Here is a 72,089-nt window from a genome sequence, read left to right as displayed (position 1 = left end):
AGAAGCCATCATTTCTCCCCTTGGTCTTGTCTGTTTGAAGCTCAGAATTCACTTTTGAGCTCAATTGTCCTAATTCTCCAGTTCATAATAATGTTTTTCTCAAGCCTTCTCTGCCTTGATCTTCTCCTCCTTTATTCTTTGGTTCCTTTCTTTTACCTTATGGCACCAACGTACTTATTACAAGTTATGTCATATGTTTTTGGAAAAGGTAAATAAATATTTTTTAAAAATCAATTTTGCATAAAACACCTTCTGATTTTAAAGAACTCACTGTCTAATTTTTTAAAAAAGGATCAAAAACATCATTGAAGTATTGAATTAACTGTGGAGACCATAAGAAGGAAGGTAAAAGAATAGTAAAATATGACTTAAAGGAGAGTGACGTCACATCCAGGTCCACTTTTTGGAGCTGCTGAGTGAGACAAACATTGAATGACAGGAGAATGCCAGCATGTTTGGGGGGGGGAAGGGGCGGAGCAGGTTATAGGAAGAAACTTCAGGATGCACTTAGTATTAAGTTCAGATACTGTCTAGCAGAAGTCTAGGAGAATGGAGGAGGTAAGGCTGGAATGACAGCTTGTGGAGAGGTGGCTGTGAAGGTCCAGGATACTGGAATCTACCATAAGTTTTTGAGCTGAAAAATATTATGATTCAAGTGATCTATGAGGTCACATAATTACAGATGAGGAAACTGGGGGCCACAGAGACAAGTAGTTAGCAGTGTATTTAACAGGCAAATAAAAGATTCCCGGGATGTTCCAGGACAAGCACTCTGAATTCCTCATCTCTACAAAGGCTGGCATAGATCATAGTCACTTCTATGTTTTAAAGGAGGAATCGAAGGAGTTTATAAGTCCTTAAAATACCAGTGATACCTCAGTGGGGATATCACTTTCCATTATCCCTGCTCCCATTAGCAGTCAAGAGATGTAACTGGTGGTTCTAGTGAGAACTCTAGCACTCCGGTCTGCAACAAGCCTGTATCTCCTAGACAGTGTGTGCGGTGAGGGCAGTAAAAGCAGCCCCCTCGCCCCCTTCCTTTGTCCTTCCCTGCACCACCCAGTAGCCATTCCAACCCAGAGGGAAAATCTATCTTTAGCTACTGTCTGCCTTCCAATATCCAGCTGCCGACCAGAAATCACCTCTGATTTCACAGCAGATGAATCAGGTTCTGGCATCATCCCTCAGCATCCTGAGAAGTTCGAGGAGGGAGGGGGAAGAATTAGATGGGGAGAGGACTCTTTTCCAAAGGATGGTACCATGACATAAGTCAGAAGCTTTATGGATTCCCGAAAAGTTTATCTATGAAGCCAACGGTGAATCAGCAGCTTTCCCACACTCCTGGTATCTCCATGATCCTTTATCCCCAGTTCCCTGACCTAACACCAAGGAACTAGATCCAGCTGTATTGTGCAGCTGTTGAGAGCTTTCTGCGAAAAAAAAAAAGTTAATATCTGGCCTGAGATTCCCCCCCGAGTTTGCGCCTTTCCTGCTTCCTTCCCATCCACCTCCCCCCCCCCCAATCCCCCACAGTTCTTGTTTCCAGGCTCCTCGTGGCCTGTGACATTTGCTGGGACTCACGTGGAGCGCCCTGCCTTGGCTGCTCTGGGCGATGATTCCTAGGAACTTCCCGAGGACCAGAGAACTGCAGGCTCTGACAAGCTGAGGGGGAAGCAAGAGGAGGGAGCGAGGGGAGCTGGGCATCAAGAAAGCCGGGGGAGGCGCGGGCCAACCTCGGAAGGAGCGACGTTCATCCCCCGCCGCCCCTCCCCCCACGCCAGCATCCGGGTGGAGGTGTACCTCCACCCGGCCCCCCACCCCCCACCTTCAACTCTCCACTGGCGCTGCTGGAGCTCCAAGGCAGCTGCCACCTCCTTTCAGGCGCTCTCCCGACCTCGATGAGCGCTCTTAAATTCCCTTTCCTGGATCAAGGAGGGTTTACGAGAACAAATCTGAGCCTGCCGCCCCGCTACTTCTCCTTTGGCTAAAATCGGTGCGGGTAATCAGACCCAAGGCGACCGAAGTCGTTTAGATTGCGCAGCCTCGGGCTGTGCGCCTGGCTGCAGGGCTCGGTGGATCGTGCGCGGCCGCGGCCGCGCGCTCGACAGCACCTTCGCTGCGCGCTCAGCCCGGTTGGAGGTGATGTGTACTCTGATTCCTCTTCTGCATCCCGGGGTCCGCATCGCTGAGCTGGTCTCAAGAATGGCATTGTGAAGCGGCTGGCCCCTCGACTGTGTAGTTTAAAAAGCTCTTAACACATATAGAACGAGCTGCCCCAAGACGTGCCCCCAACCACCCAAGTAGCTTTCCTGAAATTAAGAAGGTGCTTTGAAAGCATGATTTCTGAGGACGAGGCCCATCAGACCTTTATTAACTTATTCCAACCTCCTACCATCTTTGCTCCTAGGGTTCTGGCCAGTATTGCACCTTTAATGGTTTCACGTGTCAGCACTAGGGAAGCCTGCACCCACCTTCCAAAGCATCTCTGTAAGTCAGCACATGAGGTTTCCCAGTAGCAAGATGGATGGAAAGTACTAGTTGAAAGTGGCCAAAGGAAATGCTCAGAGGTGTACAGGACGTTATAAGAAAAGGGTGAATCATGGGAACTGTCCAGTAGGAGAAACAGGCAATTTTGGAAAGTGAGGGCATCTACTTGGGAAAGCCCATTGAGGCACATATTAAGCGTTTAGGTCAAAGATTAAAGGAAGAAGGTGAGGGAAATTCCTGATGATTTTACTAATGTTAAAATTCCATCGATTTAGCTGATTATACTTTTTCTTTCACATCATCAATTCAGCATTCTATAAAGGAAGAGGGTGACATGGAAAAAAATCATTGGGCTAGGAGAAAATAGCCCGTAGGCGTTTAGGTATTATATATGTGGAGCCAGAAAGCTCTGGAGCATCAGGGAGACTCCAATTTAAAGCAACAGCATGGGTGAATATGGACTTCAAGTGAACAGGGAATGTGAGGCACAGTGGCATCTGGGCAACTGAGCCTAAGGCAGGCCATCCAGATGTAGAGACAATTCTGTCTTGGAGGAGAATTTAGTGTGAAACTGGGGTGGGATTGTGTTTCCAAGTAACTTGCCTGTTGTCTTATTTTTTCTGTTAGCTTTTTTCAGGGGGATCTTCATCTTGCAACTGATAGGGCTGGCGCTAACCTACAACTTCTCTGACTGTAGCTTTGAAAAGATCAGAGAGGAATATGACAAAATCATTTACCAAGACCTGCATGGCTACATGAAACAGGTAAGCAAAGAAATTTTTGTTTTTAACAAATGTATTCCCATTGAAAGTATAGGCATACAGACACACCAGCTACAACTTAGCCTTTAAGGGAAGAAAAATAATTTAGAGGAAAAATTATGGCTGAGCATTTTGCCAAGATTTGTTACAAGTGATATCCAAATATATGAGCTTCTAAAATGACTTTCTAGATCTTGGCACATTTCAAGGGTGCAGATGCTGATAGAGAGCAGGTATTGATAGACAACATATTCCCCATAGCTACTCTCCTCTTAAGTGCTGGCCCCACTCTGCAGATTGGGTAAGATATTGAGAAAGAAAGGAGTGACAGAGAGGAAATTCTTGTGAACTAGGCACTAAAGAGTGAGAACATCTCCGCGCAAGTTGCATTTCGGGTTATTCTAGCATTCAAGATGCTTCAAAATGCTATTATGAAGCATAATGTGCTTAGGATTTTGAAATATGCAGCTATAATTATTTTTCTGATTATCCTAATTTCTGGCTAGAGTGTGAATGTGTGAGATGCATGAATAGCAACAGGACAGATACGGGCAGTGGAAGAATGACATCATGGCTGCATGTGTGGCCCCATGAGCAGGTGTGCCTGAGGGGGGGGGGGGGGCCGGAGTCTCCATTTAGAACCAGGACCCTTTGGCGTCCACTTTCAAACACTAGCCAGCACCCTCCGTAGATGCTAAACGTTTCACTGGCTTATCAGTGACAAAGACCGGATACATAGGAAACAAGTACCTAAGAAGAAATGGCTTTCAGAGACTCTTTAAAGCCTGGAATCGATGGGGGTGGGCTCCCTTCTGGGCTCAGGAGCCTTTATCCTTCTTGTTGCTAAAACTGTAATTGAACTTCTTCCAGATAAAAAGTACTAAGTATGTCAGGCTCGACCACTGCAAAGACTGGGTGAGTAGGATGATGAGTGCTGCGACTTTCTCCAAAGAGTCACCAGGCGATGGGGGAGGTGGGGGTATCCCGCGGTGTGCAGAACCCGGTGCGCGGGTGAGCTCCGCGCCAAGGCTGGCGGCTGCGGTACGCAGCTGGGCTCCCGGCGCGGGGCTGCTCGAAACCTCCAGGACTTTTGCCCGGTGGCGGAAGCTACTCTGTCCAATTTAAGGGGAGGAAATCTCTTTCGGGATGGAGCGGGATTCTGCAAGAGCCCGGCCTCTGGCAGGAATGGCAATTCGGGAAGTGGGACCAGGGAACTGCGTCAGGGGTCCCCGGGATCCCGAGCCTCCGCGCAGCGCGCCGCCTCTTGGCAGCCTCCTGGGCCCTGACGCTTGGAGCAATCAGCGTCTTTGCCCGGCCTCTTTCCTTAACGGGATCTACTTTTTCTTCCCCTCCTCTCTCCGATTACGCTCTGAAATTCTCGCGACGCCCTTCCTGCCTTCTTCCGTTGGTTCTTTCTCCCTTTCCTCCACCGTGACCTCTGCCTTTCCTATTTCGAATCATCTTTATTGTGGCTCCGAACTCCTTCCTAAATTCTTACCAACTTCCCCCCTTGCCCTTTTCTTTCTTTCTCTCTCTCTCTCTCTCTCTTTTTTTTTTTTTTTTTTTTTTTTGGCGTTTTCTCCTTTTCTCATCATCTTTGCTGTCTGTGAGCAGCCGGATTGCCTCAGTAACATCGTACGCGTTACCTTCAATCTCACCCACGACTGCACGTCACTCGCCGAGGAAATCGCAGCTAAAACTACTGCCACCCTAACTCAGCACTGCCCGGATTACCCTGGAAGTCAGGTAGGCGCGACACACCAGACCCTCTCTTTTTACAAACTTAGAGTTTACCTTGAATTAAACTGGGGCTTCTGCTGAAGACATTCTGTGACTTTCATTCAGATTTTATCTTGTAAATAGCAAATGAGCTTTGTAATAATTAAGTCGTCAATCCGTCCTCCGTGGACGGCTGGATCAAAATTCCACCTATTTTTAAATTCTTTTTTGGCTGAATTATGTATGGTTCTAAACCTTACAGCAGTGTTTCAAGGTATAATCAGTGAGTCATGTACATCAGAATGTCCTGGCTGCTGGAGCCTGGGAGGGTAATTATTCGAAATGCAGATTCCCAGGGACCCAACTCAAACCTTCAAAATCACAATCCTTGGGTATGTTAAGAGATTCTTATCCAATCCAAAATTTGAGCTGCACTGCTTGGGTTTATCACTTAGTGATTGTGCGTTCCTTTCTTAAAATGTTAAATTATACATTAAATCTCTACCCTATGTTTATGCAATTGCTTGTATGGATATTGCTGACCCTTTACATAATGGATTTTTCCACATGCATTTGAATAAGCATGTCACTTGTATATACGAGAGAGTATAGTGGAGAGTCAGAGGCACGAACTGCGGAGGCAGCCTATCTGATGTTAAATCCTAGCACTATCACTTCTAATTGTGGAAACTTGGATAAATTACTTAGTTACTGTGCCTTGGTTCCATCTGCAAAATGAGGATCATATTAGTAAATCCCATATAGGGGATTAAATGAGTCACTGTATGTAAAAGCACTTGGAACATGCCCGGCACATGTAAGTACTCAATAAATATTCCTTTCAGCATGCAAGTAAAGCAGGGAATTTGTCCTCATGATGAAAGTTTAAGACAGAGGAAGATTAGTGCAAATATGTACAATTGCTGTTTATTAACCTTGTGTACTCTATGAGTCTGAACACTGGGTGACTAATGCTACTACTTTTTATGGATCAAGGACTGAGACCTAAAGGCTGGCCTGAACTGAACGTAAGTTGTAACAACACCAGGCAGCCATGAAAGAAAGCATTTTGGCTCTATGCCATCCCATCAGAGAGGCCCTAGCTTATTTAGAGATAGAATACTACATAAGAAGAGCACATGGAACAGGCTAAATCAAATGCCCTGACAGCATGTGAGAAAAGGAGAGTTCAGGGTCATGTACTTAGGCCCTCTCCCAAGCTCAAAGGGGGACTCTAAGAATAACACTTACATGTTTCAGCAGATTTTAGATTTTAACATTTTTGCTTAGTAACCTAGTGGACTCTGTCAGTTTGAAGACTGTGTCTAGGAGGTCGAAGCTGTCACTATTCACAGTTAATTCAGGTGACGTAATACATCAAAAGTGTATTGAAACATTGTTAGACTCCTTTTCAGAATAAGCTTTGTGTCCGTGGCACATCTTCATGGTGATTATGGGAGGGTGCACTTTTGGTTCAATTAATAGAATAGGTATACTCAATGTTGTCTTTAAGGAAGTATAAAATTGGCCCTGTCCTTAAGGAACTTGTGATCCTGTCGGAGAGATGATGAAATCATTAATTTATTCATTTAGTTAGTCACCCAAATAGTCAGTGCTTCGTCTGTATTAGACACCAAGTTCTGTGCTGTGGGGAATGCCTATGATGTAATAATAAAACCAGCATGTAAGCAAGTGCCAAGTTTAGTAATATAAACTCTTCAGCACTGGAAGAGTTTCCAGAAGGAAGGTCTGAGCAATTAGGATAGGCTTTGTGAAAGAGGTGCTTTTTGGCCTTGGAGCAAGAGGTAGAGAAGCAGGAGACCCTTCTTCTGGTGAAAACGTGCATAGGTGTGCAAGACAGGTGCTTCGGATGCACGCTGAGGGGTGGATTGGCATAGAGAAGCCAACATAACCTGCAACCCCATAACTGTTTAAAATAGTAAACATTAATTTTGACTATTTATTCTCTTATTCTGCAGATAAATAATAGCCAGATGGTGAAGAAGAGAATGAGAAGAGAAGTCACAACTAACCAATGCCAGTGGCATGTCTGTAACTTAGTAGGATTGTGGAGACGTTTCAGTCGGATTTCACCAAAACAGAAGAAATCATCTTGATTACAGTAGTGTTTCACAGCAATGGAATAAATGATCCTTATTGTCCAGATGGAACATTAAATATAACTGGGACATTTTAAGTCCCACAAATAGTTGTTTTGTAATTACTGAAGAGTTTCTTATTTATGTAAGCTTTTATTTTTCATGTAGGGTTATAATGCAGGGGAGTACTATGCCTCAAATGCTGGAGGAGACTTCTGTAGTGCTGATAATTGGGCCACTGGTTTGGTCAGTAATTCTCAGCTGGAACTGTTATAAGCCTTACTGAAGGGAAGAATCAAAACGTGTAGTAGAAAGAGAACTTCTCCCCTGGAAAAAGGGGAAAAAATGGAATTCAGTAACATCTAAACCTCCATCTGCTTAAAAGACAGGCATTCCCCTCACTTGTAATGATACTTCTTGTGTTCTCAAACTAAAAATCCACAAAAGAAGAAAATAAAGGCAAAAGAGGGTGCACAAATAGTTTTAAATATGATGAACCAATCTGAAAGAATTTTCAAGCGAAATATTGTGAAGGTGTTTTAAGCCAAGCTTAAAAAATTATCTAACTGATAAGTGATCCTAAAGAAGTGCTTTTGCTAGTTAGAATATTATATGTATTTTTTAAATTTATGAAATGTATTTTTAATTTATTTTGTGAGCACTTTTAAAAATGTACATGTTGTTTTGTAATGGACACTATATTTCTTAATAAAATAATTGTCAAATTAGCTTCTTATGAATGATCCTTTCAGTTTGGTCAGTAGACAGTTTTCACACACACTTCCTGAGGGTTCTCACTTTTCTTCAAGTCTCTACCTCCCATCATCCTTGGAGCCCACTGGCCACCACACCCTCCCTTGTATTGAACCTGTTGGCTATGCTGTGGGAAAGAATATTTTGGGGTGGGTGGCTTCAGGATGCATTCCATTAATAATTTTCTTAAATTCAGTCATCAGTCCTTGATTCTCTTGGAAGAGACAGAGGCAACAAAAGGGAACAAGTGATGTCAAATCCAGCCTTCTATTCTTGAATGTTTGCTTTAAGCTACAGTCACAGGTGTCCTTTCACTCACCTTCCACTCAGAATTCTGAACACCAGTGGGAGAGACATCATAGTGCCTAGGCCAAAACAAAGCTTTTCCAGGACCCAGGCTCATAGGGCTGGGACTGAGCTGTGACTGGGGTGGGGGGGGGGGGAGGTTTAGTGTCCTTAAATCCAGCTTACATGCCAAAAGGTAAGAGGAAGCTTTCATCATATATCCAATGAGCATTTAATGAGCACCTACTGCGTGCTGAGCCTTCAGCTGACTACTGAAGGTACAAAAGTAAATAGACACAGCTCTTAGTCAGGAGATACTCAGAATATAGGCAAACAGTTTGTTTCTATTGTTTTGAAGGCTATCAGGACACGTCTTCTCGCCAAAAATCTTCCTCTAATCACCTGACCCAGGGCCTTAAATGCCATCACTAAGGAAATCCCTTTGGGTTTAGAACAGGCCAGTGTTCACTAATTTCCTGTGCAAAGAAAGGGTGGGGGTAGGGCAAGACTTTAAATATATTAACTCCATCTTAGGAGGAATTCATTTATTGTGAATTCACTTTCGTGGAACGAAATATCTTCAAAAATGTTTCTCAATGCTTTTGACCTGAGTTCTCTAAGAGCAGAGAGGAATGAATGATTGAAGAGAAAGGAGACAGCCCAAAGACACCCCATTAAATGCATTTTATTTGAGTCTTTTGCTTTATCTTTAAGAATTCATGTAATTATATATTTTTTCTTCTATGTGTCTTATAGATATTTGGACGTAAAAATTATTTAAATTACTTACTATCAAGTAAAAATTATGTGCAAGAAGATTTAATATGTTAATTTAATTAGAACTTCTCCAATGTTGTAAGAAATATGGATTATATATTTCTGCTTTTTGAAATGTACTGAGGTTTTCTTGGCTAATAAAAGGTCGATTCTACAGATGTTCCATGGTAAACAGAAAGTTGCAAATTCTAGTTTTTAAGCATATAGAGTTGGAGATATACCTTTGGGACTATCTTATTAATGCAATTAACATAATCTTTGTCCTTCTGTCTCTGTCTCCAGTCACCGGCTCAGAGAACTGAGTCAAAGTCTCCTATTGCTGTTATAGTTTCATATTTCCTTGTCTCCCTAAAATCTTGTTTTCTAGATGCTGATACTACTTTGATTTAATGTGTAAAAATTCATGAAAGCTATGCATTTATTGAGAATTTAACCCTTTACCATTAAAAAATGTTCATATTTCAACTGCCAATAATATATGCCCACTGTTTTACTCTCAACCTTTTTGATTCCCTTTGTTTTAGATATGTCTCTTGTGTAAAGCACATCATTTTAATGGGGAGGGGATATTTGCTGTGGGTTGGAGGCAAATTGAGGCATGTTTAGTTTTAGTGCCGTCATCATATTGTTATTTTCCTATTTTATACACTTAAATTATTTTTAAAATTAATTTTAACCTAAAACAGGACTTCATACTTACTCTTGTTAAACTTTTCCAACTGACTTTTGTCCCATTATTCCAATATATTGAGATCTTGAGATTCTGAATCTTGATTCTATTGTTTATTATATAGCGCCTCCTCATAGGTTTCTTTATGGCTTAACTAAAGTTACTGGTAAGTATTGATCAAGACAAGACCATGCTCTGACTTTCAAAAGAGGCATCTCTATAAGCTGGTAAGGTCACTTTAAAAAAAAAAAGAAAAATTTTTTAAAAATAAAAAGATTCCTTTAACTTTACATATCTTAATCTCCATTTCCTCATTATATCTTTTTCAAAATAAAGGTCAGGGAAATGTTGTCAAATGTCAAAAACTTACTAAACTTATATCATTCCCCAAATCTAAAAATCAGATAGATTTATCCCCCAAAATATGGGATATATTTGTATCTCAAATTCATTCCTTTCTAAACTTACAAACCAACTGTCTGAGAACTGTACTAGAGAATAACATCAAGCTTGTTTGAGTTTTTCAGTTCTCTACTTCCCATTGTTCTTAGTGCAAACTTTTCCAAAAGTTGGAAGCAACCCAAGTGTCCACAAACCGATGAATGGGTAAATACAATGTGGCACATAAATATAATGAAATATTATTCTGCTGTAGAAAGGAATGAGGTCCTGATACATGTGACAACACGGATGAACCTTGAAGACTTCAGGTTCAGTGAAATAAGCCAGGTACAAAAGGACAAATATTTATGGCTTGTATGATTTGAAATAATCAGAGTAAGCAAACTCATCAAGTCAGAATTTAAAATATAGGTTACCAGGGCCCAGAGTGGGGACAGGGAATGGAAAATTAAGGTTTAAAATGTACAGCATTCTTATTTGGAATAGCAGAAATGTTTTGATAATGGATGTGGTGATGGGAGCACAACACTGTGAGCTTAATTACCAGCACTGAAATACATATCTGAATATGATTACAAGGGGAAATGTTAGGTTACGTATATGGTAACAGAATAAATTTTTAAAAATCCATGGAACTCATTCCATTCTACATATGCAATCAGTTATTCTTAATATCATCACATAGATGTATGATCATCATTTCTTAGTACATATGCATCGATTTAGAAAAAGAAATAGCAAGACAACAGAAAAAGAAATAAAATGATAATATAGAGAAAAGATAAAAATAAAAATAAAAAATAAAAAAATATATAAGAAAAAAAAATCCATGGAACTACACTAAACAGTGAACCCTAAGTTAAACCATGGACTATAGTTAATAGAAAAGTAATAAAAATGTACTATCAGCAATTGTGGCAAATGTTCCACACCATTGCAGGGTGTTAACAATAGGGTGGCATGTGGGAATCCTGTATTTTATGCATGATGGCTTTGTAAACCCACAACTTCTCTAAAAAAAAAAAAGTGAAAATTTAAAACTAAGAAAAAAAAATAGGATGATATAGATGGGAATCTTGAATTTTATGCATGTTGCTCTGTAAACCCACAACTTCTCTAACAAAGAATAAAATATGTGATCAGGAATCTATTATGTTCATGCTTCTTTACTTTCCTCCTATCCTCCCTCCTATTAGCTATGCTTTTTGTGAAAGAGGGGATTATGAGGTATTTAAAATAGTATTCTGGATGAGTTTAGATGGCATGTAGTGCAGACAGCGTGAATATGAAAATTTGGGGGGTTAATAAACCAAATGGATGTGGAGTTTGAGGAAGATCTGGTGAAATCATAAGAGTGTGACCTTTACCTTGTCATTTTTACAGAACACAGTAGATTCTCAATAAATATACTTAGTAAATGAATTAAAATGAAATTAAATATAAAGAAATCCTACAACCCAACAATAAAAATACAAACACCCCAATTAAGAAATGGGCAAAAACTTGAATAGACATCTCTCCAAAGAGGATATACAAATTGCTAAAAAAGCACATGAAAAGCTGTTCAACATCATTAGCTATTAGGGAAATGCAAGTCCAAACCACAATGACATGCCATTCCACACCCACTAGAATAGATACTGTTAAAAAAAAAAAACAACCAGAGAACTGTAAGTGTTGGAGAGGATGTGGAGAGATAGGAACAATCATTCATTGCTGGTGGCAAGGTAAATGGTGCAGCTGCTGCAGAAGGCAGATTGGTAGTTCCTCAGGAATCTAAGTATAGAATTGCCATTTGATCCAGCAATCCCACTACTAGCCATTTACCCAGAAGAACTAAAAGCAGGAACTCGACCAGGTATTTGCACACTGACTTTTAGAGAGGTATTATTCGCAATTGCCAGAAGATGGAAGCAATCCAAATGTCCATCAACAAATGAATGGATAAACTAAATGTGGTATATATACACAGTGGAATTTTATTCAGCTATAAAAAAGAAATGAAGCCATGATAACATGTACCAATATGGATGAACCTTGAACTGTACTGAGACACTTAAGCCAGACACAAAAGGACAAATGTTGTATGCTCTCACTGATAAGAGCTTGAGCAAAGTCGTAGAGTTAGAATCAAGAATATTACCAGGGGGTAATATTGTGGGTAGAAAATGGAGAACTAATACTTAATTTGTACAGAATTTCAATTTAGGTTGATTATAAGGTTTGGATGCTTAGTGGTGATGGTAGCGAATTATTGGGAGTGTGGTTAACAGTCCTGAATTATGTAGGTGAACGTGGTTGAATAGGGAAGTTTTGAACCATCTATTTTACTAAAATGAAAGAAGATAAAACATGAGAATATATTACAGAAAACTCTGTACGAATGTTAAACTGGAATGAATAATAAGAGTAGAAGAATGTTCTTTAATGAATTATAACAAGTTTGCAACTAATACAAGGTATTAATACAGTGGCATATGGGGAAAATACACCTAATGTAAACTATGAACTATAGTTACATATTACTATTTTAATGCTCTTTTATCAATTGTTACATGGGTACCACACTAATACAAAGTGTCAACAATGAGGAGCATATGGGAACTCCATATTTTTTACATGATTTTTCTACAAACCTACAACCTCTTTAATTCAAATCAAATAATACTGGGTGGGCCACGGTGGCTCAGCAGGTAAGAATGCTTGCCTGCCAAGCCCGAGGACCCGGGTTCGATTGCCAGTGCCTGCCCATGTTAAAAAATAATAATAATAATAATAATAATACATTTCGCAGGCCTGTGTATTGGGTGTTTTAAAAGTGTAATCCATGTAAATTGCTTCACACAGTGCCTAGAACATAGAATCTCATTAAATGCTGGCTACTAGTATTTTAAAAAAGTATAGTGATTAAAAAATTGTGGTGTAAGAGTAGTTCAGTGGTACAATTCTCGCCTGCCATGAGGGAGAACCAGGTTCAATTCCTGGCCCAAGCACTTCCGAAAAAAAAAATAAACTCAACAAATGGTGCTGCAATAACGGGATAGTCACATGGAAAAAGAATTAAATGTGATTCCCACCATAATGATGCAAAAAAAAGTAGACTGATAAAAAAAAATTGCTAACATCAGTTATAATAAATGTTCCACACCAGTGCAAGATGTTGGTGGTGGCGTGATGTAAGGGACATAATTAGAATTGTGCAATGATATTGATAAATCTAGAAAAAAATGAAAGTACAAGTAAGTACATGTCAAGAACCAAATGATAAGCAATCATTCTGTTAGCAGTTGTTCCTTAATTGCCAAATTAAGGAATTTGTCAATTACTCAGACAACTAAGTTTAGAGCTACTATATGACACAGCAATTCCACTGCTAGGTATATGCCCTGAAGAATTCAAAGGAAGGTCTTGAACAGATATTTGCACACAAATGTTCATAGCAGGATTGTTCACAATTCCAAAAATTGGAAGCAACCCAAGTGTTCACAAACTGATGAATGGATAAATACAACGTGGCATATTAATATAATGAAATATTTATTTCCAAGTGTTCAAGACTCTTTTATGCCAAAATAAATTACGATTATCTTGTCCAAGGATGTGCAGGCCAGATGTTCAAATTAGCTGGTTACTCTCATTTTCAAAATAAAGCTATTAAATTTTAGAAGTGGGAGAAAGAAACTATCACTCTCTTACATAAATATGGTCATGCACAGTTTTATTTGTTATATTAATTGCTTGAGTCCAAATCTTATTATTAAGGCACCAATTTTTCCCATAAATTAAATGCATATGGAAAAATAAGGATCAAAGGATATTTTGCGTATTAAACTTTAGCCTGGGTTCTAAGGTCACAGTTTTTTTAGTTCATGTTCACACATTCATGGATGGTTTCCCAAACCTATATCAACCAGGGCAGCTGCTCCTGAGGGGTGCAGCCTCTGCTACTCACCATGCCAGAATCAGCCTACTCCAGGATTTCAAAGCCCTTCTTAGCTCTAACCATCTGCTCAGGCTCCTCTTTCCACTACAACTAGTTCCCTTTTAGAGTCCTTACTATCCGCATTTTTTTTTTTTTTTGGTATGATGTATAGCAGGGTCACATTTCATTATTTTTCCATGTGAGTATCCTATTATTGCCCCACCGTTTGTTGAAATTTTGTTTCTTTGTTTGTTTGTTTTTGGGGAAGTGCCTGGACTGGGAATTGAACCTGGGTCTCCCACATGGCAGGTGAGAATTCTATCACCGAATACCCCTGCACCCACCCTTACTATCTGCATTTGACAGCAGACCTCAGAGAATACTATCTCAATCCAGCGATTCAGTGAACATTTGAACTTGACCTCTTTTATTCCCAGGAGGCATTTTCACCCATTCAAGTTGCCCAAGTAAGCAGTTTCCTCCTTCCAGTAATCAGTTCTACTCACCAAGGGAATTTATACAGGCTCCCCTTTGTTGAGTTTAAAAGGCCCCATTGCAGCTTTCAACAGGGCAATGAAGCATACTTCATTTATATATATACTTTATATATTTATTATATATGTACTTCAAGAATATTTACTCTCTTGAAGTAAGAGGAAACCTAGAGAAGGTAACTGCTCAGTTCTGGGTCAAATGGTAGATACAGGGTATCTAGTTCAGTGTTCTTTCTATTACATTACACAGCCTTTCTTATTTGATTCAAATATCCATCTTCTGCCACCTGTCATCTTCTACTACCTTGTCAGTCCATCTTCTACTATCTTGCTTAAGGACCTGCCACAGACTTGTGATCCCTGGTTGCCCTGCTGGGGACTTGCCACCGTCTGGCACTCAATTGGGCCAACAAAAGGCAAGATCCCTGACAAGTTTACCTTTTATAGATCATTGGGAGTCTGGATTTCTGACAGCCAAGTCAGAAAAGTCTTCAAGGAGACCAACAGAACCTCAGGGGTCATTTCCATAACATTGTCCTCTCATGCTATCAGCCCATATGTCTTATTAGTGCGACTCATTACTGATGACTGCTCAGCTGTGAGGTACTAGTATCACTGAAGAAGGAAGTAAAAGGATTTTTAAAACAAAGGTCATTGGTCCAGCCTCACTACAGGAGAGGCTGTTACAGGGATGCTTATAGTGATAGCATAAGCATCCCGGAAAACATTGTCTTTCCAGACAGCTGATTCTTTTTTAGGCTAAGAGCTAGTATGGGTACTATTGAAGACCTGTTCATTGTGGTTTCTTAATAAGATAAAAGTTTGTTCTTGGTTTTAGAAACGGGCAACGACCACCCATTTCTCATGTTAGATTCTTTGATACTTTAAAAACAGAGAGAAGTGTTTGATAGTTTAGAAATATTTCCATGGAAACAGTTGAAATAAATGTTTTCCTGCCAAATAGGGTTTCTTTCTCTACACTGTAAGATTCAAGCGCATTTCTCAAGGAGGCATGCTAAAATGAGCATTTCCTAAACTCTCAAAACTCCAAATCAAAATTGCTATTGCAACAATTTCATTTTAGTGAAATGTATCTGCTTACCAGGGGCAAATTTAGATCCTACTTATTTAGCAAATCCCTTCTTTTTTTTTCCTAGTTAACAATATTGGGTAAAACATATTCTGTAGTGGTATTCCTGAACCAGTGACAAACAGATGTTCTCACACATCTTCTACCACTAGAGGAAAAAATGGGGGCGTCAGAATGAACAACTTCCTAAGGTAAAAAGAGTACTGGACAGAGAGTGAGGACAACAGATATACATACCATCTCTTTTACTACTTAACTGGTAGCTGTAGTCCATAGTTTACTCATCTATGAAATGAGGGAATGGACTAGAAAGACCTCTAAATTTCCTTGTGTTTTTTACATGTTTCTGTTAATAAAATTAAATGAACTGTAAACATTTCTAAATTTGATTTAGAAAACTGAGCATAGCTATGTTGGTTATCTACTACGGTGTAACAAATTGTCCTAAAACTTAATGGCTTTAATAGTAATGAACACTAATGATCTTACAGTTTCTGAGACTGTAATTCAGAAGTGGCTTGGTAGGGTAGCTTCGGTTCAGTGTCTCTCATGAAGTTGCAGTTAAGATGTCTGCCAGGTCAGTTTAGTTAACACCATAAGTACATGGAATCTTGATTAGGGCATAAGATTTTGATGGTTTGTCCAGGTTAGTGTGATGCTCTGATAATTCCCAGAGAGATTTGGACAGCGAATAAAGAAGTATTTGCCAAGTCCCCTTGGGGGAATGGGGACATAGGGGGCAATATTCAACTTCCCCACTTGGAGAATTTTTGATACTCTTGCAAGCACTGGGGACAATCAAATCAATAGGCCGAGCTCTCAACCTGGGGGAGCACCCCTATGAAACTTACTCCTGCAAAAGATAGGCTAAGCTTACTTAAAATTAGGTCCAAGAATCACCCCCAGAGAAGCTCTTTTGTTGCTCAGATGTGATCTCTCTCTCAAAGCCAACACGGCATGTGGACTCACTGCCCTCCCTCTCTAAGCAGGACATGATTCCCAGGGGTGTAAATCTCCCTGGCAATGTTGGGCAGAAATTCCAGGATGAGATGGGACCCAGAATCATGGGATTGAGAAAACCTTCTTGATCAAAAGGGGGAAGAGAGAAATGAGACAAAATAAGGTGTCAGTGGCTGATAGATCAAACAGAGTCGCGAGGTTATCCTGGAGTTTATTTATGCATTATATAGATATCCCCTTTTTAGTTTATGGTGTATTGGAGTAGCTGGAGGAAAGTACCTGAACTGTAGAGCTGTGTTCTAATAGCCTTGTTTCTTGAAGATGATTGTATGATGATATAGCTTTTACAACGAGACTGTGTGATTGTGAAAATCTTGTGTCTGATGCTCCTTTTAAATAGGATATGGACAGATGAGTGAAGAATATGGATATAAAGAAAACAAATAATAGGGGAAACAAAGATTAAAATAAATTGGGTAGATGAAAATACTAGTGGTCAATGAGAGGGAGGAGTGAGGGGTATAGTATGTAGAGTTTTTTCTTTTTTCTTTCTTTTTCTGGAGTGATGCAAATGTTCAAAAAAATGATCATGGCAATGAATACACAACTCTGTGATGATATTGTAAGCCATTGTTTGTATACCATGTATGGAATGCTTGTATATTAAGAACGTTTATGTGTTTGTATGTTGCTTTATTAATAAAAATATTTTTAAAAAAATGTCTGCCAGGGCTATAGTCATCTGAAGGCTTGGCTGGGGCTGGAGGATCTGCTCCCAAGGTGGTTAACTCACGTGTCAAGCAACTTAGTGTTGGCTGTTAACAGGAAGCCTCAGTTCCTCCCCACATGAACCTGCCATATGGATGGCAGCTTGAGGGTCCTCACAGTATGGGACCCTCCCAGGTTTTAAACTCTCCCAGGTTGAGTATTCCAAGAGGAGGCAAGTCAGAAGCATCAACTTTGTAACCCTATTCAGTGTGAGAGGGGGCTAGCAGGGGCCACAGACGATTATGGACCATCTTGGAGGCTGGCTATCACAATACTCAACTTCAGTAACCAAAAGAAACTTTTCAGTATGTAAACTGCTCAGAAACAGTTCAATTTAGCCTTTTTAAAAAAGCACTGCCTTAGAAATGGCAACAAAGACATAGTTATGTATTTCATTTACCTAAATATTGTAAGCCACAATGCATTGAATCTAAGATCTACTATACCCACCACTGCATTCTAGACACTGATTCTCTTTAACTTGGAACCACTGCCAACAGGTCCATCTCTAACTGAAAAGAGTGATGGCTAGTTCCCTTCTTCCTACCACACCCTTTGCTGGCAGCTAAATAGCAAGTTACTCAAGCAGACAATTGATGGGCAAGAAGCAAGTTCGGGCCAACTGCTAAAAATGGAAATCAGCCCATAGCACCCTCGCTTCAAAAGATCACAGACCAACAGTTAACCCTTCTGCTATCACACTGCAGATTTTCCAAGACAGTCCTAATTTTTAAACTTCTGTCCCATTGCCAAGATCAGCTCTAAATTCATATTGTACAGCTACTGATTAACTATGTGAACATGGACAAGGTAGCTAAACTTCGGGAAACTTGTTTTCCTTAACTTATATGAAATTGGTCATGAAAATATGATTGCCAAATGTACGTTCCTCCCACTCCCCAGCTGTCCTTCCGTGATCTCTCCTTCACCCCCACCTTGTCTAAACCTTATGCTAGTATGAATTTTGGCACTAAATAATTTTGGAACTTTGAACAAATCATTTAACCCGAGAGCATCGGTTTCCTCATTTGTAAAATAGCAATAATAGCATTTGCCCTAAGTACCTCATAGCTTCATTTTGAGGATTATATTAAGAAAACAGGTGCCAAAGTCTTTGTAAACTGTTAAGTCCTCATCAGGGAACTTTTTCAATTATCTCCCTAAACTGCAAACATTTTCAGGGGCCTTTGTTTCTGAAAATAAAAGTAATACTTGCTTTGTACACAATTTAGAAAGGTTTAAAAACATACCTAGTACTGCAAGCCAACTTTGCAGGTGAACTCACTACTCTATCCCCTATGTGGGACATGATTCCAAAGGGTGATAATTTCCCTGGCACCATGGGATTCGACTTCTGGAGATGAGCCTGGCCCTGGCATCACGGTATTGAGAAAGCCTTCTTGATCCCAAAAGGGGAAAAGAAATGAAACAAAATAAAGTTTCAGCAGCTGAGAGATTTCAAACACAGCCTAGAGGGGTCATTCTGGAGGGTATTCTTACACAGTACATAGATAAACCCTATCAGTTTTTGGTATATTGGAGTAGCGAGATGGAAGTATTTGATACTATTAAACTACACGCCAATAGCCTTGATCCTTGAAGATGATCAAATATAGCTTTTAAGGTGTGACCATGTGATTGTGAAAACGTTGCAACTGACATTCCTTTTATCCAGTGTATGGGCAGATGAGTAAGAAAATAAAGACCAAAATAAATAAATAATAGGGTGTATGAGGATACAGGATGGTTTTGGGTGTTCTTTTTCACTTTGACTTGCATTTTTTGGAGTAATGAAAATGTTCAAAAATCAATTGTGATGACGAATGCACAACTATACGATGATACCATGAACCACTGATTGTAAAAGGATGAATAAATGGTATCTGAATATATAGCATTATCTCACTAAAACTGCATTTAAAAGTGCCGAGTAATTAAACACACTTGTACATATTTCTATAACTACGTAAAAAACTAATAATCCATTAATACTCCTTTTGTTTGTTCGTTATGAATAAGCTTATAGAAAACAGAAACAAAACCAATCTTTCTATTGTGGAAAACTTCAATGTTACCCTGAAGTAGAAGTATTATGTACCTTCACATATCCATTCTCCAGCTACAACAATTATTAATCTTGTTTCATCTAGACCCAACCTCATCCCTCTTCCGAACTAGTTTCGGATACTGCCTGGCTGAGAGGAAATTACTAGGAACATTTCAGTTCTATGGAAGTGTAACTATGTTGAAGCATATCCCCAGATATCATATTATTGCATTCAGAAATGTCAAGGATTTTTAAAAACATAACCACAATACAACCATCACGTAAAAAAAAAAACCATCATTCTTAATATCAACAAATATCCCATCAGTGTTCAAATTTTACCGCTATTCTCCTAGCTTTATTTAGCTGTAATAGCACGTGTAACCGGATTCAGTCTCTGTTAAAATGTCTCTGACCTCCTGCACGTCGAGATTCGGGGGATCCTGGTCTGCGGAACCGAAGTCTCGCCCTCTTGCGAGTTCCGGAGGGAACTCTTTTTTCAAATACACCGAGAACGGGGTCCGCATACGCGATTGGCAGCCGTCGGCGGAAGTGCTGGTGAGTCATCGGCTGGCACAAAGGATTCCGCTCTCAGATGCAGTGAAGTGCCGGGTGCGTGTTCTACATCTGCTCGGGAGCCGGGACCGTGGCGGCGATGGAGAGGGGCGCGGAAGGCCGTACTGCCAGCGCGCTGTTCGCTGGGTTCCGGGCCTTGGGGCTTTTCAGTAACGATATTCCACACGTGGTGCGGTTCAGCGCGCTGAAGCGCCGCTTCTATGTGACAACCTGCGTAGGCAAGAGCTTCCATACTTACGACGTAAGTGACCCCATCGGTCGCGCGCCTTCCGGGAACCACCCGCCTCCCGCTGCTAGGTCCTGGGGGCGCGCTCGCGGTCTCCTCCTCCCACCTACTTGGGGCGTCCCTTCCAGCCTTTCTCCTGCCCCCACGGCATCCACGTGCTGGCCTAACCCTGGCGGGCCCCCAGGGACTAGGTTCGGCTACTGCCTGGCTGAGAAGAAATTACTAGAAACATTTCGGTTCTATGGCAGTGTAACTGTTTAGTAAATATTTGTTGATCGCCTTCCCTTCATTCCCCTCGCATTTTAATGAGAAAGACTTAGAGACAACTTATTGGTGTAATTTGTGACTGCAAACTGGATTTCAGGCTAAATAGGAATTCTGGGGAGTGTGAGATTAATTCAGGGACTCTCCACATTTGAAGGCAGTCCAACCTATTTTTTTTTTTTTTTAACCAACGTCGAATATTTGGCTTGGTGCCACTTACTATAAGCCTTGCAACAGTTTCTTTGCGGTCTCATTATTCCGAAGCGCCGTAAATATAAACTAGGGAGCGAAATATTAGAACAATTAAATTATTTGCCCAAGGTCTCAGTGCTCGTGATGGTTTTCCTTCTTTAACGTCTCATCATGCTTGAAATACTTTATTGTTTGCGTGTGTTTTTACGTGCTTTACTTCTTTTCATCTTCTCCAAGGTAATTTATGTGAGAAGTGGAACACTTTCTTGAAGATGTGGTGATAATAGCCAAAGTTAACTAAGCATTTTTCCTGTCATCATGCTATAAAATTGTCTTCCTTGAAGAATTGTAAAACTAAATGAATTAGTAACTGGGAGTTGGAAGTGGGTTGAGTTCATGAAAGAAGAGAGGGGGCAGGAAATGGTAGACTTCCCAAAGTAATGGAGAAAGGGTGGGTTAGAGTGAATGATTAATAATGTGGGGGCACTTATTGTTATTGTTCTCCCTACTTGTTCGTTGCTTGCTAGCTTTTGATTTTGTTTATCAGAGTTTCCTCCCTGAAATGCTGCCTTTCTAATTGTCTTACTTTAAATGGTCTTGAAGTCTTATTTTTGGCACTGTGTTTTTCTTGATAACTGCACACACATATTTTCCCCTTTGCTGGACTTTCAAAGAGAATCTCTAGTTAAGAGAGTAGCAGGTTTGTATATTTTATAAAAATTTAGCAATCTACTTATGCGTACACTGAAATTGTCATTGTAATAAAGGTGATTTTTAAGGCCCCCCTCTAGTTCTAACACTGGTAATGCATTTTTAAAATTTGCTTTTATCATAACATCACAGTATGTAAGTGTTGTTGCCCAAGGACTCTCTTCACTGCTAGGATGAACCGGTGTGTTTGGCTATGACTTTTGAAACCGAAACTAACCTGGGAGTGAAAAAATGGCACTACTCAACCTAAGTCACTAGTTTGGGCCTCAAGTGCTCTAGCCTATGACCATGGCTGTATTAGTGTTCCCGTAGATTAGCTTTTTTTTTTACAGGGGATAATAGACGAGTAATGGATAGGGATGATGATGGTGGTGAGAATGCTAAAATTTATTTTGTATTTACTGTTTGGCTTCATTCTAAATGTTTTGTACAAATGTGTTCATTGAATCTTCAGAACAATCCCATGAAGTGAATAAGTAACATTTAACTTACAGATGAAGCCTTTGAGGCACAGGGAAGCTAAGTAACTTTCCAAGGTCACATAGCTGGTTCAATATTCATAGAGACCCACAGTGAACTTCAGTCTGTTAGCCAATCCTGCCCACTGCTTGTTTCAGTATAACCCAGGAAGTATGATTGTTTCTACGTTTTTAAATAGATCAAAGAAATCGAAAGAATTATGTTTCATGATTTGTGAAAATTGTATGGAAATCAAATTCTGGTGTCCAAAATTTGTTTGATAAGAACAGAGCCTCATTTGTTTATGTATTCTCTGTGGCTCTTTCCTTGCTACAGTGGCAGAGTTGGGTAGTTGCTACAGAGACTCCGTGACCCACACAGCCTAAAATATATACTGTCTGGCCCCTTACAGAAAAAGCTTGCCTACCCCTGTCATCACCACTGCTAGTAAAGTAGTTGAGAATATAAACTTTTCTAATCCTGAAAATTAAGGTTAGTGGTTATGAAGTTGTATCTTAATCTTCAAGTGTTAGGTAAATATCATAATTGATAAATGAAAAGTTTAATTTCATTTAAATGAAAAATTTAATCTTTTTTTTAAACAGGTTCAGAAGCTTAGTCTAGTTGCCGTGAGTAAGTATGGAATTTATTCTGAATTTATGCATGTTTATTTTTTCTTTACAAATTTTTTCTTTACAAATTTTTTGGACATAAATTTGACACAGAAAAGTTGCAAGAATAATACAAAGAATTCCTGTATGCTGTTCACCCAGATCCCCCAAATGTTAATATTTTACTATGTTTGCTTCCTTCTTTCTTCCCTCCCCTTCTTTCCCATCTCTGTTTATCTTTATATATATTTTTTGTCTCTCTTTATACTTTATATATACACATGCAAATTAGTATTTTTCTAAACTGTTTGTGAATAAGTTGCAGGTATGATGTCCCTTTACCCCAAAATGAGGCACTAAACATTTAAATGATATTTTTGTCTAATCGTTAAACTCTATTCAGTTTACCAATTGTCTCGTTAGTGTCTTTTAGTCTCTTTAGTTTCCTTTAATCAGAAACTGGACTTCAGACTTGCTTTGTGTTTCACGACGTTGATTTATTTCAAGAGTACAGGCTACTTCTTTTTTAGAATGTTCTTTATTTTATTTTATTTTTTTTTCTGATGTGTCTTCCTTATTAGGTTCAGCTATATGCTTTTGGTAGGAATAGCATAGAAATGATGCTGAGTTCTCAGTACATCATAGCAGCAGCTTGCTGTTGGTTAGTCCTGTTCTTGACTGTGATACCTTTCACATTTGGTTAAGGTGCCTGCTGTCAGGAGGCTGCCTATTAAAGTTACTTACTGTTTTGCCCTTTGTAATTATGTTACTGTTTTCCCCTTTGTAAGTATCTTGTGACAGATACATTGAGACTGTGTAAATATCCTATGGCATAGTTTCACTATTGCTTTTAGCACTTAATGAAGATTCTTGCCCGAGATAGCTGTTAGAATGACAGTTATCAAATAGTGATTTTCTGATTCCATCATTCCCCCTACCATAAGAAAAAAATTTCCCTTTCCCCACATTTTGGTGTTTTTCCAAATATATATAAAAATGTATTTTTTTTTAAGTGCTTACTGCATTGAAGGGCTTGCCAGGGCTTAGAGATCCTCATTTCACTGTCAGTTATGTACTTCGTGAGAGAAACAGAGGAGACATATCTGATAAATTTCATATTTTTAAGATTAGGAGGCAGAAGGAAGGCACTAAAACTTAAATTGAATGCAAAAATGAGTGATAAACCTATCAAAATAGTTGTCTGGAAACAATCCCAAAATAGAATGAACAGTGTGGAAAATGCTTGACATCCTCTGTTCTAAGAGCCCCCACTGCTCCCCCAAAAATAAATTAAAAAAAAAAGCCAAGGGCCATGTGACTAAGATAGTGAGAGAGTAATCGAGAAATTATATCATGTGAGAAATGGTTAGAGGTGATGGGCATGTTTACCTTGGAGAAGACTAAGTGGAAACCATATTAATTGTCTTTATTTGTTTGAAGGGTTGGTATGTAGAATACAATGTGGAGTTGTTGGATGGTCCAAGGGATAGAGTTAGGCAAGGATCTAGGTTTTGATTTATTTTTAAGATTTTTCCCGGAGTTATTATAGAACTTGATGTTCCTAAAGGTATTCACATGAAAGCTAGATGACCATCTAGATTATGTTTTTTTAAGTCTGTAAATACTACACATTTAGCCTGTAAGGGAAGGTCAAGATGATTTCTTATTCTCAGTCTGACAGTTAACTGATATATAAAATAACATTAACATCAAGAAGTCTCATCCTCAGCTCTCATTTATATACTTTTAAAAACATTGTTAACCATGAAAATCATGTTTATACTTGAAATTTCTATTTTGTTTCAAAATCTTAAAAATCTTTATTTTTTATTATGCTATTTCTTTTTGCCTAGGTAATTCTGTTCCACAGGATATCTGCTGCATGGCAGCTGATGGGAGACTAGTCTTTGCTGCCTATGGGAATGTTTTCTCTGCATTTGCCCGTAATAAAGAGGTTTGTATCAGTGAGCTGTTTTAACTTCTTTATCTTTCCTGGTCAGTAGTTGATTATCATGATAATGATGGGAACTTTAATGTTGCCATTATTTACTTGGATCACCCTTGAAATGTACATAGTGTTTTTTTAATGCATAGTCACTTTTCTGGAGGGAGAAAATACTGATTTTACCAAATTCTCAAAAGGATTAGGTAAAGCTGATGCTTTAGTTCAGTTCTCTTTATCAAGTATGAAGTTCAGAATTTTTCGGGCAACTTCTTCAAAATTTTCCTGCCCAATCAGATCTCATCTCCAGAGCTTTCTTCTTTGTAGAGTTAGTTGGGTAGGGCTTAGACATGTATATCTTGAAAAAGCTTTTCTGAGAGATTTGTGAATACACCAGCTACTTCATGTGGACTGGCTTTTTCATTATGAACAACTCCCCCCCCCCCCCCCCCCCCCCCCCATAACTACTCTTCTAAGTAATAGGGGCTTGCTCTCTGTTTGGAGAAGGGCTAGAGTTTCTTTTCTCTACTCTTGAGGAAGGATCTTTTCTGGTCTAAATCTATTATTTGGTTTCTAAGTTTGTCATGGGACAAGTTATTGAGATGACCTGGCTGCATGATGTTATACTGATTGAATTGGGTTAGGGACCCACCTGTGTCTGTCATTCCTCCTCACTAACCTCAGTGGGAAGTCCTTAAGCCATAGAGGTCACAGTCCTTTGTTCTTAGACCATTCTTTATATCCTTATTGAAGTAGCTAAGGAGCAGGCAAATGTGCCTGTTGCCTTGCTGTTTGTTAATGTAACCCTGATAATCAAAAGTTGTCTGCATTTCTTAAAGCTAGCATCTTCACTATCAGTGTGCTTTTTGATATAACGTGATGATTTAATAATATGAAATTCTTTTAAACTTTTAATATTGTAGGTAGTACATACCTTTAAGGGCCATAAGACAGAAATCCATCTTTTGCAACCCTTTGGGGATCATGTTATCTCTGTTGATACTGACAGCATTCTTATTATTTGGCACATATATTCAGAAGGTAAGGATTAACTAATTTATTTGCTATATCTTGGGATAGTGTATATTTAGATAAAATTGAAAACCTATATAAACATAACTTGTGTACCAGAGGTTTCACATGTAAACAGTAAAAGAATTTTTTTTTGGAAAGAATCTTGCACATATATGAGAAAAGTAAGTTCTTAAGTAGGAAATAGGCAGTTTTAGTCAGCTTGTTGAGCAAGCTACTTATATAACCTATTAAATGTTTTTCTCAACTAATATATTTTGTTTTGCAGTTCTTTAAGTTTAATAGCTTGTTATATTGTTTATATTTCCTCTGTAGACTGAATGTTGATATATCTACATAGCTTAGTAATTCTTTGTATTTTAAACTTTCAGTAAAAGAGATTATAATATTAAACTTGCAAATCTGAAATACAATATGTAGCCTTGTTCTCAGAACATGAATCCAGTGTTTTTTCACTGAAAAACTTTGTGTCTTAAAAAGTTAAGAGCTTATCACCAAAACATCCCTACCTTTCCTTAATGATGAATTGGGTTTGTCATGAATTAAAGCTTTTAAATTCTTTCATCTATTTACATTTTTAGCTTATATCACCTCTTGATTAACTTATTGTTTGATGCAGTAAGTTTATTTTTATTAAAAAATCCTGGCGACTTCCTCTTCTGGATGTTCTTTCATTCCCTTGTACAAATTAGTCACTCATTTCTTTGTTTTGTCTTTTGTTCGAGTAGAATGAACTGAATTCCAAAAGTGTTCCCAGTGTGGATAGATGTTAAGAGAGCCTGTTAGAAGGTTGTAGAATATGGTCTTCCATTTTGACAGGCTTTCTTTTAATATTGATGCCCAGCTTTTATTACTGTCACAGCACCACATTGAACCAGTGTCTTGAGGGAGCTGTTTATAATAGTGACTTTAATAAAACTGCTAGTTACAAATGAAAATGGATCTTTTGAAATCACGTTTAAAGTAGAGTTTAAAGTTTTCGCCTTTATCTATGCTTCTGTACATCTTAAACTGTAATACTAATGCCTCTGGGCGTGTGCAGCAACGTGTCAGACTGTGTGTGGAATCAAAGGTTAAATGCAGTGTCTTTGATATGCAAGTGTATTGGAAGATTTGGGGGTCAATGGTACTAATCATGGGCAAGCTATGAAGTGGAAGTCGCACATGAATTTTTGGAATAGATGTAGGATTACAAAGAATTCTTTGATTTTGTAGCAAGGTATTACAGGTTGTTCCTCTTCCCTCTTCTCTCCGCCAGACTATATGTTCTTCCCCTCTTATTTGTAAGAGGGTCTTCTGTGGAAATATGTGAGCACTGTTGTTTTTTTTTTTTTTTATTAAAAAAAATTATTAGAGAACTTCTAGGCTTACTGAAAAATGGAGAAAAAACAGAGTTCCCATATACACCTTCCCTCACAAATGCAATTCTCCTTGCCAACACTTTGCATTAATTGTTACAATTGAAGAAATATTATAATTATACTACTAATTATAGTCCATATTTACATTAGGGTTGACTGTGTTGTGCAATCCTGTGTTTTCTTTCTTAAAAATTTTTATTCTCTTACCATATATGCAACTTAAAATTTCCCCTTTTAACCACATTCAGATATATTTCACTGGTATGGATTACTTTCACAGTGTTGTGCTACCTTTACCACCATCCATTACCAAAACTTTTTTATTACCCCAAACAAAACCTGTACCAATTGAGCATTAATTTCCCCAACCCTAACCCTACACTAGCCTCTGGTCCCTATATTTTAGTTTCTGAATCTGCTTTTTCTAATTATTTTGCATCAGTGAGGTTATATGATATTTATCTTTTGTGTATGACTTGTTACAGTCAACCTGTCCATGTTTGCGCATTTATCAGAACATCATTCCTTTTTATGGCTGAATCATATTCTATTTTATGTATATGCCACATTTTCTTTATCCATTCATCGGTTGATGGACCCTTGGGTTGCTTCCATGTTTTGGCAATTGTGAATAATACTGCTGTGAACATCGGGTGTGCAAATATCTCTTCAAACCCCAGCTTTTAATTCTTTGGGGTATATACCTAGAAGTGGAATTGCCAGGTCACATGGTAATTCTGTACTTGACTTTCTAGGAACTGTCAAACTGTTTTCCACAGTGGCTGAACCATTTTATATTTCCTCCAAAAGTGAACAAGTGTTCCGTTTTCTCCTCATCCTCTACAACACTTGTTATTTTTCTTTTTGTGAATAGTACTGATTCTAGTGGGTATGAAATGGCATGTTTTTATGGTTTTGATTTGCATTTCCTTGATGGCTAAGATATGAGTATCTTTTCATGTGCTTCTTGGCCATTGTTAGATCTTTGGAGAAATGTCTATTCAGGTCTTTCTCCCTTTTCTAAATTGGACTGTTTTTCTTGTTGAATTGTAGGATTTTAAAAAAGTATATATATTCTATGTCCTAAACTTTTATCAGGTATGTGATTTCCAATTATTTTCTCACATGCAGGTTGCTTTTTTACTTTCATGATGAAGTCCCTCAATGCATGAATGCTTTTAATTTTGCTGATGTCTCAGTCATCTATTTTTTTTTCTTTTGTTGCTTGTGATTTGGCTGTAAGTCTAAGAAACCATTGCCTAACACAAGGTCTTGAAGTTGATTTCTTATGTTTTTTGAGTTAATTTTATATATATTTTAAGATGGGGGACCACCATCATTTTTTTACATATGGATATCCAATTTTCCCAGCACCATTTGTTGAAGAAGATTATTCTTTCCCCATTGAGTGGACTTGGTACCCTTGTCAAAGATTAATTGGCCATATTATTATTTTTTTTTAATTTTTTTTGGTGGTGTGGTGCACAGTGCAAGAATCAAACACGATTTTTCCTACATGGAAGGTGCGCATTCCACCACTGAACCCCCCATGCACCCCTGGCCATATTGTTTTTGAACCGTGATTTGGTTCCATTGGTCTGTATGTCTGTCGTACGGTACCATGCTATCTTGATTACTGTAACTTTGTAATAACTTTTACAGTAGGGAAGCCTGAGTCCTCCAACTTAGTTCTTTTTCAAGATGGTTTTTGCTAATCATTTATTTGCAAATTTGCAAATCTTTTATTAGCTAATAATAGCAAATCTATTATTAGATGATTGCTTTTCCATTTCTGCAAAGAAGTCTGTTGGAATTTTTATTGGAATTGCATTGAAACTGTAAATCACTTTGCAGAGAATTGACATCTAAACTGTGTTTAGTTTTCCAATCCACAAACATGTAAAATCCTCCTATTTATTAAGGTCTTTGATTTATTTTACTAATATTTTGTAATTTTCTGTGTACAAATCATTTACACCCCTGGTTAGATTTATTCCTAGATATTTGATTCTTTTAGTTGCCATTGTAAGTGGAATTTCTTTCTTCATTTGCTGTTCCCTGTTCATTTCTAGTGTGTAGAAATACAATTGATATTTGCATGTTGACATTGTACCTCAGCATTTTGCTGAATTTATATATATTAATTCTAGTAGCTTAGTTGTGAATGTTTCAGGATTTTTTGTATATAGATCATGTCATCTGCAAAGTGTAAAAGTTTTACTTCTTAGTTTCCAATTTGGATGCCTTTTCTTCCTTCCTTTCTCTTCCTCCCTCCCTCCCTCCCTCCCTCCCTCCCTCCTGTCTTCCCTCCCCTTCGTCCCTCCTTCCCCTTCCTTCCCTTCCTTTTTTTTTGGTCTGGCTAGATCTTCCAATAGTGTGAATAACAGTGGTGACACTGGGTATCCTTGTCTTGCTCCTGATCTTAGAGGAAAAGCTTTTAGTCTTGGACCATTGCATTTGATATTAGTGGAATATATGCCCTTTATCATATTGAGGAAGTTTCCTTCTATGCCTAGTTTTCAAAGTGCTGTTGTCAAGGAGTGCTGGCTGAGGTTTATAGCGGCAGAGTTTGAGATTCCCAATGGATGGAGGTGGCCTAAGGGTACAACAACTGAGAAATGGAAGGGGGAACAGGGGTGTATACATACAGCGGACTACTGAGTGAGTGGCTGCAAGAAGGAATGAAGTTGTGAAGCATGCAACTAGGTGAATGAACATTGAGGTCATTAAGTTGAATGAAATGTCAGAAACAAAAAGACAAATATTGTCATGCCCCACTCATATGGATTAACTATAATGTACAGCCTCAGAGAATTGAAGTCAAGAGCATGAGTTAGCAGGTTGGGGCCTGTTGTAAAGGCTTCTAGGTTATTGCGGAGTTGTGACTTTTATATCTAAATTCTGAGGTACTGAGTATACACAGTATACTGTGTATATCCTGGTCATTCCCCGAAACTTTGGGTATGTACGTGACACCTGAGACCCAGAGTTAAACTCTGAAGCTATGAAAGTCAGTAGTACCCCATTCAGTGACTGTTAAAAAGTTGAAAAAGTGATCAGAGATATGAATGAAGCTGATCTGGATAGGACTAAGGTTAGTCAGAATACATGGGAAATGTTGTGGGATAGGATGAATACATGGGGTAGGATGATATTGTCTATATTTTAAAACTTCAACTTCTGTTTGAGATCAAAGGAAGAACTGTTAATATAGTGCAAAAATTATATTCTAGATAGTGTATAATCTAATTTAACTTGTATGGGCAAGTTTATTGAGCACCATAATTAAATGGAATCTTGAAGTATGCCTAAGAGTCACCCCTAGAGAACCTCTTTTGTGACTCAGATGCCACCTCTCTAAGCCAACTTAGCAGTTGAACTTACTGCCCTCCACCCTATGTGGGACATGGCTCGTAGGACTGTAAATCTCCCTGGCAGTGTAGGGCAGAACTCCCAGGAATGAGCTGGAACCTGGCATCATGGATTGAGAAAGTCTTCTTGACCAAAAGGGTGAAGAGAGAAATGATACAAAATAAAGTTGCAAATGGATGAGAGATTTCAGAGTCAAGAGGGTATCCTGGAGGTTATTCTTATGCACTGTAGAGATATCTGTACTTTATGGTGTGTTGGTATGGCTAGGTGAAAATACCTGAAACTGTTGAACTGTATTCCAGGAGCCTTGAATCTGGAAGATGATTGTATAACTATAGCTTTTACAATGTGACTGTGTGATTGTGAAAACCTTGTGTCTGATGATGCTCCATTGTTCAGAATATGAAAAGATGAGTAAAAAAATAAATAACGGAAGAGATAAGGGGTAAAAGAAAATTAAAAATGGGGTAGATTGCAATACTAGTTAGTGGTCAGTCAGAGTGAGGAGTAAGGGGTATGGGATATATGAATTTTTTCTTTTTTCTATTTCTTTCATTTTCCTTAGTAATGCAAATATTCTAAAAATGATCATGTTGATGAATACACAACCATGTGATAATATTGTGAGCCATTGATTTTATACTTTGGATGGACTGTATATGTGTGAAGATATTTCAATAAAAACATTTTTTAAGAAAATGGCGGGCTGGATTTTGTCAAATGCCTTTCTGCATCAATTGAGAGAATCATGTGGTTTTTTACCTTTCTTTTATTTATGTGGTATATTATATGAATTGATTTTCTTAGTTTGTAGCAACCTTGCATACCTCGGATAAATGCCACTTAATGGTGTATAAAAAAAAAGTTAAAAATAAGAAAAAAGGGCAGGCCATGGTGGTTCAGCAGGCAGAGTTCTCGCCTGCCAGACTAGAGACGCAGGTTCAATTCCTAGTGCCTGCCCATGTGTTAAAAAAAAATAATAATAATAAGTTAAAAAAAAAAAGTGTACAATTCCTCTAATGTGATATTGGATGCAGTTAACCAATATTTCATTGAGGTTTTTTGCATCTATATTCATAGGGAATTTGACCTGTAATTTCTTTTCTTGTACCTTTATCTGGTTTTGATATTTGGGTGAGGGGCTTGTCAAAAAAATAGTTCCTCGGCGGGCCACGGTGGCTCAGCAGGCAAGAATGCTTGCCTGCCATACCAGAGGACCCTGGTTCAATTCCCGGTGCCTGCCCATGTTAAAAAAAAAAAAAAAAAAGATAGTTCCTTCCTCTTCAGTTTTTTGGAAGAGTTTGTGAAGGATAAATATTAATTATTAGAATGGCTGGTAAAATTCTCCAGTGAAGCCATTTGGTCTTGGGCTTTTTTGTTTTTTGGGGAAGTTTTTGATGATTGATTCAATCTCTTTACTTGTTATTGGTTTGAAATTTTCTCTTTCTTCTTGGGTCAGTGTAGGCAGTTTGTTTCAAGAATTTGCCCATTTCATGTAGTTTGTTTCAAGAATTTGCCCATTTCATGTAGGTTATCTAATGTGTTGGTATACAATTGTTCATAATATCCTATTGTAACTCGAAAGATTTCTGTGGATTCAGCAGGATTGTCCCTTCATTTGTTTCTTATTTTAGTTTTTTGCATACTCTCTTTTTTGCTTTTTTTTGTCAACCAAGCTAAAAATTTGTCAGTTTTATAATATTACCTAAGAACAGACTTTTGGTTTTGTTGAGTCTTTGTTTTATTTTTTAGTCCTGCTTCATTTATCTCGACTGTAATCTTTGTTTTCTTCTGTCTGCTCACTTTGGGTTTCGTTTGTTCTTCTTTTTCTAGTTCTTCAAATTTTGAGGTTAGATCTCTGATTTAAGGTCCTTTTTTCTTTTTTTATGTAAGCACTTAGAGATAAATTTCCTCCCAGCATTGCATTCACTGCATCCCATGTTTGGTATGTTGTATTTTCATTTCTCCCAAGATACTCCTAATATCCCTTGTGATATCTTTTTTGACTTATTGATTATTAAAGAGTACATTGTTTAATTTATGCATATGTGTGAATTTTCCATTTCTCCCTCTTATTGTTTTTTAGCTTCATTCATTGTGGTTCAAGAAGATACATTGTATTTCAACAGTTGTGCTGAGACTGTTTTGTGACTTAACATGAGGGATGAGTGATACATGTGTACTAGAGAATGTGTATTGTGCTGTTACTGAGTGAAGTGGCCTGTATATGCTGGTTACTTCATAGTGGTTTATAGTATTGGTCAAATCTATTTCTTACTGATCTTCTGCTAGATGGTCAATCCCTTATTGAAAGTATTGAAGAACTATTTCTCCCTTCAAATCTTTTAATATTTCATTCATATATCTGGGGGCTCTGCATGAGGAATACATCTATTTATAATTGTTATGTGTAGTTGAATGTACCTCTTTATCAGTATAAAGTGACCGACCTTTTTTGTCTCTTGTAATAGTTTTTTACTTAAAATCTGTTTTATCTGATATTACTGTGTTATCCTAGCTCTCTTTTTGTTACTATTTGCTTGGTATATATTTTTTCCATTCTTTCACTTTGAGCCTACTTTGTTTTCAAAGTTAAGATGAGTCTCTTACAGCCAATATGATTGGGTCATGCTTTTTCATCTGCTCTGCCAATCTCTGCCTTTTGAATGGAGAGTTTTTTTAATCATTTACATTTAAAGTCAGTGCTGATAATGTTGAACTTCCTCTGCCATTTTGCCATTTGATCTTCGTAAGTCTTACACGTTTTTTTCCCTCAGTTCTGCTGTTAGTGTGTATTTTCATTTGATTTTTTATAGTGTACTGTTTGAATCTCTTCTCATTTGTTTCTGAATATATTTTTCTCATGTGTTTTCTTTGTGGTTACCATGGGGCTTAAATTTACCATGCTAAATCTTCAGCAGTCTTGTTTGATTAGCTACCACCTTAACCTCAGTAGCTTACAAATATACTGTTCCTGTACCACCCGTTTTCTCACCTTTTTCTTGTACTTTTTCCACAGTATATCTTATACATATATAATCTATAAAAACTATAGATTTATCATTACTTTTTATGCATTTTGTAGTACCTGTGAGAAGTGAAAAGTGAGTTACATAGCAAAACATACAATACGGTAGTACTGGCATTTATAATTATCCATGTGGTTACCTTTATTGGGGGTCTTTATTTCTTTATGCTGCTTCGATCCACTTTCTGGTCTTCTTTCCGTTTGAAGAACTCCATTTTAGCATTGCTTGTTTAAGTAAGAATCTTTGCCCCAGTTTTTGTTTATCTGGTAATGTTTTACTTTCCCCCTCATTTTTTTCCTCCCTTATTAGAGGAAAAATGTTGGTTTACAAAATAAGCATGCATACAATATAGAATGCCTGTCTACCACCCCACCATGAACACCTTGCATTGATGTGGAACATTTGTTAGAATTGATGATAGCTCATTTTTATAGTTGTATGTTAAGGCCCATGGTTTAACTTAGGGATCACTGTGTAGTTTTGTTGCATGTTTTTTGTTTTTAAATTTTGTTCTGTTACTATATATACACTCTAACATTTCCCCTTTTAATCATATTTTGATATATATTTCAATTTGCTTATTCTAATTGTCAGATCAGTGAGATTGTACAATATTTGTCTTTCTGTGTCTGACTTCTTTCAGTCAACATGATGTCTTCTAGGTTCATCAATATTAATTGTCACACATATCAGGACTTCATTCCTTTTTACAGCTGAATAAGATTTCATTGTATGTACATACCACATTTTATTTATTTATTCATTCATTGGTTGATGGACACTTGGGTTGCTTCCATTTTTTGGCAGTTTTGAGTAATGGCAGCTGTGAACATCAGTGTACAAGTATCTGAGTACTTGCTTTCAATTCTTTTGGATTTATACCTAATACTGTAATTATCAGATCATGTAGTAGTTCTATAAGATGGCTCTCTGAGAAATTGCCAAATTCTCTTCCACAGCAGCTGTGCCATTTTACATTGCCACCAGCAATGATTGTGTTCCTCTTTCTCTGCATCCTCTCCAACACTTACTATTTTCTGTGTGTTTGTTTTTTTTAATAGTAACCATTCTAATACCTGAGAAATGGTATTTCATTGTGGCTTTGATTTGCATTTCCCTGATGGCTTATGATGTTGAGCATCTTTTCATGGGCTTTCTGGCCTTTTGTTTATCTTTTTTGAGAAGGTGTCATTCAAGTCTTTTGCCCATTTTTAAACTGGGTTGTCTTTTTGTTGTTAAGTTGAAGGATTTCTTTATATATACTGGATATTAATACTTTATCCGATATGTGGTTTCCAGATATGTTCTTCCATTGTGTAGGTAGTCTTTTTACTTTTGTGATATAGCCCTTTGAGGAACAAAAGGTTTTTTTATTTTATGAGGACTGTTTCTTCTTTTGTTGTTTGTTCTTTGGGTGTAAAGTTTAAGAAACCATTGCTAACACCTGGTCCTAAAGATATTTCCTTGTGTTTTCTAGGAATTTGATAATTCTGCTCTTGTATTTTTAGGTCTTTGATCTATTTTGTCCCCCTCAATTTTGAAGTCGTCTCACCAGATAGAAGTATTGATTGGCAGTTGTTTTCTTCACTACTTTAAATCTATTGTCCCATTACCTTCTTGCCTCCGTGATTTCTGAGCAGTTAATCTTACTGAGACTCTCTTGTACATACATATTGACTTTCAGTGGCAGCTTTCAGGACTCTTATAATGGGCATTTGACAGTTTGACTACTGTCTGTCTGGTCATGGTGCTCTTTCAGTTTATACCTTTTGGGTTTTATTAGGCTTTTGAATGTGCTTATTCATGTCTTTTGTTGAATTTGGAAAGTTTTCTGCCATTATTTTGTTGACTATTCCTTCTGCCTCTGATTCTTTTTCTGGGTCTCCCATAATTCATATATTGATATACTTGTTAGTGTCCCACAGGTCTCATAGAGTTAATCACTTTTTTCCATTCTTTTTTTTTCTGTTCCCCAGCTTGAATCATTTCGGTTATCTTGTTTTCGGGGTCACTGATTCTTTCTTCTCAGCTCCAGTCTGCTTTTGAAACCTTCTACAGAATTTTTCATTTTGGCTATTGTGATTTGGTTTCTTTTTGCTATTTCTGTTTCTTTATTGAGATTCTCACATTGGTCGTTCATTGTTTTTATAGTATCTCTTAGTTCTTTCTCTGTGTTTTCCTCTGTCTCCTTGAGTATATCAAGAATCTTTTTTTTTTTTAAACCAAAATTTAGTCTTCTGCATTGGTGGTTTTGGATTTTTTTCTTGTACCTCCGGTGGTGGAGGGGAGCATTATTTCATATTTCTTCACTTTTATTGCAATTTTTGTTACATACTCTACATTTTAAATATTTTAGTGTTTTAACTGTGGGATTTAGTCCTTGAGCTATTTGTTCCCTAAGTTTGCATCCAGTTCGTGATGTGACAGAAATTTCCTTAAGTGCCAAGAACTAATAAAAACAGACAAACCAATTCAACAAGCCCCTTTCATAGTCTTTGCAAATTGGCTCTGAATTTGTTGGTGCTCTCTTTTAGATTTTGGCCTCAGAACATAAGTCCAAGGTGAATGTGAGGTGCAGGATACTCTTTGTCTCATCTGAGCATTTGTAGAGCCTCTGTCTTGTCCTGAGCTTGTATCTGCTGGTGGTCGTTAGGAATTTCCAGGTTTTCAGGAATTCTGATGGACCCAACAATTCCCCTTCTGGGTGTTCTATTTCTTAAAGCAGGCAATCCTTTGCCCTAGTTTGCTCTGATTTAATTGTTTCTTTCACTACTTTGGCTGTCAGCAAACTGCTTCTGCTACAGGACAGGTTCTGGGACAGTGAGCCAGAGAGGAGTTTCCTGGGTCAGTCTTTCAAGTTGCTACTAGCTAGATTGGCACTGATACATAGATAATACAGTAGGCTAGGCACATGGGGGTTCTCAGGAACATGGCCAGAGAACCACGATGGCAGCACAGCCTATCTCCACAGCATGTAGGGGAGAAGATAGGGGGAGGGATCAGCAAGGGCACCACTAGCTTCTCCTGTAGTTTTTTAAAAGTTGTGTTTTCTTGATTCAGCACTCACCCAATTACTGCAACACTATAACTATTTTCTGGAGTTTTGAGACAAGTGGCTCTGCCAGTTTTTGCTAATTGTTCAAAGATTCTATGGGGAAATGGCACCATGGAGCATCTTATACCGCCCTCTTAGTTGTCTCAGGTTTGTCTCTCTCCAGAAATACTGTTTTTAATTTCATTAAGATTTACCTCTTACTTTTTATATCCTTAAATTACTTAAACTTCACAGATATTTGTTTTTTCACCCCCCTGAAAGAGCTGAGTTTAAGCACTTGATCTGAAATATTCTGTCTTCTGATCACATTATAAAAAATATTAAGGCTGATTTCTAAAATCAGTTTTTTTAATCCTTATTTTTCTTTTCAGTAAACCAATTCAGAAGTGAATAAAACTTTTAACTGTATTTTTATTAGGATGTTTAGAAAAATTTTGACAGTCTAGATTATATTTACTAGTTGCCATTTATTGCATTTATTTAATTTCTTAAGGAATGTTTATAAATTAGTATTAAAATCTTTGATTCGTATTACTATATACATCTTGATATTCTAGACGTTTAAGTGATAATTATGAGTATATGAAGTTCTAATATTTTATAAGAAATAATTATGCTATTTATATAACTTTTGCTTTTTGTAGAAGAGTATCTGCAATTGACTTTTGATAAATCTGTGTTTAAAATTTCTGCAATTTTGCATCCGAGTACCTACTTGAATAAAATACTTCTTGGCAGTGAACAAGGAAGCTTGCAGTTATGGAATGTAAAATCCAGGTAAGTGTTTTATTTTGAAGATAACATCAATACTTCCCCCTTTGTCTGCATCATATACTTCCTATTGCAAACAAAATCTGTCATTCTCTTTACCCTTTGTTGTAGTTTGCAAGCTGCCAAATGCAATATACCAGAACTGGAATGGCATTAAAGGGGAATTTATTAAATTCCAAGTTTATAGTTCTAAGGCCATGGAAATGTCCATATTAAGGCAAGGCTATAAAAATGTCCAAATTAAGGCATGCAGGAAAAGATACCTTGGTTCAAGAAGGCTGATGATGTTCAGGATTTATTTGTCAGCTGGAAGAGCCCATGCTAGCTTTCTCTCTTCATTTCATAAGGCTTCCATGGGGACATTTTCCTTCTGCTCCAGAGATCTCCGGCTACATGGGCTCTGTTGGTTTTGGTGGCTCTGGTGGCTCTAAAGCTTTTTTCAGAATGATTTCCTCTTAAAGGGCTCCAGTAAGCAACCCCACCTTGAATGGTTGGAGACGCATCTCTGTGGAAACCATCTAATCAAAGGTTACCACCCACAGTTGGGTGGGTCACATCTCCATGAAAACAATAAAAAAGATCTCTCCCAGCAATATTGAATGAGAATTAAAGGACATATCTTTTCTGGGGTACGTAATAGCTTCAAATTGGCATACCCTTGTATATTTATTTGGAATACTCTTAATAAATATACCTATATTTGTAGTTGTTGCTCACGCGATCACGTGAAAGGTGATGTGATCCTGGCACATGGTAGACTATTTCATAAATGCTAATTGAAAAGCATATTCTGACGGTTCACTAAGTGTGTGAACAATCCATATAACTGTAGAGAAGTCTGTAGCCATCAGAAAATAATTATGTGATTGTCACTAAGCAGCTTCTAGTTTTCAATAAACTAGTACTAGTATTTAGAAATGTTTATAGGTAAAAATACTTTCATCATCAACCGCAAGTATGTTGAATATCTGTTATAGTATTATTGTATAGCTGTAGAGCCAGACAAAAGATTTTAAATTCTTTTAACAGTTATTTTAACATTTATCCAGGAAAAAAGGCAGCAGCTCACAGGATTCTTTGTAAGGTGTCAAAGAAACCAAACAAACAAAACAATTGGACTGTCCAGATTATCCTTTCCAAAGCCCTGAGAATTGTAAAGGAAATAAGATTATCAAAAGTTTAGTGTTTGTCCTAGTTTTTAATTTTAAATCAGTGTTTCAGTTCAATTTAACAAAAGTCATTGACTTCCTACTCTGTACTAGGCTCAGGAATAAGACCTGAGATATTGTCTCTGCCCTTATAGTTTTTATTTAGGTTTTTTTTTTTTTATTTTATTTTTTTTTTATTTTTATTTTTTATTAACGGAAAAAAAAAAAAAGAAATTAACACAACATTTAGAAATCATACCATTCTACATATGCACTCAGTAATTCTTAACATCATCACATAGATGCATGATCATTGTTTCTTAGTACATTTGCATCGGTTTAGAGGAACTAGCAACACAACAGAAAAAGATATAAAATGTTAATATAAAGAAAAGAAATAAAAGTAGTAGTAATAGTAAAAAACAACAACAACAAACAAACCAACAAGCAAACAAAAACAAAAAAAACCCTATAGCTCAGATGCAGCTTCATTCAGTATTTTAACATGATTACTTTACAATTAGGTATTATTGTGCTGTCCATTTTTGAGTTTTTGTATCTAGTCCTGTTGCACAGTCTGTATCCCTTCAGCTTCAATTACCCATTGTCTTACCCTGTTTCTAACTCCTGCTGAACTCTGTTACCAATGACATATTTCAAGTTTATTCTCGAATGTCTGTTCACATCAGTGGGACCATACAGTATTTGTCCTTTAGTTTTTGGCTGGATTCACTCAGCATAATATTCTCTAGGTCCATCCATGTTATTACATGGTTCATAAGTTTATCTTGTCTTAAAGCTGCATAATATTCCATCGTATGTATATACCACAGTTTGTTTAGCCACTCTTCTGTTGATGGAGATTTTGGCTGTTTCCATCTCTTTGCAATTGCAAACAACGCTGCTATAAACATTGGTGTGCAAATGTCCGTTTGTGTCTTTGCCCTTAAGTCCTTTGAGTAGATACCTAGCAATGGTATTGCTGGGTCGTATGGCAATTCTATATTCAGCTTTTTGAGGAACCGCCAAACTGCCTTCCACAGTGGTTGCACCCTTTGACATTCCCACCAACAGTGGATAAGTGTGCCTCTTTCTCCGCATCCTCTCCAGCACTTGTCATTTTCTGTTTTGTTGATAATGGCCATTCTGGTGGGTGTGAGATGATATCTCATTGTGGTTTTGATTTGCATTTCTCTAATGGCCAGGGACATTGAGCATCTCTTCATGTGCCTCTTGGCCATCCGTATTTCTTCTTCTGGTAGGTGTCTGTTTAAGTCTTTTTCCCATTTTGTAATTGGTTATTTAGGTTTTTTATGTGGTGTTTACACTCTTTGTTGTATGTTGAATATCCCTTGTGTAATCAATCTGTGCCCATTAATAGAATTTAATTATTTAATACTTCAATGATTTGTATTATAAAGATTTCACATATCCTTGCTCCATGGATTTATTTTTTATCATTCATGGCTCGATTCTGAAATTTAGAGCAAATTCACTATTGTTATATAACAGTTATGTAACATAAGCTAAGTATTATAGTTAAAGTATAATATATTCCCTTTTAGGATATTATTTCTAGAAACACATTGCTGTGAAAAATTCTTTGAGTTCTTCTGTCTGCCTGATAATAGATTTTTTTTTATTGTAGTCTGTAATTTAAAATGGCTTTAGTTAGGTATGTTTTTTCTATTGGACATTTAATTTCCTAAAAATATGACATAGCATAGCAATTAACTGCTTGGGATCTAGAATCAGTCTGCTTAGGTCTACCACTTATTAAACATGTACTCTTAGCCCAGTTATTTTCACATCTCTGCTTCAGTTTCTTTATCTGGAAAGTGGTGGTAATAATACCTACATCATGCGATTGTTTTGAGTGTTAAATAAACTTAATACATGTACCTTGAATGGTATCTGGTAGAGTAAGGACTTACTGTCACCTGTTATTTCACTTTTTAACATGTAGTTGATTCTGTTTTTCTCAAAAGAAAGAAAGAAATAGCTTTCAACTGTTTTTCTTTTTGTAGTAAACTTCTCTATACATTTCCAGGATGGAAAATTGGAGTGACAGCTCTTCAGCAGGTTAGTATTTTCTTTTTCTTTTTTTACGTTGGCAGGCATCGGGAATCGAACCCGGGTCCTCTGGCATGGCAGGCAAGCATTCTTGCCTGCTGAGCCACCATGGCCCACCCAGGTTAGTATTTTCTATTAAGTCAAAGAAGAAACTAAGCTGGTAGTAGGATCTTTTAGTTTCAAGGGTCAACCATATTTTAGACCTAATAGCCGTGTAATGTAATTTAGTTTATCTTTATGACTCATACCCTGAAGAAATAGAAATAGCATCATGGAAATGTTGAAAATGAGTAAAGTCTTTTCCTTTAAACTTTTGTGGAAATCTTCATGCTTAGAATTAGACTCAAGAACTGTGGTTGCCATGAAACCTTTGTTTATCAATTATTTTACGAAAATGTAGCCCAATGCCTTGTGCATAGTGGAGATGAGTTGTTCAGTGAGGCAAGGGAGATTGTAGGTGTTACAAAAAGAAATTTGTCATGATGTTGAGCTTTTTGCTTTTAAAAACCAAAACCATAATATTTGATTCAATATTTACTCCTCCAGATTGAGCTGCTTTTTGTTTTTTAAGCCCACAAAAGACATATGAATGAATAAATATATGCATGCAGAGTTATATATATTAGTCACATACACAGCCTGTGTACCCTTCTTGTCTTTTTAAATATCCATTACCTATAACTGGCCAATTTATATGCATTCCCATGTCCTTGCTCACTACTATCAACCTTTCTCAGGATTTCCCTATCCAAAAAGACATGACTTACTACACAGATTCTAATACGTAATAGGCACTTGATGGTAAATCAATAAAGTGTTTAGCCTGAAACCATTTTATAATGTTATTGTACATTGGTCTTCTGTCCTAAAATAGAGAAACTCATAGTAGAGTCTGTATGTAAAATCATTGTATAAAATAAAGATTAGAATCAGAATATTAGAGCTGGAAGACGAATTACAAATTTATTTTGCCTTTTAGATTATTTTGTAGGTTTTTCCTATTTTGCTTAGATAAAAAGTAACTTCCTTTGTAGTTCCTTCTTATGTTGCCATCCATGTTGCAAGCTATTATATGTTTTCTGGGAATTGTCTTCTTTTTCTTTGTCCATCCAGTCGATCTGTAGTGATTTCACTCATGAGCTTACTTTTCAATTATGGTTGTTTTCTTCCCAAGGCAGCTATTTTTGGGGGAGTAGGGAAGGGATGGTGACTGTCAGATTTGTAGCTGGGAAATAACTTGGAGAAATAATTCCTAAATAGCAATTAAGATATGCCATTACCTTCAGAAAGACATTCCATTATTTCTTTTGATAACAAATGACATATACCATTAGGATTACTAAAACTGTTTTGACTAAGAATACAATGAATGTTGTAAGTATTGTAATTTAATTTTCAGGCTCCAGCTGTGGATGTTGTTGCAGTTGGTCTTATGTCGGGTCAGGTTATCATTCACAACATTAAGTTTGATGAAACATTAATGAAGTTTCGTCAAGACTGGGGACCAATTACTTCGATTTCATTTCGTACAGGTATATTTTAACTTATTTTTTGATAAGAGTAAAGAACACTTAAATTGCAGTACTTTGAAGATTATAGACATTTGCTTGAGAGATGTTTTCTTGTAATTTAATCTAACAGTAGTGAATGAAATGCTTGCGTTAGAGGGAGCCAAAGGAATATGGATAGATTATTGGTATATATCTTTGTTATACCTTCTTAGTCTTTCTAACTCTGAACTTGTAGATTAGGAAGATGGGGAGAAGAATTGTCAAGTTTGGTTGTTTTGGTGTGTTTAAGTTTTTTTCTTAACGTATCTTATTTTTATAAACAGATGGTCATCCAGTTATGGCAGCTGGAAGCCCTTGTGGTCATATCGGACTTTGGGATCTAGAAGACAAAAAATTAATCAATCAAATGAGAAATGCGCATTCTACAGCAATTGCTGGGCTGACATTTCTTCATAGAGAGCCGCTTCTTGTCACAAATGGCGCTGACAATGCTCTCAGGGTATTGTGATTATTGTTATCATCTTATAAATGACTCATCTAGCTTACCCTTTGGGTTATTACAAGCCAACTTTAATGTATCAGCCTTGAACCTAGAAGATAAAAGTAATCTGGAATGAGGTGTTGGTATTGATGAAAGAAAAAGCATAACAGGGAACATGACTGCTGTGAAGTGAGAGGAGTGACACCTTATCCACCATACCTCCTACTACTCCTCTCCTGTAGTTCTAAGGCTAAGGGCCTGGAACGTACCACCCAATGACAGTTTATGTAACTAGGAAGTGATTTAATCACTTGCAGATAGTACATTAGTGCATTATAGAAGAACCTTACCTTTTCATTTCTTGACAGATATGGATATTTGATGGTCCTGCAGGTGAAGGTCGGCTGTTAAGATTCAGAATGGGTCATAGTGCCCCTCTTACCAAAATCAAATATTATGGACAAAATGGGCAGCAAATTCTTAGTGCAAGTGAGTTTCTCCTTTGTATTACTAGTTTATTCCATCAAGTCTTTATTGAGAGTTGAATACTCACTATTTTATTAGGTTTGAGGTTTACATGTTTTTAGATTCAAATATCCCTTGAAGTGATGAGGCACTTCTTTGTGACTACTTCAGGAAGAGCTTGGAGTGTCATTCTATTTAAAAGTCCTCAGAGATAGAATGGTAAAATTCAGAAAATATGGTCATTGTCTTTTCTACTGATAACTTGCTGAAAATTATAGTTCCTCATGTTATCCCTTGTTTTAACTGAATGACATTTTATATACAGTTGAATATTCTAATAAAGTAGTTGCTAGCTGGGCCCCTCTTTTAAGTCCCCCAAACCATAACTTAGAGGGTTTTGTATTATCTAATTTTGTAAGATCTGTGATTCAGGTGGTCTGTAGTTTTGATGGAGCTTGATTAGGAATTTTCTGTATATATCAATAGGTCAAGATGGAACTCTTCAGTCATTTTCCACAATACATGAAAAATTCAATAAGAGTTTGGGCCATGGTAAGTCATTTACAAGATGGAAAAAAAGTTGGTCACTAATAAAACATTTCTAGATTCTATAAGACAACTGGACGAGATTTCATCAACTTCCATTTCTCTTGGTTGTAATAAAAACGTATATGGAGGAGGCAGTCGTGAGATTCCTTAGAATTGCTATAGCATGCAATTGACAATACAGTCGAGTTGCTACTGTAAGGCTATTGAAAAGAGTTAGACACCTTGCATGATACAAACGTATTGCCTCCCAAAAGACTTTGATGTTAACCTAACTTGAGCCATCTGTAGAGTGTAGGATTTTAGAAAAGGAAGGGAGTTTAGAACATCAAAGCAAGCATTGTTCAGTGTTTTTGCTCTAAAGGACTCACTTTATTCTCTTTCCCTTCCTGTGCTGTCAGCTTTTGAAACATTTTGTTAACAAAACAAAAATGTTTTTCAGTTTTATTAATAATTATTCTTTGTAATGACTGTCCTGGCTATTCCTGTATATTTAAGCTTCCAGATGAATTTGAGGGTCTTTTTTTTTTTTTTTTAACTTTGTATGTCTGTGTGAAGTATAGCATATATACAAAAAAGTAGTAAATCTCCAAGTATATTTTAACAAGTAGTTATAGAGCAGATTTTAAAGTTTGGTGTGGGTTACAGTTTCATGATTTTTCATTTTTTTTCTTCTAACTGCTCCAAGACACTGAAGACAACAGAAATATCAATATAATAATTCAGCATCATACTCATTTGTTAAATACTATCTTCTCTGTTATACTCCTCCTTCTCTTTAAATAACATATATACATAAAAACAACAAGTTTCAAAGTACATCACAACAATCAGTTGTAGAACAGATTTCAGAGTTTGGTATGGGTTACAATTTCACAATGTTAGGTTTTATTTCTAGCTTCTCTAAGGTACTGGAGACTAAAAGAAATATCAGTATGATTTAGCACCCATACTAGTTTGTTAAACGGACCTTCTCTGTGTAACTCCACCATCACCTTTGATTTTTCTCCTACTTTTTAGGAGTATTTGGGCAATGTCCATTCTAACTTTTTCGTGTTGGAAGGGGCTGTTAATAATATGGGATAGGGAGATGGAACTAGTTGATGTTCTGGAAGGGCTGGCCCCTTTGCATTTCTAGACTTACCTGGTCCAGGGACCCATCTGGAGGTTGTAGGTTTCTGGAAAGTTACCCTAGTGCATGGAACCTTTGTAAAATCTTATATAACGCCTTAGGTATTCTTTAGGATTGGCAGGAATGGCTTTGGTTGGGGTTTGGTAAGTCATGATAGGTAGCAATGTCTAACTGAAGCATGCATAAGAGTGGCCTCCAGAGTAACCTCTCGACTATTTGAACTGTCTCAGCCACTGGCACCTTATTTGTTACACTTGTTTTCCTCCTTTTTGTCAAGACGACTTTGTTGATCCCACGTGCCAGGGCCAGGCTCATCCCTGGAGGTCGTCTTCCACATTGCCAAGGAGACTTTATCCCCAGATGTCATGTCCCATGTAGGGGGGAGGGCAATGGTTTCACTTGCAGAGTTGGGTTTAGAGAGAGAGAGGCCACATCTGAGCAATAAAAGAGGTCCTCCAGAGGTGACTCGTAGGCATACGTATAGATAAGCTAAGCCTCTCCACTATGTACATTACATGAACTTCACAAGAACAAGTGAATTTGAGGGTCTTTTTGTAATCAAAATCCAAAATACTTACTCTTTGGAGAGATTTTCTATCTTTATATATCTTCTCATCTACAAACATGATATATTCTCTTTCAAGTTGTCTTTTCTGTTCCTTTGTGAACTTAATAGTTTTCTCCAAGTTGTTCCTACATATTTAAGTTTTGGGTTTTTTTTTTTTCCTTGCTGTTATGAATATAATATCTTTGTTCCATTATAGCTCTAACTGGTTATTGCTGTATGTTAGGAAACTGACTTTTTTTGTTTCTGTATGTGGTCTCAGTGAAACTATTCTTAACTACTAATAATTATTTGGTTGATTTATTGATTGATGTGACTATATGGCAATCATAATTTGCAAATAATGATGTTTTTACCTTTTTTCTGTTGTTTATACTTCATCTTTCATTTTCTTATCTAATTATATAGGCTAAGCTTCACAAATGATTAAATAGTGGTAATAAATTTTTTGTTTCATTCGTGTTAAACAGGAACGTCTTGAACTCTAGTAATGTGACAATGACTAGCATTTTTTTATGTCTATTTTTCGTTAAAAAGGATTAATGGATGTCCCTATCTCTCCCAACCCTAGGATTAATAAATAAAAAGAGAGTCAAACGAAAAGGACTTCAGAATACCATGTCAGTGAGACTTCCACCCATAACTAAGTTTGCAGCAGGTATGTAACTTCATGTTGTGTTCTGACATGCTCTGCTTTGTCATTTATTTCTTACTATGTATTGCTTTGTTTCCTCAATTTTCATGAATGATTTTGCTAGGTTCATGGTAGTCTTGTGCATAGATTAAAAATGAGTTCTTTATAATGTAAACTAATAGTTTCTGGTTTTGCCCTTTTGTATATGAGTGATTAAAAAACAATCTTTGCATTCCTCATAACAGTCAGTTTTAGAACCTATTCATTGCTCAAAAAAAAAAAAGCCTAGAACCATCTTTGATTTTATAGTCTTCTTTTTGTTGTGTTACATGCCTAATGTAATTATTGGGAGAGTAGAGTATGATGACATAGGGCTCTGGCTAATTTAAGGAAGATCTAAGTATATTGAGGCCTTAATGTGCTGTGCCTTTTGAGCAATGCTTCATGTAAAGGAAGTGATTTTTTTTAAATCTAGATAGATGTGTTTGCTGAATGAAAATTATAATAGGAAATTACTGTAGACACTGTTTCCATTTCAAGGTTACTGTAACAGTCTTATTACTGGTGTTTCTTTAACTGTGATTGCCTCCTGCTGCTTTTCTAAGCCTGAGTGATCTTTCTAAAATGAACATCTGATTATACCCCTCACTCCTTAAAAATTTTTCAGTGGCTTACTGTTGCTTTTAAGGTAGAATCCCCTTTCCTTAACATGGCTTGTAAGACCTTTTGTAATGTGGTTCCATTTGCTTTAATCTATCCTCATTCCTCCCAGGAAAATGCTTCTTGCTGTGCTTACTTTTGTTCAGTTTCTTGAGTGCCTTCATCCATACACCCCAACCCATCCTGGTTAATTTCTGCTTGTTTTACCACACCTTCCAGAGAGACTTGTAATACTCTCTCCGAATTTTTTAGTGAAACTCTTTTGAGTGCTCTTATAAGACATTATCATAATTTATTGTAATTTCTTTTCATCAGTATCTTAGATTGGAAACTCATTGCTATCAGGAATGGCTTGTTTGCGTTATCATTCTAGCTCTAGTGCCTGAAGATAACGTGAAAATTAGATGCTCAATAAATAATAGATGAAGGAATGAATAAAGGAGGAAATAAAACTAAATTTCATTTATGAATTTGTTTTAGAGGAAGCTCGTGAGAGTGACTGGGATGGTATCATTGCTTGCCATCAGGGTAAGCTGTCTTGCTCAACCTGGAACTATCAAAGATCTACAATAGGTGCTTATTTTCTCAAGCCCAAAGAATTGAAGAAAGATGACATAACTGCAACTGTAAGTAAGCTTGTTTATAAAAACATTTTCTCCTTTAGCACTGTCCTATGCTATTCTTGTCATAGTTATGTTTATTAATGGTAATATTGTTTGAAAACATTTGACATTATGAAATTATCCCTTAATGTGAAGTGTTCAGTTTTCTGATTTAGGCTGAAGTTAAGCTTTATATATAACCAGATGTGATATTTGGTTACTTTTATTTTCTAAGTAATACCGAATTACATAGAATAACCTTTGAAGTTGATTTCATCATTTAACTGTATACTTTCTTGCTTGAATTATGTTGAGTATACAATACTATATTCAATGAATATGGGTCTTAAAGTCCTTTTTCCTTCCTTTCTTCTTTTCTCCCTCCCCTGTCTTTATCCCTCCCTCTCTTCCTCCCTTTTCTTTTCTTTCTGTCTTTCTTTCTCTTTCTCTTTCGCTCTGTCTAATCTAATTTTAGAACATTTTTATCATCCTAGAAAGAAACCCTGTACCTATTAGCATTCATTTTCCATTACCCTGTCCATCTGTCTTCCCAACCCTAGGAACCAGAGTCTGCTTTTTTTCTCTATAGACTCACCTATTTTTGACATTTCAAAATAACAGAATTACTCAATATGTGGTCTTTGTGACTGGATTCTTAGCATAATCTTTTTCAAGTTTTATCCATGTCATAGCATTTGTCAGTGCTTCATTTATTCCATTTTATGGATACTATATGTTTTATTTATCCATCCATGGATGTACATTTGGGTTTTTATTTTTTGGCTATTTTAAATTTGTATGAATAGTAGTGTGAAAGTTTCTGTGTGGACATATGTTTTTATTTCTTTTGGGTTTATACCTAGGAGAGGAATTGTTGGGTAATAAGGTAAAACTATGTTTAACATTTTTGAGTAGCTGTCACCTGTTTTCCAAAGTATTGCACCATTTTATGTTTCCATTAGCAGCGTATGTACATTCCAATTTCTCTGCATCCTTGCCAGTGCTTAATACCTGTCTTTTTGCCATCTTGGTGGGTGAGAAAATGTTTTTCATTGTGGTTTTGGTTTGCATTTCCCTAATGATTAATGATTTTAAGCATCTTTTCATGTGCTTATTGGTTGTTTTTATATCTCCTTGGAAATATGTCTGTTCCTTTGCCCATTTTTTAGTGTTTTTTAAAAAATATTTTTATTATTTAGTTATGAGTCCTTTATATATTCTAGATACAAGTTCTTATCAGTTATGTGATTTGCATTGTAGACTTTTTTCTTTTGATATCATTTGCAGCACAAGAGTTTAAATTTTGATTAAATACAGTTTAACTATTTTTCTTTGATCCCTTGTGCTTTTTTGAGAAACGGTTGCTTAACTCACGATCATAAAGATTTACTCCATGATTTCTTCTAAAGGTCTTACGTGTTTTAGCACTTAAATTTAAGTTTTTGATTACAATGTGAATTACAGGTTATCCCAGCGCCGTTAGGTGAAAAGACTATTCTTTCCCATTCAGTGCTGTTATGAGTGGAATTGTTTCCTTAATTTCAGTTTTGGTTTGCTCACTGTGAGTGTAGCAAATATAGTTGACTTTTATATATTGGCCTTAGACCTTGCAACCATTATGAACTTGTTTATTAATTCAAATAGATTTATAGTGGATGCCTTTGTTTTTGAAAATGCTTATGAAAAGGTTAATTTAACATTTGATCCTATTTTGTACAAATGACTTTGTAAGTTAATACATAGTATGCTCTATACTCTGTGTTATGCTTACTTTCCCAGACCCTTACATATTATCCTTACAATAATCCTGTGATATGTTCTATTATTAGCCTCTTTTTATAGGAGATAAAACTGAGGTTTAATATAATGCCTGAGGTCAGCAAAGCTAGTGTGGGGCAGAACTGGGATTTGAACTGAGGATGTTTTCATCTGGTACCTACATTCTTAATCTACAGCCTGTAGTGTTCACTTATGTGGCAGTTAATATATGTACATACAATAATGCTGAACTGCTACTGGTTGTTTTGGTGGTGACTTCAGCTACCTGGAGTAATGCCACTAGTAAGTATTAAGGAAAAGTAATTATTACAGAGCCAATGCATTAAAGGATTATTTATTATTCAAAGGTAACTAAATGTTTTCTAGGCAGTGTATTACAAGTTTCCTTCCAGAAAAGTTATAATTGAAATATTTTGAGCTTCTGGACTTTTTAATTGAACATTCTAGCTAATGGTTTGTTTTAGCTTTATATCATCTTTGGAAGCAAATACAGAGGTAAAGTTATTTTAGTTTTCATAACTGCTCAGGAAAATACCATGCAGTGACTTGACTTAAACAATGAAATAGTCCACATTAATGTGTCATTAAGGTGACACTTTCTTCCCGAAGGGGCTGTCTGCCGTTTGTCCTTGATCCGTCTCTCACATATCAATGCACGTGGCGTACTCTCCTGGCCTCTCCTTTCCCTTCTGGTTACCATTGGTCTTCAGCTTCTGGCTGGTCCTGCTGGCTTTCTCTTTCGGAATTTCATTCTACTTATACAAGACCTCCAGTAGTGGGATTAAGACACATTTGATTGGGTTTGGGCCCCTTCTTAACTGAATTAGCTCCATCAGAAGGTCCCTATTTACAATGGATTCACACTCACAAAAATAGACAAGTTAACGTGTTTTTCTGGGGTTCATAGCTCCAAACCATAACAAAGGAAAGAGAAATTAGGCAGTGGAATGCTTTTATGATAGTTCTTTTGTAAATAAATTAAATGTTGAAGGCCCCCAGATACACAGTTCTCTTGAATTTGTGACTTTGGTTATGTTTTCTTGTCTTGAATAATAATGTCTTCATCTTCTTAGGGAATAGAGATAGAATCAAGGGGATTTATCTTTATAACCCCCCAAAAATGGCATGAGTAGATTAAATGTTAAAGAAAATCAGTGAAGCAATTCATTTATCATGCTTTTTTCTGTAAAAGAAGATAGATAAAAAATGCTTTGAAAGCCAGAAAGCATGACAAAAGTTGTTTGTTTTTTATCATTTTGTGTTTATATGTGCGTTCTTCCCCCTTCTTTTAAAGGCAGTGGATCTAACTTCTTGTGGAAACTTTGCTGTAATTGGCCTTTCATCAGGAGCCGTAGATGTATACAACATGCAGTCCGGTATACATCGAGGAAGTTTTGGTACAGAGCAAGGTACTGAAATTTTTTTGTTTGTTTCCATAATACAAATGAATACAAGGCTAATCATGGTAGCTGGCATTTATTAATCCTTAAATCCTAAGAGTTTAGATAGGTTGTTTTTAGCCCTGTATGGCAGTTACTGCCTTAATACCCATTGTAAGTACCATGTTGAAGTACTTGAAGAGAATAACCTTATCTGTTCATTGGGGGAAGTGGATATTATAAAAGTTAAACTTACCACCTTTTGGAATTGTCTTTGTGGCATGAACCTGATGGATTTTCTTTGTTCACCTGACCAATAAAATAAGTAAGAATTCTTTTCCTATTTTCCCCATATCCAGATTAATTTTAATATTTTAGAAGATACGAGTACTGAGAGCTTAGATGTTTAAATAGAGACACTCTTTATGCAGTATTCAGAGTTACTGCCCATTTCATTTTTTTCTCTTTCTTTTAACTTATACTTTAAAGCTCATAACGGATCTGTTAGAGGTGTTGCAGTGGATGGATTAAACCAATTGACCATTACAACTGGTAGTGAAGGATTACTCAAATTCTGGAACTTTAAAAACAAAATTTTAATCCATTCTGTGACCCTTAATTCATCTCCAAATATGATGCTGCTACATAGGGACAGGTAAAAAATTTCTTTTCTTGATAATGATGATAAAACTTTGGTAAAGTTCTTTGAGTAAGCCACGTAAATTAGACATTTAATAAAGAACAACTATTTGCTTAATTTCTGTAAAGATATACTTGATTAACAAAATTAAAGTATGTCAGAGATATTAATTAATTTAGGCTTTTTGTTTGTTTGTTTATTAAAACTGGTGCATTTATTTTGCTAGTGGTATTCTAGGTGTTGCCCTGGATGACTTCTCCATCAGTGTTTTGGACATAGAAACTAGAAAGATTGTCAGAGAGTTTTCTGGACACCAAGGCCAAATAAATGACATGGTAAAAATGTTGGAAGTTTAAACATACCTTGACTCATTTGTAACTTTATTTCAGTTAAAAATTTTTGAAATAATTAAAAGTTGTTATCCTTTGATAGCCTTAAACATATGTAATTTGAGGAGATTTTAAAAATAAATAATGATCTGAGGATTAATTTTAAAGGAGGAAACTTAAGAAAAATTTACAATGAAAAATTTATTTCTCCGGGAGTAGATGCCATCAGATTAACAGAATAGTAGGTGCTCATTTGCTTGGAATATCCGTTACCTGGTTTATTTTAAATTAGTGTTGTGTCTAAAGTTCATGTGTCTTAATTCCCACAAAGTTTAATAGATTTTAGCTTTCTATTATGTTTAACTTTCAATTATGTTCTTATACTAGGATAGATGATATGATAAATCAATTTAAAAAGGGTATGTTTCATTTTAAAAGGATTTAAAATAAATTTGTCAGTTGAGGAGCATATTAAATAACTGCTGTCATTTTGTATCAATTGCATATCTCTTTTTTTAATTTTTTTTATTGTAAAAAATAACACACCAAAAAGCAATAAATTTCAAAATACACTGCAACAATTAGAACAGATTTCAGAGTTTGGTACAAGTTACCATTCCACAATTTTAGGTTTTTCCTTCTGGCTGTTCTGAGATACTGGAGACTACAAGAAATATCAATATAATGATTCAGCAGTCATATTCATTGCTAAATCCTGTCTTCTCTGTTATAACTCCACCGTCTCCTTTGCTCTTTCTCGCAATCTGTAGGGGTATTTGGGCTGTGCCCATTCTAACTTTTTCATTTTGGACTGTCAATTATATGGGATGTGGAATGGAACTAGCTGATATTCTGGAGAGGCTGGCCCCTCTGAGTTCCAGGACTTATTTGGCCTAGGAACCCATCGGGAAGTTGTAGATTTCTGGAAAGTAATCCTAGAATATGGGACCTTTGTAGAGTCTCAGATAAAGCCCTAGGTGTTCTTTAGCATTGACAGGAGTAGTTTTAATTATGATGTGAGGCAATGCTGACTTTCAGAACTGATGAATACTTGCTCTGAGCCTTATGTAACACACAGGTACCCAAAGTTCCAGGGAAATACCAGATTATACATATATAGCACAGCCCCTTAAAATCTAGAATAACAGTTATAGCTGCAGACTAAATGTGACTACTATAAGAATATATAATCTAGGCCCCAGTTTTCTTATAAGTATTTTCTAATTGAGACCATACAATACTTGCTCTTTTGTTTTTGACTTATTTTGCATTACATAGTGAGCCACAGGTTCATTCACAGTATTGCATGCCTCAAGATTTTGTTCCTTTCTGTAGCAGCGCAATATCCGATCATATGTATACACCACACAGTTCACTATTCTACTTCTCAGTTAGTGAATCCTTCAGCCACCTTCATCCATTGGGCATCATGTATAATGTCCAAAGTCAGTAGTCCATATCTCATAATATCCTTACTTAGTGGTCTCCATTTTAGACAATTTTCATTACTGCCAAAAGAAAGATTACCGATAAACACACAAATAGAGAATCCAAACCTCCCCTTGTCCCCCCACCAATGCCATTATTTACCCCTGGTATTGCTGTTGTGCTGTTGATGTCTTCTGTTAAATATAGCCTATAGCATGCAAATGTAGCTTTTCTCCCATACTCCTATATTATAAACTCTTTGTACAAGATTCATACCTTTAAAGAACTTATTTATATTTGTAGTGTTAATCAGTGAGATATGTGACTCTATACAACCCCTTTCAATCATGTTCACCCTAATATGGAGACGTTACTTATAGACCCACTAATGAATTACCTTCATTTTTATCCATTCCCTTACATTTAAGTTACCTGCATTAGGTAACTGTTCATGCATCTCTAGTTTCCATGTATCTCTAGGCACCCCATATTCTATATTATAAGCCTCTGGGTTTACCTTTACCAAGATCATAAAAGCAAAATCATACAGGATCTATACATTTGTGTCTGGCTTAATCCAGTCAGCATTATGTCCTCAAGTTCATCCATCTTGTCATATGGCTTCAGAACATCATTTCATCTTACTGCTGCATAATTTTCCATCATATACCACATTTTGTTTATCCACTTGTCTATTGATGGGCACTTGCATTATTTCCATCTTTTGGTACTTGCACATAACTTACTTGAAAACAGGAAAAATAAAATAAAATCCTAAACTACTTGTGACAAACCCACCAGCTGCATTTTAATTATCAGTCCTCAAATTCTTAATCCTTGTCAGATCCTAAACTTAGAGTTTGCACTACAAACCCATTTTCTTAAAAGTAGGAAAAATAAATTGGTCATGAAATTGTGCTCTGCAGATAGGACATTGGCACAGTTTACCATCAACAAGATTTATTCTAACAGCTTCTCTAGAAGAGTGGGTGGGTGTGGCGTAATTATGATGAAGTGACATTTTTGCAAATGTCACTGTCAACTTGCTCTTCCTATTTTGTTTTCAAAATTTACTTGCACTATGTGTGTCTAAGTCTCAGAAATAATTTATTCCAGTGTAATTAAGTATGTGGGCATTTTTATCATGAACTTACTTCTTAGTTATTTTTTTCCTTCCTTTACTCTATACGATACCTCTGTAACTTAAACCATCTAGACCTTGTGGTTTGAGTTTCCGTGGTAATCATCATAGCCTGATGACCAAAACAGCATTCACTTCTTCAAGTGTGATTGCCCGTATGGATGGTCGTAATACCTGTGGTATGTTCAGCCTCCTGGATAAACAGCCCTACTACATTATAAACCTTAAAGTTTTTACTTTTGGGGCTTGTTTCACATCTGATCTGATTTAGGCCTCACAATACTTATGTGCTACTGGCAAGGAGAGCCTTTTTTTTTTTTTTGTATGCTGTATGGCAGGGTCACATTTCATTCTTTTTCCATGTGAATATCCCATTATTGCAGCACCATTTGTTGAATTTTTTTATTGGTTTCTTTGTTTGGGAATTGCACAGGCCGGGAGTCGAACCTGGGTCTCTCACGTGGCAGGCAAGAATTCTAGAGAGCCATTTTTTATAAATAAAAAAGCAGTAACTTTTTTAGGTTGTATAAAAGTTCCTTTATAAAATTTATTTTTGACAATCTTTCAACTTACTGAGATTTCAAATTGTATTTTGGAAATAAAACATAATTAAGAAAATATTTTAACTGATGCTGAAAATTATCTTCTTTAGTAAATTTAATGTTTTAAGAGAATTTGCAGTCTTTGTCTTCAAAATCATATTAGTTTGCATTAATTCTTAGTAATCCAGTCTGACGTGTAGACCCTTTTCAATGAAATGTAGCTTTTGTTGCTTTCATAAATGCTTTAAAACTGAAATTAACTTACCAAAATATTTCTATTTCAATGTTCTCAGAACAGCATTTTAATGTTAAAAATGATTTGTAGTGAAATACAGTTTGTTGTCTATAAATAAGAGACTCTGGGATAAAAATTGAAAATTGGGGTGATACTTTTAGTGTGTTAAACTTTCGTAGTTCATGTAAAAGCCTGATTCCTATTCAAATTCCTAATTAGTGACATATAAGATATCATATTTTATTTCAGGTAAAAGGCAGTGTAATATGTATATTGTATACGATTATATAATTTTGTACACATATAGTGTGTGTATATATATATATATATATATATATATATATATATATATTTTTTTTAAGGCTTTCAGTCCTGATGGTCGCTGGTTAATAAGTGCTTCAATGGATTGCTCTGTTAGGACTTGGGACCTTCCATCTGGGTGGTGAGTTTATTTTTAAATCCCTAACTTCTATCAAGTGATTTCTCAGTTAGTGTCTTTTTATGTGACTTATTTATAGTTCCTGGATTCTGTGCTTTTTGAATGTGAATGTATTTGGTGATTTTTCTAACCTGACCGTATTTTATTCTTGGAGTTTTGCTGCCGGAATGTAATATACCAGAAATGGAATGGCTTTTAAAAAGGGGAATTAATAAGTTGCTTGTTTACAGTTCTAAGGCTGAGAAAATGTCCCAGTTACAGCAAGTCTATAGAAATACCCAATCAAAGGCATCCAGGGAAAGATACCTTGGTTCAAGAAGGCCGATGAAGTTCAGGGTTTCTCTCTCAAGTGAGAAAGCACATGGCAAACGCAGTCACAGTTTCTCTCTTGACTGGAAGGACACATGGGGAGCAAGGCATCGTTTGCTAGCTTTCTCTCCTGGCTTTCTGTTTCATGAAGCTCCCTGGGAGACGTTTTCCTTTTTCATTGCCAGAGGTCGCTGGCTAGTGGGCTCTCTGCTTCTCGTGGCTGTGTCGTTCTTCTCTGGCTCTCTCTGAATCGCTTTCATTTTCCAAAATGTTTCCTTTTTTATAGGACTCCAGAAATTTATCAAGACCCACCCAAATGGCTGGAGACATGTCATCCGTCACCTAATCCATCACTCTTGATTAAATCACATCTCCAAGGAGATGCTCTGATTACAGTTTCAAACATACAGTATTGAATAGGGATTATTCTGCTTTTATGAAATGGGATTTTGATTAAAACATGTCTTTTCTAGGGGACAAACATCCTTTCAACCCAGCACAGGTAGTGACATAAAAGTGAGAAAAATGTAATCTCTCTTAAGTTTTCTGTTCCTAATAAGTCAAGATATAGAAATGAATAACAGAAACCTTAAGAAAGCTTATGTGGCCTTTTTTGATACTCCTAATGGAGCTTAGACTTTAAGACTATAGGCTTTTGGCTTCCTTTAGTTCATTTTGAATCTAGATAAAAGGTCAAATTCCCTAACTTTTTCTTTTTGTATATTACATCTTCTCTGTGTGTAACATAATCCTTGAAAGGAGAGGTTTTAGACACCTTATAGTAGTGAAAGCCAGTGTTGTAGGATTTGGGTAAAGCCCAGCAGTTCTCAGAAATCTAGTTTTTGGATTGTTATACTAAACCAGCACTTGAATAGAAAACATCTAATTTTGCAAAGTAATTTAAACAATGGAGACTGTGTGTGTGTGTGTGTGTGTGTGTGTGTGTGTGCGTGTGTGTGTGCGCTTTGTTTTTTAAAATTTGTGTAGAAGTGAGAACATTTTAAAATCATATCACTTAACATAGAATTGCTTAGATTGAGTCTAAATGAAAAAAGAGTAGTGGGACTAGCTTAGGAACATACCATGAACACCAAGATGAGTCAGAAAAATGAGAAGGAAGACGGTATTTTTTAATCCTCTGAATTACCTAAATTAAACTCTGCCCAACTCTACTTCCTCCTCTTTCTCAGGAATGAGATAAGTTTATACCTGAAAGTATTGTGACCTTTAGCAAGGAAAAAGCCCCAGTGTCCTCATCTTCTTCCAAGTTTGAAGTAGGACTGGGGCACACCTACCTGTCTGTCCAGCATGCAGATGGAATTTGAAATATGTACAACAAAAGGGTGTTGGTAACAGGTTCAGCTCTAATAACTAGGGGCTTTTTCCCCCACAGGTGTGTCTCTTTTTTGCTTAAAATAGGGTAAAGCAAAAACTAATTGGTTAACATATTCACTTCTAGCTTCTGCAAGTTTACTAAAGTTGGTACTTGCCAACTTTAAAATGTAAAAATCTTTTTAAAGACATCATTAGAAATATTGCAAGTCTGTTGCTGCTTGAACTTTTGCTGTTTTCTGAAAACGAAAATTATTATTTGCATTGCTTTACACTAGGAAAGTTGTTCAAGTAATAGAGTTTCCATAAATTCCTTTTTATTTTCCATGTTAGTAGTTTTAGGTCACATTAGGTGGGAGAGATCCGTATAGTACTAACTTTGAAAAATATTTTTAGAAAATGGTAAGTTATATTTGAAATAGAAAAATTAGGATCTGAAAGTAGCATTCAAAGCCACCAACCTTTGACTCAGCATTAGCTTTTTGCTGAATTACTTATTTCAGTGAAAAGTTGAACAAATTTGAAGGTTTTCAACTCTAATATATTATTTTTGGATGAACATTGAGGCAATTTTTAAGTGAATATAGAGGCATGAAACTAAGCCTTTTTGAAATGCGATAGCAGGGAATAAGCCACAGAGGGACCATTAAAAGAAAACCTAATAAAATCTACACTGATTGAACAAAAATATGTTTTCACTAAAGAAAAAATAAATAAATAAATAGAGTTTCTTTCCCAAACTTAATTTTCTAACAGTTATTATATCAACCTTGTTCAGTTGGTTGGTCTAAGGATGAATTGATTTTTCTTGATATAGCAGATAATAAAGAACTAAGAATCAGTATGAGCAATGGTGTGAACTTCTGGTTATATGTCAACCTCACAGACTTATAATGTCCCCATGAACATATTTAAAGTTTATATATTATTTATGTATATAGTAGTTTATCATGTGATTTGGTAACTGTTGTTTGGGTTTTTTTTGACTCCCCTATTTTTAAAAATATAATTAATATGGCAACCTTTGGGACTTCCTTGTAAAACATGTTATTTAAAGAATGAATGTCCTCTACACAGCCTGAAAAATGAAGCTACCTCTGAGGAAACTTGAGGGTATAATAATATACAGGTGTACTTGCCTATCTAAAACAAACTGCATGGATGTTGAACTATTTCCTATAAAGTTTTTTGAAAAAGCTGAAAATACTTTTATATTTGGGGGATGATCAGAAACAAAGTTGAAATTTTTTTATTCTTGAAATTAGCTGGCATTCCCCTATCACCACCACACTTTTGTTTTTGTGTATTTTTTTGATCTATTGGAAGTTCAAATCTAAATACTTTGGGGGTGAGAAAAATATAAAATTAAGCAGATTTTTTAGAATCTTGTATTTTCTGCTGTCCTACCCCCAACACCTGCTTTCTGAGGAGTGTTACATGAAAATAAGTGGAATAGAACATTGTTTTGCACATTTTTCACTGAAACAAAACCTTCCCTTTGTCTTACTCTTTAATTCCTATGAAAGGCATTTCTATCACTTTAAAGATAGAGCATCTAGACACTATCTGTATTTGTTCAGAATAATAATCAGAGAAGACTTATTGAATGTTAGCTGTATATGCAGTACTCTTGTGCTTGAAAATCCAGTCCCTTAGAATGGAAATTGTATTAATGTTCTTCCAGAAAAAAAATTTTGGTGTTCCCATGACTTTTCATTTTGTGTAATTAGTAGGAGACTCTATGGTAGTTTTCCATCTAGGATTAAGCCAGCACACTTAAGTGTAATGAACAAAGTGGCAGTGTAAAATATGCTGTGTATATACAAATCACCTTCCTCAATTTGGTGCTGTTACATAATGGAAGGCCAGTCTACCCACCCACAACAGCTGTGGAAATGAAGTTGCACAATTAGTTTGACAAAATGATTATAGCATCAAGCAAAATAAGTTTACTCAAATGACAAATTCTCTTTTTAACAATAGATTACAAATACTTAGGAAGTTTCATCCCTCACATCTTTAAAATTTTGATTAACAAATATTGATCAAGAAAAAGGAAGAAATGGTAACATTTTCAGTATACATCAGGGTAATGCTATCTTCTGGTCTGGGTTGTTTAGATACAGTGAATTAACATAACTATTTTTACACAGTCTCTGGTGTATAGTAGGTGCATAGCGAAGGTTTCCTTTCCCCTAATTCACTTGATCCCCAAGAAAAGCCGTTCTTAGGAGTTTCCATGACAGGTTCGAGCAGAAATCAGACAGATTACACCCTTTTTTTCTCCCTGAGAACTAATAGGTAGCAGTCATTGTCGAGTACACACTTTGGTGTATTTGTTTCCAGTGCTTCTCATTTTAGTCTCTCTTCTGTTACATTCATTGTTTAAGGTTGAAATTGTCAATGGCTCTCTCAGCAAATTTGAGAGAAGTGTTTTGCCATGGGCAGGTCATTTAATGTCTCCACTAAAGTGTCCTCATTTACATTTGAACTACTCATAGTGTGGTCCATGAATCACCAGCATAAGCATCTCCTGGGTATGTACCTGCTATCAAATTCTTTGTTGTGCATTTGAGTTCAGTAGTGGTTTTATAGAGTTTATAATGGTTAAGGGTGTAGACTGCTTGGATAAAAATCCTGGCTTGGGTGCTTTCTGCCTTGAACAAGTTTTCAAATCTCACTAGGCCTCTGTTTTCTGATCTATATAGTGGGGATGGATCTGTTGCACAGCGTTTTGAGAAGTAAATCAGCTAGTATGCAGAGGTGCTCAGGGTCCTTCCTAGCACAGATCACTATCAGAATGTTGGTGGTGTCATTTTTTTTCCTGAAAGAATTTGTTTTACTTCCTGCAGATTGTGAATTTATTTTGTTGTACCTTCCCATGGAAAATGTACTGACTTCAGTTAATAAAGTAGTTCTTAAATCTGTTGCAATTAAAACCAGTATACATCTCTTGAAAATATTCTTGGATTAATGAAAAAGTATTCCTACTCTTAGGCAGCCTGAGGAGTCTTTTAGGCAGACGAGTTAAGGCCTTACCCTTTGCCCCTTAAATCCACCTCTTTTTGCTTCCTGCTGCCACCATCCTAGTTCACATTTCCATTGTTTGTTAAATGGTTGCTACCATAATCTCACTATTCCTGTTCAAAAATATTCTGCATTCTGATGGTAGTTTTTCTTATGAAAGTAATGATTATATGTATCACCATCTCAAGAGGTTTAGTGGCTTTCCAGTGATACTTGGTATTCAAGACCCTCTCCATAGCCTTGCGCCATGCTTGATGGTCCCACCAAATTTCAGTCCTTACTGTAAACCTAGTTGTATTTTTCCCCTCCTTGCCCTGCACGTTTCCCTCAGCCAGGAACGCTTTTTCTATTATCCCCATCATTGAAATCCTTTCTATTTCACATCCTGCTCTGTGTAGCCTGTTCTGAATCTCCTAGCTAGGCGTAAGTGTCCCCACCCATCCCAGTCTTTCAACCCCACCAGCATTGTAAAGTTGTGACATTAATTTCTATAAACTGCTTTGCAGTTAAATTCTATAAACTGAATTTTCATATTTTCTATATAATGTGGCTACCTGTTTGAAAAAACAGGTAAAAATGCTCAAAAGTTTTTTTTTCCAGTACCAAACAGCCTCATTCATTTTGTCTTGTTCCTTTCTTCTTAGTTTAAACCTTTTATTATTTTTACTGGAAAAACAATGCAATAGCATGCTGATCTTGGATATATTTTAAATGTATGCTATCTGTACACTTGTCCTTAAGTCTATCTGCCAAAAATATGACATTTCAGAATATTAGAACATTTCCTCTTACATTCTTCCTGTTGTTGAAAATCCTCTAGTTACTTATTTGTTTATTGTTCTGAGTCTTTCTCATGAGGAGAATTGATTTTCACATAGTAACTTAGTTGACAGGCTGTTATGTTACTGTTGTCTTAATGGTGACCGTGGTTTAAAAGAACAAAAATGTGAAGTTTTTGCATTTCCTATTCTTTGTATTTTAAATATGTGTGTGTGTATATATTTTTCTGCCTAATTATATTCATTTTGGTAGAACCCAAATACTTTTAACAACTTAATTCTTTTGATAGTCCAAATACTTTTACCATCTTAATTCTTTTAATAGCCTTATAGACTGCTTTTTGTTGGACTCAGCTCCTCTCAATGTTACCATGTCCCCTACTGGAGACTTTCTGGCCACTTCCCATGTGGACCACCTTGGAATTTATCTGTGGTAAGTTCTTTCATCCAGATCTCCTGTTTGGAGAAGGGAAATTGAAGGAAGATGATACTGTCAGAGAAACATAGTGGCTGAAATTATCATTTAGTTTTTTTATTTACATGTATCATAAGTTTAACACAGATAGTGAATTAACCTTAAGCCTACAATTGATTCAACATCTGCTTGATAATTTAACCAGCTTTGCTCAAGTATGTATTCTAAACCACATGACTGATTTTTATTTTATAATATTTGACTTTCATTTGAAGTAAGAGTAAGTGGATTTTTTTTAAAAAAGGCTAGAAAACTGTTAAGTGACCAGGGAGTCCCCAGCCAAGCCCTGGCCCTCCTACCATTGCCCCACTTCTGCTTTACAAACTTGTACACTCACTTATGAAACTTTGATGTACTTTATAAAACATAGCACCAGCATGGTCAGAATGCTTTCTAGGATTTATCCTAGTTGTATGGGTCTTCATAACCATGTAACTATATTTATGATGGTCTTCAAATTCCACTATGATGAATGTATAGAGTCTTTCTGATCACTCAAAGAAATGAATATCGTCTGGGTCTAGAAAAAGTTTTGTCTATTTCCTGGGTTTATATGTCAGATTCATTTAACTCTTACTGGGTTGAAACCTTTTCTAATTTTAATTCTAAAATTTTTTCATTAAAATTCTCAGATAAAGAAGTGAATTCTACAAACGATAGAAATAGACTGTGTTTGCTTTAATAAGCAAAATGAGTAGCCCCTGGAATCTATGAGGCTTGAACAATCAAGATAAGAGGAAACTAGTGATTATGGAACCTAACATACTAGAGATGACCATACTAGAGTATGGGTCATCTCTTTATAGAGCTGCTATTAATATAACTCAGAACCCGAGATTCCCAATTATTTTCCATTCCACATTCTCAATGTTTGGGAAAGAAATCTGATTAGCCCATTTTGAGACAGGTGTCTGTATCTTGATTAGTCATCCAGCCAGGGTACAGGGTCAAGAAGCAGAAACATGGCCTCTTAGAGGAACAGTCCAGAGAAGGAGAAATTCATTACTGGTCAGCAACCCCAAGAGGATGATTAGCATGTTCTCCCTGACTTACTCAGTGAGTCCATCTTTCCTTCAGTTACAATTTTTGTATATATATATTAATATTTATTGAAACATGATGTGGAGGTTATTTTACTTTATATATGTATTATTTATTATTAATGTTTCTTAAACAAACATGTTTTTGAACTATGGTGAACACGAAAGATCCCATTAGTAATAAGTTTATACACAGCTTTCTTGTGATGACATCTCTGACATAAATCAAGGCATTTTCAAATTAATGAATCTTTTAAAAAAATGTTTTTAGGACATATCTTCACACACGTATATAATTCATACATGGTATACAATCAAGACCTCACAATATCATCACATAGTTGTGTATTAATCTTTGAGGTCTTTTCCTAACTAATAAGTGATTGGAATCTGTAGCCAAACTCAAGGTTATAGAGATTATTACCAATAATTAAAGTTCTTCTGAAAGAACTTGTTTGTAGTTCTAAAATACTTGCTTATGTGGTTTTGATTTCTCAGGTCCAGTATCTCCCTGTATTCAGTTGTTTCACTGCGGCCACTTCCTACAGATTATGTCCCTTCAGTAGTGATGCTTCCTGGTACTTGTCAAACCCAAGGTAATCACAAAATAGTAAAATAATTTTTGAGGTGTAAATTTGGAAATTTAATGTAAGTGCTATTGCTGCTGAGAGGAAAGTAGTTCATTCAACCAAAGTATTTTTAACTGATATAAAATATTTTTATGACTTGATAAATCCATGCATAATTGATGTAGTGTTGATCAAATAGTAGACCAGTGAAAGGTGTTTTGGGTGGTGATGGGAGATGTGGTTAATTTGAGAAATAAAAAAGAAGGTTTTGGAAATGAAATAGACAAAGTATTTACAAGGATATATTGAGTGAATATGTTATGAAATTATGAATGGATTTAGACTGATCAAAGTTGCTTTTATGTGATAAAAAATAATTTTGAATTAATTTATTCTACCTGAAAACTTTTTAAGATGTAGAATTGTCAGAAGAAACCTCAGAACCAAGTGATGAAATGATAGAGTATGATTCACCAGAACAGTTGAATGAACAGTTGGTGACTCTGTCACTCCTCCCTGAATCACGGTGGAAAAATCTACTTAATCTTGATATTATTAAGGTAATCCTATGATTGACTTAATATTGCATTCCCGAATGCCTAAAAGCAGAAATATCAAACATTAAAGTAGCATTTTTTGTCTTGTTTTATAAGTTGAAGAAGTGTATTTAAATAGCATTCAGTTTCTAATCATTCTGTGGTTGCAGGGTGAACTTTTGTCTCGTCCAAAGGCCTACTAAGTGCTCTCAACACGAATATATATGTAGACCCTGCTGATAATCACACTGGATTAGATTAAATTAAATTTTTTTTTTTTTGCTACCTTAGGCATTAACCAAAGCTCCTAAAGACCTCCTCTAAGTAGAGGAAGCTATCTCTGCTAACAAATTACTGTTGGTTAAAATATAATTGCTTACTAGTCATTTTTCCTTTCTTATTTCACCAGAAAAAGAATAAACCAAAGGAACCACCCAAAATACCCAAATCAGCACCATTTTTTATTCCTACAGTTCCTGGCCTTGTACCCAGATATGTTGCACCTGAACAAAATAATGATCCCCAGCAGGTAAAAATGAAATTGTGGAGCATTCTAAGTATATGATATGTGTTTTTGTGTTGTGCTTTTGCAGTTCTTTACCAAGACTGATTTTAGTTATAAATGAAAAGATATAAATTATTGACTGCTTTTAGTTATAAACTGTAAGCTTTTGTTACACTTGTATTCTTTGAATAAAACTCTTTGTTTCTGCTTAAGTCTAAAGTGGTAAATCTTGGAATTTTGGCTCAAAAATCAGATTTCTGCTTGAAACTTGAAGAAGGACTAGAAAATAATAAATGTAAGTTGAACTATAAAAAATTTTTAACAAGTATCTTCAGCTTATTTTGTTTTATATGAGGAGAAATTGAAATATGAGCTGATATGTCAATAATTGAAAACATGCAGTTGAAAAAGCATTTTCAAACTAAAAAGGGAATTTTGATTGTTCTTTGAAGTAATTTTAGCTTTTATTTTATTATATTAAATTAGTTTGACTCTAAACTGATGATATTGATATTATAATCTTTTGAAAACCTTTCACTTTGTATGGAAGATAAGAATTTTTTTGGTATTTGGAGGTGCACATGTTTATTAACGTTTACAACAAAATGGTCTTTCTGTTGTCCATCATCTTTGTACCAGGTAATTTGCAAACCTTTTGTTTTTATTTACAAATACAATTTGCAGTATGGCAAAGACTTTTGTCTTAGATTTTTATCTTTTTAAAATGGTCCCAAATTATCGCCCCCCCCAAAAAAATTTTAAATTGATTTACTGAGTGGGCTGATAGATCTAAGGTTTGCAGGGTATGCTTTACAGTACAAAGATGAACCATATTAATTGTAAGCAATTAAGAAAATCACAAGTACTTTTGTTTTACTTGAGATCAAATTGGGGAAAATCAAGGAATGGTGCCGACAGGCCATTGTAGATAATGAAAGAACAGCAGGATCATAAAAGGAAGTCATTTGTTATATTTATGGAAGAAAAACACTATTGTTTAGTATACACTGAGGGACAGAAGATAAAATTTATTAGATTTTTGGCATTGGCATTTTTCTTTTTCAAAAAAGTACAAGCATAGCATGGCCGTTGTAATATTAAATGGCTTACATGTAAAAGTGGTTTTAAGTGCATTGAATGTGGTTCTGTAAGATATATATGATCCCATAGATTTACTTCTAGAGAGAAGTAGGTTTGGGGTGAGTGACAATAAGGGATGAAGTTTCCCTTCTAATTTTATGTATTTTTCTGTATTTTAGCAGCAAGGGGAAAAAGCTTAAATTACTAAAACTAGCAAAAAAAGGGAAATAGTCCTTTTAATACTTTCATTCTTCCAGTGTTTGCAGTGATTTTCTCTTATTGTGTTGTTCATTCTACTAATTAACATGAAAAAACTAACCTACAGAAAGGATTTTCTGTGCAATTTGAAGACATGTTGCTTGGGATATAAATGAATAAAAACTGCAGTTTCCTAAGTAAAGTGATTAAAGGTAATAACTGGATTCTTTTTAAAATATAATACAGATGACTCTGCTCTCAGCCTTCTGAAAGAATTAGGCCCATCTGGAATTGAAATGGAGCTGCGAAGCTTGTCTCCTGATTTTGGTGGATCTGTAGAAGTCATGCAGAGCTTTTTGAAAATGATCAGGATGATGTTAGACAGAAAGCGCGATTTTGAGTTGGCCCAGGCATACCTTGCATTGTTTCTAAAAGTAAGTGTAATGTAAGCTAGTTTTTCCAACTTGCTTTCTCTATAGCTGTCTTGTCTAATATCAAACTCTCTGAGAAGATGGAAATGTTCTGTATCTGCACATGTGGCTATAAAGCATTTGGAATGTGACTAATATGACTGCAAAACTAACTTTTGGATTTTCTTGAATTTTAATTTGAATTTAAATAACTTACATGTGGCTAGTACCTACCATATTGGACAGTGAAACTTTGTAGTTTTTATTTTCTTTTGCTGATCAGTACAGCAGCATTGACTCCACATCTAATTTTTTTTTCAGTTACACCTTAAAATGCTTCCTTCAGAACCAGTACTCCTAGAAGAAATGACAGCGTTGTCATCACAGGTGGATGAAAACTGGAACCATTTACAATCACTTTTCAATCAAAGCATGTGTGTTTTAAATTATATAAAAAGTGCTTTGTTATAAAATTAAATGTATGTAATTAAGTCAAAGTCTTTATTATTAAACTCAGTTTGTTTTCCAAGTTTCATCGTGACAAGAAAATAAATGTTGGCACTTTTTAGTCAGTAATTCTTCACCTTAAATAATAAGTACTTCCTTGAAATGGAATTGTACCTGCCTTTTGGCTAACAGATTTTACAGTCTGCTCAAATGATTTATTACCTGATTCTCTCTATGACAGCTACTTGTGTATATGACTTTTTTTGAATTGTCATCACCAGCTCATGTTCTTTGAATATAAATTAAATATAAGAGATGCTGGATATTTACTATTAAATATTGTTGAATTAAATTAAAGATATTAGATAAAACTGGTACATAATATAAAAGTACTTTCATGATATGAAATAAAAGGAGTGTTGACTTACTTAGGGGCCTTTGATGAAAACTTGACTCATTGACTCTTAGAGATGGATGTTATATTAGGCATCTAGTAGAACCCTCTCATGTTGCAAAAGAGAAAGCAAACTAAGGTCTGAGATCCCTGTGATCTCAATGCCAGATCCTGTCTAAAGGAAATTGTTCTTTGATCAGGAATGTGGGAGGCACTTACCCAAGGCAAATTGCTATAGGTTGAACAGATACTGAGGATAGGTAAGGGAAGTCCAAATTCCATTGATGGTTGTCCTTAAAGATTTTTCTTCCTCACTGATGACCTTTTAATTTTGGAAGAAGTAACTGACTAGTCTTTTCTCTCACAGCCCTGGTGAAACCAGATAGCTATGATAGTTTGTCTTATCATCATTTTCTTCTCACTGTTCAGAACTTTAACAATACTGACTTAACAATATTTCTTAAAAGCACAATGGCTTAGAAACAATGTTTAATTTATATATTCAAAAGCAGTGTCATTCATAAAATAGAGACTTCTTGGATTTGAACACCAGACTGTTCTGGTTCAATATTAGGGTAACAGGGTTTTACAGAATAATCTCAAGAAGGATCAGCCTTCATATTAAAATCTGACCAGGGATAGCTTTAATCTTAGTGTTTTTGAGTGGTATAAGGTAGAATTAGTAAAATGCTAAGGAAATAAGCCAAACTGGTTTTATATTCTCATTTTGTCATTCCTTTAGAAATATATTTTGACTTATTAAAGCCACAAACTGAAATGTTAATAGTGATTTAAGTTCTAACTTTGAAAACTACTTCCCTCTGCCCCTAAATGCCAGATTTTAAAGATTCCAGCATACAATCATGACCATGTAAAAATTGTAAATTACTAAAACTAAGTAATAAGAGTTCTGAACTGAAATTATGTTTCTTTTATAAAACATGAACTAAATTTTCTTCTCTTTTTCAAATGAGAATACAGGAGTTGAGTGTATTATTTCTATTAAAGATGTCTTTAGGTAGTATTACAGCATCATTTTGGAAGGTAATCTTCCAGACCCTTATTCTGTGCATTTGCCACAGAGGGAAGGAAGAAGAAAAATATAAAATATAATTTTTACGTGCATATTTTTAAAAAATGTATCAGTCTATGTTTACTGCTTTTTCTTTAAATTTTAAATTACACATGACTGCATTTTACTTGTAGACAGTAGAGGCAAGTATTTTTTAATAATTACTTACAAACCCAGTGCCCTCCCTAGAAGTATCATTGGAAGCTCTCCTTCTAGATTTTTTTCTTTGAATGTTTATACATGCTTTATATAATCACAGGAAATAAAATATTTTATAGTTTTGTTTTTTACATAAATATATGTAAATGATTCTGTGACTTGTTTTTATAATACCGTGCTTTTTTATTTCAGTATATTCACATATACCTAATCGCTCTATTTGCTTAGCTTGTAGTGGACATTTAGGGTAATTGTCAAGGTTTCTAATTATAAACAGTGTTGAAGTGAACATCATCCTGTCTTATACAAATATATATACAAACAAATATTCTCCATAGTTTTTGCTTAGGAGTCAAATTGCTGGACCAGAATATAATCATTTTTAATTCAAAGAGATACAGTTAGCTTCTAGAATGCCCATATCCATTTATAGTCCCCCTCGGCAATGAATGAGTACCTGTTTCCCTATATTATTAAGAACACTCAGTATTAGACTTTTAAATTTATTTTTAATCTAATGGTTGAAAAAATTGTTACATTATTGTTTTTTTCAATTCCCTGACTAGTGAAGATGGGCATCTTTTATATGTTTATTTTATACCTTTCTTATATCTTCTTTGAATTGTTTTTTCCCCTCCACTGTTCATTTTTCTACTGCATGATTTGAATTTCTATCCATGGATTTATTAGTTTTTCATATACTTTAACTATAAGTCTCTCATGTCTGCTTCCAGTGTTTTGTCCCAGTTGGCTACTTTTCTTTAACTTTGCTTATGGTGCTTTTTCTTATGGGTGCTTTATATTTATAAATAGTCAAATTTATAATTTTCATAATTTTCATTTCAGAGTAAAAACATTCTATATTTTTTCTAAGCCATTTATTATGTGTGCTTCTGCGTGTTTAATGTTTAGATCTTTATTTGTAATTGGTTTTACAAATATAGTTTACTTTATTTGTATTTTTTCCATACATAGTTTACTTTAGGTGTATTTTTCCCTCATATACCACCCTATTATTAACACCTTGTAATAGTGTGGTATATTTGTTATAATTGATAAAAGAACATTCTTATTCTGTTAAAAGAATAGAATAAGTCCATCATCCACAAGAGGATGATATCCTACTTAAAGGTTAAGTTTTATTTTATTACTCACTGGCAACTTTTAAAAAATGTATACTAGTGGTAAGTCTAGAATTTTATCAAGTGATTCTTTAGCATATATTGAAAGCATCAAGGTATTCTTTAATTAGTTCAATTTATTGAATTTAATTAAAAGATTTCTGATATTTAATCATACTTGCATTCATAAGATGAATCCGGAATATTTGTTGTTTCATGGAACCATCTGTCCTTGACAGTTTATAAAACTTATCTAATCAACAGGAAAAAATCTTCCCTAGACTCTTTTATACACAGTTGATTTTTTGACTATTCAATTTATTCTGTGACTCCTGAACTATTTGGGTTTTCTGTCTTTTCTCCAGCTAATATTGCTAAATTATATTTTCCTTACAAATCATGAGTTTAATCTAGATTTTCAAATTTGTTGTGTAATTTAGATAATGGGTAATGCCTTTTGGATTAATAAATGTCTTGGTTGCATGTGACAGAAACACAACTCAAACCAGCTTAAGCAAAAAGGGACTATTGTATCAACAAAGCCCAGGAGTAAATTGGCTTTAGATACTACTGGAATCATGGCTTTCTCTGGAATCAAATTGGTTTCTCTGGAATCAGTCGGTTTCTCCACCTCTCCTGTTTGCTGTCCCCATTATTGGCTAACTGCTCAGTCAGTATCTCCGCGTACTCACTGATGGAACAGGTATTATTGAGCACCTGCTATACGGCAAGATCTTTTATTGGTCCTGGGAATGTATCAGTGAACAAAACTTGAATCAGTATAGCCACCAGCATATCTAAATTTATGTATTTTCCTCTTAAATTATTAGAAAATGACTTATCTTTAAACAGTAGTCCTGAAATTCAACTCAGTGGACCTATTTAAACTGAACCAAACACTAAAGCCGCAGGGATTAAGTGCTTTGATCAGCCAGACTTGCATCACATACTCACTCCTGAAAAGGTGATGGAGACAATCCTGCAGGAGCCCAAGGAAATAGGACTTCTATAATTAGTTGAAGGGGGAAAACAAGCAAAAACAACAAATTTCCACTATACCTGTATCTGAAAATAGGTAGTTTCTAGAGAATCAACCTTATGCAAGGATCTGGGAAAGCATTTTTAAATTTGTGTGCCCTTCAAAGTGTTTCTTAACTTTCAAGAATTAAAAATTTAAAGAACATGTATCTTCAAAAGCACTGAGGACAGAAAATAGAGTGAAATATATACATTTTTGTATTAAGGGACAAAATTAGCACTGTAGTCATTTCAGAGTATTCAGAGAGCACCAGGGTCTTGAGACAGTTATCAATGTGGAGCCTGCAAGACCAATGTTTAAAACAACATTTTCTATCATGTTATTTAGGATTCTTTGTTGCAAATTACAGAAACAGTTGGTGTTTGTTGAATTAGAAAAGTACAAGAATCCAGGGATACTAGATTATTTCGTAAGGGTTAGTTCACTAGATTATTTCCTAAGGGTTACTTTGGTCTTAGGAATTTTTTTGTGACCAGGGACTGAAACAATTAGTCCGGAGGAACTCTCAGTTCTCCTTTTTTTGCATACTGCTCCATTCCTCTCATCAAAGATGGATTTCTTTGCAGTGCACAACAGAATGCAATCATTAACAGCTCACAGATTCTACATTTACAGTCAGCCCAGTAAGAGAGACTGCTATCACTTGGCTCTATCATGAAATTCTTAGGAAATGGTAGGACTTAGATTAGATTGGGGTGGCCATCCCTGGACAAATCAGCTGCACCCAGAAGAGGGGGAGTTGTGTGGCAGTTTTTATTGCAAGTACATGGATGGAGGGTAGATGGGGCCATTTCTGCTAAAGTTCTGTTTCACAGATAATCCAAAAACTGCTTAAGAGAAACTGGCTGATGTTTAAAAACAGTTTTACACAGAAGTTTGAAACTTAATTGCAGGCCAGGTAATGAGGTATTGCAAAATCATAACAATCTGAATTGAGTTGTAACAGAAATAGTTTTGTCAACTCAAGATTACCTGACAGTGAAATTACTGGTAACACCACTGCAATTGCAACTAGTGAGGTGGCAAAAGCCATCAATCAAAAAAGCTTATTTTATGTCATTTATAACCAAATCAGTCTAAAAGTCTGAGCAATTTTTGTCAAAATTGTAGTAGCCTTTTGAGAAAGACTACTGGATTCTGTAACATAAGAGAATAAAGGTCCGAAACTATAGAATCAATTTTACAAAAGGAGTGAAGGGAATAATTTTCTACCACACATTACAAAGTTTTAAAAACATGCTCCTGGTGCCAAAAAGATTGCCAAAAGCAGCTGAATAGTGAGCCTGGAAATTGGCATGTATATGTAAATATAAATATATACACATATATAGTAAATACAAATATGAAAAAGTATCAATGGTAGCTTGTATATAATTGAGGAGGTATGTTATGTTAGTAGAGATAAATACATTCTAAAATAATAGTGTGGGGGTACCGGCTTACTTTAAGTTAAATTTCTATCTCTATAAAATATTAATTTCAAATAAAGGAAAGAAAAGTAATAAAACAACAAGCATAGAATTAATGGAAGATTCATGCATATATATATATTTATGTTTGATGAGAAAAAATTTTAATACCAAAGTGAAGATATATAGGAAGGAAAAGGAAGAAGTTGACTACTTCATTTTCGGCATTTCTATTCAGTAAAGGACACTAACCAGTAGAGAACATAAACCAAGAGAATAGCCAGTGCTGACGTGGACATGGACACAGAGCTTCTTCATGCTCTATTGGTGTGAGTATAAAGTGAAATGGCTATTACAGAAAACAGAGTGGCAGTACTTTGAGTAACTACATAGGTGGGTGCCCTGACCTAGCGTCTCACTTCTATCGATCGTTCCAGAGCAACCCTCACAAGGTTCATGAGAAAACATACTACTAGGATGTTCACCAAAACATCTTTCAGGCAGCCGGAGTTGGAGGCAATCTAAGAGAGCCCCCGTCTCATGTAATGGTTATATAAAATGTGCTTGTAAATGACAAACACTAAACAGAGTAAAGAATATAATTTCTTTTCAGAGTAAAGAATAGAATTTAACTCTATGAATAATCCCAAAAGTACGGGGTTGGGTGTAAAAAAGAATGGAATCTGTAGCACAATATTTATGTAAATTAATGCATAGAATAACACTTCTAGAATATAGTCATGGCTTAAGGATTGTATTACGATGTCTAAACATACATGGCATTCAAAATTGGCAATAAAGGAAAAAATAAAATGAGAGATCTTTGATAATAGTATGTACTATGAACTGGAAAGTAACTCAGTTCTGTTGCACTAGGTCCAAAAAATGGGTGAAAAACAACTATTTTAAAGAAATTTTAGCATTGCTTTAGGATTACCTTGTGAAGTAAAGCTTAGCCAATGGTAGGCAAAGTTCAGTTAAATCACGTGCTAAAGGTAAGGCCAAATGTATCAGGGGTCAAAAAGCAACAAATCTCAGATATTCTTACTGAACTGCTCAGTCATTTTTGATGTGCTCAAAAGTGGACTTAAATATTTGGGAGACAGGTTAACCTGTTTTTGTTTTGCTTTCACTCATATTGATGATTTGGTCATTTTATTAGTTTAATAAAGATTATGTGTGTGAAAATGTTATTTTCTAAAAAGCTTAATTGGCAAAGTCAAATGCATGGACATAGAATTCAGTCAGTACTGGAGATCAGTGGAACAGTCTGCAGCCAGGAGACCAGGACACTTCAGACCTCCTGGTGGCTCCCACTGCCTGCTTCAGTCTCTCTGTGACCCAGCTCTCTCTAACCTGCCCTCTTAATAGAGACGCATTCTCCTCTCTACCAGCACCCTCAGAAACTCTCAGTTAACTTCTCAGGCCCTCTGTGTCTGGGCTCCTCAGGTGCTCAAATCTCGTGTTCTCGTTTGCTAGCTGCCGGAATTCAAATACCAGAAATGGAATGGCTTTTAAAAAGGGGAATTGAATCAGTTGCTAGTTTATAGTTCCAAGGCCTAGAAAATCCCAATTAAAACAAGTCTATAATAATGCCCAATCTAAGGCATCCAGGGAAAGATAC

At 36.0% G+C, this 72,089-nt stretch overlaps 2 protein-coding genes and 1 long non-coding RNA gene across 5 annotated transcripts in view; 2 read left to right on the top strand and 1 right to left on the bottom strand.

The window, feature by feature from the left end:
- The window catches only part of LOC143665295 (uncharacterized), a 5,245-nt gene extending 3,190 nt beyond the window's left edge, over positions 1-2,055 (bottom strand). For both annotated transcript variants that reach the window (XR_013166843.1, XR_013166842.1), the window contains exons 1-3: positions 1,826-2,055; positions 1,582-1,662; positions 1,143-1,430 (exon numbers count right to left, since the gene is read on the bottom strand). This is a non-coding gene — a long non-coding RNA (uncharacterized LOC143665295). The remainder of the gene's footprint in view (positions 1-1,142; positions 1,431-1,581; positions 1,663-1,825) is intronic.
- Positions 2,056-2,336: 281 nt separating this feature from the next.
- On the top strand, positions 2,337-7,755 carry TSLP (thymic stromal lymphopoietin). Its single transcript, XM_077138655.1, has 5 exons — positions 2,337-2,487; positions 3,115-3,251; positions 4,119-4,251; positions 4,375-4,994; positions 6,947-7,755. The coding sequence occupies exons 1-5, from the start codon at positions 2,337-2,339 to the stop codon at positions 7,082-7,084; spliced, it is 1,179 nt and encodes a 392-aa protein (XP_076994770.1). The 3' UTR covers positions 7,085-7,755.
- A 12,022-nt stretch (positions 7,756-19,777) lies between these two features.
- On the top strand, positions 19,778-65,396 carry WDR36 (WD repeat domain 36). Of its 2 annotated transcripts, XM_077138999.1 has the most exons (23): positions 19,778-20,051; positions 22,268-22,295; positions 24,127-24,227; positions 25,139-25,256; positions 36,709-36,841; positions 40,011-40,065; positions 41,456-41,588; positions 41,891-42,066; positions 42,417-42,537; positions 43,000-43,065; positions 45,328-45,414; positions 46,531-46,676; positions 49,726-49,840; positions 50,300-50,465; positions 50,677-50,785; positions 54,488-54,567; positions 60,337-60,444; positions 62,025-62,122; positions 62,510-62,655; positions 63,041-63,160; positions 63,350-63,431; positions 64,661-64,848; positions 65,146-65,396. In XM_077138999.1, the coding sequence occupies exons 1-23, from the start codon at positions 19,890-19,892 to the stop codon at positions 65,293-65,295; spliced, it is 2,688 nt and encodes an 895-aa protein (XP_076995114.1). In that variant the 5' UTR covers positions 19,778-19,889; the 3' UTR covers positions 65,296-65,396. The 2 variants fall into 2 exon arrangements, with proteins under 2 accessions (XP_076995114.1, XP_076995115.1); XM_077139000.1 differs by lacking the exon at positions 60,337-60,444.
- The last annotated feature ends 6,693 nt before the right edge of the window (positions 65,397-72,089 follow it).

Source organism: Tamandua tetradactyla, chromosome 21 (genome assembly GCF_023851605.1).
Source record: "Tamandua tetradactyla isolate mTamTet1 chromosome 21, mTamTet1.pri, whole genome shotgun sequence".
Classification (NCBI taxonomy): Eukaryota; Metazoa; Chordata; class Mammalia; order Pilosa; family Myrmecophagidae; genus Tamandua; species Tamandua tetradactyla.
The sequence above is the reverse complement of the archived record's forward strand: the minus strand, read 5'-3'. Positions and strand labels throughout refer to the sequence as shown.

Bases quoted from the DNA above. Each gene is read 5' to 3' on its own strand.
- TSLP (XM_077138655.1), top strand. From the start codon at position 2,337: ATGATTTCTGAGGACGAGGCCCATCAGACCTTTATTAACTTATTCCAA. The intron at 4,252-4,374 runs GTGCGCGGGTGA...GTCCAATTTAAG, and splicing joins CCCGCGGTGTGCAGAACCCG to GGGAGGAAATCTCTTTCGGG. The intron at 4,995-6,946 runs GTAGGCGCGACA...CTTATTCTGCAG, and splicing joins CGGATTACCCTGGAAGTCAG to ATAAATAATAGCCAGATGGT.
- WDR36 (XM_077138999.1), top strand. From the start codon at position 19,890: ATGGAGAGGGGCGCGGAAGGCCGTACTGCCAGCGCGCTGTTCGCTGGG. The intron at 36,842-40,010 runs GTAAGTGTTTTA...TTCTTTTTGTAG, and splicing joins TTATGGAATGTAAAATCCAG to TAAACTTCTCTATACATTTC. The intron at 42,538-42,999 runs GTGAGTTTCTCC...ATATATCAATAG, and splicing joins GCAGCAAATTCTTAGTGCAA to GTCAAGATGGAACTCTTCAG.